The sequence below is a fragment of the Rutidosis leptorrhynchoides genome, chromosome 7 (assembly GCF_046630445.1).
Source record: "Rutidosis leptorrhynchoides isolate AG116_Rl617_1_P2 chromosome 7, CSIRO_AGI_Rlap_v1, whole genome shotgun sequence".
Taxonomy (NCBI): Eukaryota; Viridiplantae; Streptophyta; class Magnoliopsida; order Asterales; family Asteraceae; genus Rutidosis; species Rutidosis leptorrhynchoides.
Genome location: NC_092339.1, coordinates 81,616,861 through 81,688,949, shown reverse-complemented (window position 1 = coordinate 81,688,949; position 72,089 = coordinate 81,616,861). Strand labels below are relative to the sequence as shown.

Below are 72,089 nucleotides of genomic sequence, written 5' to 3'. Positions count from 1 at the left end.
CTTTCTAATCCATTCCAAGTAATCATCTAATTCAAGAAACCTTTGTTATATACAGTAGGTTATCTTTCTTATTCAAGGTAATATTCATATTCAAACTTTGATTCAATTTCTATAACTATAAACTATCTTAATTCGAGTAAAAATCTTACTTGAACTTGTTTTTGTGTCATGATCCTACTTCAAGAACTTTCAAGCCATCCAAGATCCTTTGAAGCTAGATCATTTCTTGTCACTTCCAGTAGGATTACCTACTAAACTTGAGGTAGTAATTATGTTCATAACATCATTCGATTCATATATATAAAACTATCTTATTCGAAGGTTTAAACTCGTAATCACTAGAACATAGTTTAGTTAATTCTAAACTTGTTAGCAAACAAAAGTTAATCCTTCTAACTTGACTTTTAAAATTAACTACCCACATGTTCTATATCTATATGATATGCTAACTTAATGATTTAAAACCTGGAAACACGAAAAACACCGTAAAACCGGATTTACGCCGTCGTAGTAACACCGCGTGCTGTTTTGGGTTAGTTAATTAAAAACTATGATAAACTTTGATTTAAAAGTTGTTATTCTGAGAAAATGATTTTTATTATGAACATGAAACTATATCCAAAAATTATGGTTAAACTCAAAGTGGAAGTATGTTTTCTAAAATGGTCATCTAGACGTCGTTCTTTCGACTGAAATGACTACCTTTACAAAAACGACTTTTAACTTATTTTTTTTACTATAAACCTATACTTTTCTGTTTAGATTCATAAAATAGAGTTCAATATGAAACCATAGCAATTTGATTCACTCAAAACGGATTTAAAATGAAGAAGTTATGGGTAAAACAAGATTGGATAATTTTTCTCATTTTAGCTACGTGAAAATTGGTAACAAATCTATTCCAACAATAACTTAATCAACTTGTATTGTATATTATGTAATCTTGAGATACCATAGACACGTATACAATGTTTCGACCTATCATGTCGACACATCTATATATATTTCGGAATAACCATAGACACTCTATATGTGAATGTTGGAGTTAGCTATACAGGGTTGAGGTTGATTTCAAAATATATATAGTTTGAGTTGTGATCAATACTGAGATACGTATACACTGGGTCGTGGATTGATTCAAGATAATATTTATCGATTTATTTCTGTACATCTAACTGTGGACAACTAGTTGTAGGTTACTAACGAGGACAGCTGACTTAATAAACTTAAAACATCAAAATATATTAAAAGTGTTGTAAATATATTTTAAACATACTTTGATATATATGTATATATTGTTATAGGTTCGTGAATCAACCAGTGGCCAAGTCTTACTTCCCGACGAAGTAAAAATCTGTGAAAGTGAGTTATAGTCCCACTTTTAAAATCTAATATTTTTGGGATGAGAATACATGCAGGTTTTATAAATGATTTACAAAATAGACACAAGTACGTGAAACTACATTCTATGGTTGAATTATCGAAATCGAATATGCCCTTTTTTATTAAGTCTGGTAATCTAAGAATTAGGGAACAGACACCCTAATTGACGCGAATCCTAAAGATAGATCTATTGGGCCTAACAAACCCCATCCAAAGTACCGGATGCTTTAGTACTTCGAAATTTATATCATATCCGAAGGGTGTCCCGGAATGATGGGGATATTCTTATATATATGCATCTTGTTAATGTCGGTTACCAGGTGTTCACCATATGAATGATTTTTATCTCTATGTATGGGATGTGTATTGAAATATGAAATCTTGTGGTCTATTGTTACGATTTGATATATATAGGTTAAACCTATAACTCACCAACATTTTTGTTGACGTTTAAAGCATGTTTATTCTCAGGTGAATACTAAGAGCTTCCGCTGTTGCATACTAAAATAAAGACAAGATTTGGAGTCCATGTTTGTATGATATTGTGTAAAAACTGCATTCAAGAAACTGATTTCGATGTAACATATTTGTATTGTAAACCATTATGTAATGGTCGTGTGTAAACAGGATATTTTAGATTATCATTATTTGATAATCTACGTAAAGCTTTTTAAACATTTATTTATGAAATAAAGGTTATGGTTTGTTTTAAAAATGAATGCAGTCTTTGAAAAACGTCTCATATAGAGGTCAAAACCTCGCAACGAAATCAATTAATATGGAACGTTTTTAATCAATAAGAACGGGACATTTCAGTTGGTATCAGAGCGTTGGTCTTAGAGAACCAGAATTTTGCATTAGTGTGTCTTATCGAGTTTGTTAGGATGCATTAGTGAGTCTGGACTTCGACCGTGTTTACTTGAAAAATGATTGCTTAACAAATTTTGTTGGAAACTATATATTTTTAACATGTGAATATTATGTGATATATTAATCTCTTAACGTGTTTGATATTATGTGATAGATGTCTACCTTTAGAACAAGTCCCATTGACTCACCTAATAATAATGAAGAGTCAAATGTGAATTGGAATGATTCGTGGGCTGATTCACAAGTTCCCGAAGAGGAACCGGAAGAAGAGTCGGAACCGGAAGAAGAATCGGAACCGGAAGAAGAATCGGAACTGGAAGAAGAAATAGAACCGGTGGGGGAAATAATAAAACGGTTAAGTAAAAGAGAATCCTCAACCAACCGACCAAGGTTAATTATGGTCAATGGTGTTTCCGCCAAGGAAGCAAAATATTGGGAGGATTACCAATTCTCCGATGAATCGGATTCCGACGAGAATTCCGATGATGTTATAGAAATTACCCCAACTGAATTTAAAAAGGCAAAAGAAAATAATAAGGGAAAGGGCATAAAAATAGAGAAATCTAATTCCAACCCCGATGAACTTTATATGTATCGTCAACCCCCGAAGTCCTTAAGTTGTAACAATGACCCGGGAACCTCTAAACCACCAGGTTTTTCTAAAACAATGTGGACAACGACGGCTCGTATTAGGGGAACATCATATATCCCTAGAAACTTGGCAAAACGAACCAAAACCGAACAAGAAGAAACGAGCGAGTCGGAATAAGATAGTTGTATTCGTGTGGTGTAATATATGTAATATAGTGTGCTTATGCTTTATGATATATGTAAAAATTGCTTGTATTAATAAGTATTTTTTTATGAATATAACTCTTGTCTATTTTACAGTATAAAAACACAAAAATGGATAGACAACCCAATATTTTAAGAGACCTACCCGGAGACATGATTGATGAAATCTTGTCTAGAGTCGGTCAGAATTCCTCGGCACAACTATTTAAGGCGAGATCAGTTTGTAAGACATTCGAAGAACGTTCCAAGAATGCCTTGGTTTATAAAAGGCTTTCGTTCGAAAGATGGGGGATATCACATTGGGAAATCCATAAGTTACGATGTGTTTACTTTGACGCATATATTGCGGGGAACCCAAATGCTATTTTATGCAACGGGTTAAGAAATTATTTTGACTCAGTATATCCGAATATAGGACTTCGTGATTTAGAAAAAATGGCTAACATGCAACATAAAGAAGCATGTTATGCTTACGGGTTAGTAATGTTCGCTTCTCACCAAAGTGAGAACAAGAACATCGGGCTACAACTATTAAACAAAACGTTCCCACAAGTGACGGAGTCGGTAATTGGGGTAAGAAATGAGGTTTTTAGATTGTTACGGGACTGTTGGACATTACGTAACCCTCGTCCCTTTGACGACGTTACAACACGCTGTCTTATCAACGGCCATAACGGTTATGTTCCACAAGACCAAGGATGGGAAGTAATCCTAGTAAAACCAGAATGCATGACTTGTTTCTGGACGTATGAATTACGTGTCTTTATTGCCTTTGCTGAACGACTTGTGTACTAGCTAGAATTATCTTCACAACTATCTTGTATCAAAGTTATTGTGTGCTATATTTCATGCTTTATGTAAAATAAGCGGTATTGTAAGTTTGTAAAATATTGTATAAAAGTTTGAACGCGAAATATTATTACAATCAGTTTTTCATATAGAATTGTAGTAGTTGAATTGTATATTAGCTACTAAGTATGAACTTAACGGGTAGGTACTACCCGAATTTAAACTTATAAAACGCTAATATGAAGAAAAAGCTTTTATAAATGAGTTCATATTATGCTACGAAATACTATTAACTACTCTTAATATTCTGTATGATTAACTTGTTCCATTTGACTATTTTGAAGGAAATGACACCGACTACTCGACACACCGTGAATATGAATGAAGAGGAATTCTGTACTTTTCTAGCTTCAAACATAGCCGCAGTACAGGCTGCGCTACATACCAACAATAACCTTGGATCTGGCAGTACAGGAAATTGTGTAGGATGCACCTACAAAGAATTCACTGCCTGCAAACCTTTGGAATTTGATGGAACCGAAGGACCGATCGGATTGAAACGGTGGAACGAGAAGGTCGAATCGGTGTTTGCCATAAGTAAGTGTACTGAAGAGGACAAAGTGAAGTACGCTACGCATACCTTCACAGGTTCTGCGTTAACATGGTGGAATACCTATCTAGAGCAAGTGGGACAAGATGATACGTACGCACTACTGTGGTCAGCATTCAAGCACTTGATGAACGAGAAGTACCGTCCCAGAACCGAGGTCAATAAGCTCAAGACAGAACTTAGAGGGTTACGAACCCAAGGATTTGATATTACCACGTACGAAAGACGATTCACAGAATTGTGCCTATTGTGTCCGGGAGTATTCGAAGATGAGGAAGAGAAGATCGACGCGTTTGTGAAAGGATTACCGGAAAGAATCCAAGAAGATATAAGTTCACACGAGCCCACCTCCATACAACAGGCATGTAGAATGGCTCACAAACTAGTGAACCAGATTGAAGAAAGAATTAAAGAACAGACTGCTGAAGAGGCCAATGTGAAGCAAGTTAAAAGAAAGTGGGAGGAAAACGGTGATAAGAATCACCAATACAACAACAACAACAATTACAACAATAATCGCAACAATTATCCCAACAATCGCAACATCAATCGCAACTACAACAAACGGCCCAACAACAACAACAACAACAACAACAGCAACTACAACAATCATCCCAACAACAATAATAACCGCAACAACAACAACAATCAGAAGCAGCTATGCCAAAGGTGTGAAAAGTATCACTCGGGGTTCTGCACCAAATTTTGCAACAAGTGTAAAAGAAATGGTTATAGCGAGGCGAAGTGTGAGGTCTATGGACTAGGGGTTAATAGAACGAAAGGAACAAATGGTGTCGGAACGAGTAATGGCGGAGCAAGTAGTGTCGGAGCAAGTTATGCCAATGTAGTTTGTTATAAATGTGGAAAACCGGGCCACATTATTAGAAATTGCCCGAACCAGGAGAACACGAATGGACAAGGCCGCGGAAGAGTTTTTAATATTAATGCGGCAGAGGCACAGGAAGACCCGGAGCTTGTTACGGGTACGTTTCTTATTGACAATAAATCTGCTTACGTTTTATTTGATTCGGGTGCGGATAGAAGCTATATGAGTAGAGATTTTTGTGCTAAATTAAGTTTTCCATTGACGCCTTTGGATAGTAAATTTTTACTCGAATTAGCAAATGGTAAATTAATTTCAGCAGATAATATATGTCGGAATCGAGAAATTAAACTGGTTAGCGAAACATTTAAGATTGATTTGATACCAGTAGAGTTAGGGAGTTTTGATGTGATAATCGGTATGGACTGGTTGAAAGAAGTGAAAGCAGAGATCGTTTGTTACAAAAATACAATTCGCATTATACGAGAAAAAGGAAAACCCTTAATGGTGTACGGAGAAAAGGGAAACACGAAGCTACATATTATTAGTAATTTGAAGGCACAAAAACTAATAAGAAAAGGTTGCTATGCTGTTCTAGCACACGTCGAGAAAGTACAAACTGAAGAAAAGAGCATCAATGATGTTCCCATTGCAAAAGAATTTCCCGATGTATTTCCGAAAGAATTACCGGGATTACCCCCACAGCGATCCGATGAATTTCAAATAGATCTTGTACCAGGAGCTGCACCAATAGCTCGTGCTCCTTACAGACTCGCACCCAGTGAGATGAAAGAACTGCAAAGCCAATTACAAGAACTTTTAGAGCATGGTTTCATTCGACCAAGTACATCACCGTGGGGAGCTCCTGTTTTGTTTGTCAAGAAGAAAGATGGTACATTCAGGTTGTGTATCGACTACCGAGAGTTGAAAAAACTTACCATCAAGAACCGCTACCCACTACCGAGAATCGACGACTTATTTGATCAACTACAAGGCTCGTCTGTTTATTCAAAGATTGACTTACGTTCCGGGTATCATCAAATGCGGGTGAAAGAAGATGATATTCCAAAGACTGCTTTCAGAACACGTTACGGTCATTACGAGTTTATAGTCATGCCGTTTGGTTTAACTAATGCACCAGCTGTGTTCATGGACCTTATGAACCGAGTGTGTGGACCATACCTTGACAAGTTTGTCATTGTTTTCATTGATGACATACTTATTTACTCAAAGAATGACCAAGAACACGGTGAACATTTGAGAAAGGTGTTAGAAGTATTGAGGAAGGAAGAATTGTACGCTAAGTTTTCAAAGTGTGCATTTTGGTTGGAAGAAGTTCAATTCCTCGGTCACATAGTGAACAAAGAAGGTATTAAGGTGGATCCGGCAAAGATAGAAACTGTTGAAAAGTGGGAAACCCTAAAAACTCCGAAACACATACGCCAGTTTTTAGGACTAGCTGGTTACTACAGAAGGTTCATCCAAGACTTTTCCAGAATAGCAAAACCCTTGACTGCATTAACACATAAAGGGAAGAAATTTGAATGGAATGATGAACAAGAGAAAGCGTTTCAGTTATTGAAGAAAAAGCTAACTACGGCACCTATATTGTCATTGCCTGAAGGGAATGATGATTTTGTGATTTATTATGACGCATCAAAGCAAGGTCTCGGTTGTGTATTAATGCAACGAACGAAGGTGATTGCTTATGCGTCTAGACAATTGAAGATTCACGAACAAAACTATACGACGCATGATTTGGAATTAGGCGCGGTTGTTTTTGCATTAAAGACTTGGAGGCACTACTTATATGGGGTCAAAAGTATTATATATACCGACCACAAAAGTCTTCAACACATATTTAATCAGAAACAACTGAATATGAGGCAGCGTAGGTGGATTGAATTATTGAATGATTACGACTTTGAGATTCGTTACCACCCGGGGAAGGCAAATGTGGTAGCCGATGCCTTGAGCAGGAAGGACAGAGAACCCATTCGAGTAAAATCTATGAATATAATGATTCATAATAACCTTACTACTCAAATAAAGGAGGCGCAACAAGGAGTTTTAAAAGAGGGAAATTTAAAGGATGAAATACCCAAAGGATCGGAGAAACATCTTATATTCGAGAAGACGGAACCCGGTATAGGGCTGAAAGGATTTGGGTACCAAAATTTGGAGATATGAGAGAAAAGGTACTTAGAGAAGCTCATAAAACCAGATACTCAATACATCCTGGAACGGGGAAGATGTACAAGGATCTCAAGAAACATTTTTGGTGGCCGGGTATGAAAGCCGATGTTGCTAAATACGTAGGAGAATGTTTGACGTGTTCTAAGGTCAAAGCTAAGCATCAGAAACCATCAGGTCTACTTCAACAACCCGAAATCCCGGAATGGAAATGGGAAAACATTACCATGGATTTCAACACTAAATTGCCAAGGACTGCAAGTGGTTTTGATACTATTTGGGTAATAGTTGATCATCTCACCAAATCAGCACATTCCCTGCCAATAAGAGAAGATGACAAGATGGAGAAGTTAGCACGACTGTATTTGAAGGAAGTCGTCTCCAGACATGGAATACCAATCTCTATTATCTCTGATAGGGATGGCAGATTTATTTCAAGATTCTGGCAGACATTACAGCAAGCATTAGGAACTCGTCTAGACATGAGTACTGCCTATCATCCACAAACTGATGGGCAGAGTGAAAGGACGATATAAACGCTTGAAGACATGCTACGAGCATGTGTTATTGATTTCGGAAACAGTTGGGATCGACATCTACCATTAGCAGAATTTTCCTACAACAACAGCTACCATTCAAGCATTGAGATGGCGCCGTTTGAAGCACTTTATGGTAGAAAGTGTAGGTCTCCGATTTGTTGGAGTGAAGTGGGGGATAGACAGATTACGGGTCCGGAGATTATACAAGAAACTACCGAGAAGATCATCCAAATTCAACAACGGTTGAAAACCGCCCAAAGTCGACAAAAGAGCTACGCTGACATTAAAAGAAAAGATATATAATTTGAAATTGGAGAGATGGTCATGCTTAAAGTTGCACCTTGGAAAGGCGTTGTTCGATTTGGTAAACGAGGGAAATTAAATCCAAGGTATATTGGACCATTCAAGATTATTGATCGTGTCGGACCAGTAGCTTACCGACTTGAGTTACCTCAACAACTCGCGGCTGTAAATAACACTTTCCACGTCTCGAATTTGAAGAAATGTTTTGCTAAAGAAGATCTCACTATTCCGTTAGATGAAATCCAAATCAACGAAAAACTCCAATTCATCGAAGAACCCGTCGAAATAATGGATCGTGAGGTTAAAAGACTTAAGCAAAACAAGATACCAATTGTTAAGGTTTGATGGAATGCTCGTAGAGGACCCGAGTTCACCTGGGAGCGTGAAGATCAGATGAAGAAGAAATACCCGCATCTATTTCCAGAAGATTCGTCAACACCTTCAACAGCTTAAAATTTCGGGACGAAATTTATTTAACGGGTAGGTACTGTAGTGACCCGAACTTTTCCATGTTTATATATATTAATTGAGATTGATATTTACATGATTAAATGTTTCCAACATGTTAAGCAATCAAACTTGTTAAGACTTGATTAATTGAAATATGTTTCATATAGACAATTGACCACCCAAGTTGACCGGCGATTCACGAAAGTTAAAACTTGTAAAAACGACATGACGATATATATATGGATATACATATGGTTAACATGAGATTATGATAAGTAAGTATCTCCATAAGTATATTAACAATGAGTTATATACATATAAACAAGACTACTAACTTAAGGATTTTGAAACGAGACATATATGTAACGATTATCGTTGTAACGACATTTAAATGTATATATATCATATTAAGATATATTAATATATCATAATATCATGATAATATAATAATTTAACATCTCATTAGATATAATAAACAATGGGTTAACAACATTAATTGAGATCGTTAACTTAAAGGTTTCAAAACAACACTTACATGTAACGACTAACGATGACTTAACGACTCAGTTAAAATGTATATACATGTAGTGTATTTAGATGTATTAAAATACTTTTGGAAGACTTCAAGACATATATCAAAACACTCATACTTAACGAAAATGGTTACAGTTACTTTTCCATTCTTTTCTTTCATCAAGAATTCTAGTCGTATTCTTACCCGTATTATACACAGCTTCAAAACGTACTTACTATGAGTATATACCAATAGGAACTAGCATGGGATTCCACTCTTGATTATGTCATGTATGACTAATCAATTTTAACTTCTACCATGAGCTAGTCAACTAACTAGAACTCCTTTTAACCCCACTCACCACTCACCAATTACCACTCATCATTCACTCCATTTCACTTCCAATTCTCTTTCTAATTCTCTCTCAACACACACACACTATTATGAACATATTTTTCCAGTAGTTAATCATCATCTTCATCAAAAATCACTTCAAGAATCAAGCTATAATCATCATAGGAAGAACACTTCAAGAACACTTCAAAAATCCCTTCAAGTTTACTAATATACTTCCAAGCTTTCTAATCCATTCCAAGTAATCATCTAAGATCAAGAAACCTTTGTTATATACAGTAGGTTATCTTTCTTATTCAAGGTAATATTCATATTCAAACTTTGATTCAATTTCTATAACTATAAACTATCTTAATTCGAGTAAAAATCTTACTTGAACTTGTTTTTGTGTCATGATCCTACTTCAAGAACTTTCAAGCCATCCAAGATCCTTTGAAGCTAGATCATTTCTTGTCACTTCCAGTAGGTTTACCTACTAAACTTTAGGTAGTAATGATGTTCATAACATCATTCGATTCATATATATAAAACTATCTTATTCGAAGGTTTAAACTCGTAATCACTAGAACATAGTTTAGTTAATTCTAAACTTGTTCGCAAACAAAAGTTAATTCTTTTAACTTGACTTTTAAAATTAACTACACACATGTTCTATATCTATATGATATGCTAACTTAATGATTTAAAACCTGAAAACACGAAAAACACCGTAAAACCGGATTTACGCCGTCGTAGTAACACCGCGGGCTGTTTTGGGTTAGTTAATTAAAAACTATGATAAACTTTGATTTAAAAGTTGTTATTCTGAGAAAATGATTTTTATTATGAACATGAAACTATATCCAAAAATTATGGTTAAACTCAAAGTGGAAGTATGTTTTCTAAAATGGTCATCTAGACGTCGTTCTTTCGACTGAAATGACTACCTTTACAAAAATGACTTGTAACTTATTTTTTTGACTATAAACCTATACTTTTCTGTTTAGATTCATAAAATAGAGTTCAATATGAAACCATATCAATTTGATTCACTCAAAACGGATTTAAAATGAAGAAGTTATGGGTAAAACAAGATTGGATAATTTTTCTCATTTTAGCTACGTGAAAATTGGTAACAAATCTATTCCAACCATAACTTAATCAACTTGTATTGTATATTATGTAATCTTGAGATACCATAGACACGTATACAATGTTTCGACCTATCATGTCGACACATCTATATATATTTCGGAACAACCATAGACACTCTATATGTGAATGTTGGAGTTAGCTATACAGGGTTGAGGTTGATTCCAAAATATATATAGTTTGAGTTGTGATCAATACTGAGATACGTATACACTGGGTCGTGGATTGATTTAAGATAATATTTATCGATTTATTTCTGTACATCTAACTGTGGACAACTAGTTGTAGGTTACTAACGAGGACAGCTGACTTAATAAACTTAAAACATCAAAATATATTAAAAGTGTTGTAAATATATTTTAAACATACTTTGATATATATGTATATATTGTTATAGGTTCGTGAATCAACCAGTGGCCAAATCTTACTTCCCGACGAAGTAAAAATATGTGAAAGTGAGTTATAGTCCCACTTTTAAAATCTAATATTTTTGGGATGAGAATACATGCAGGTTTTATAAATGATTTACAAAATAGACACAAGTACGTGAAACTACATTCTATGGTTGAATTATCGAAATCGAATATGCCCTTTTTTATTAAGTCTGGTAATCTAAGAATTAGGGAACAGACACCCTAATTGACGCGAATCCTAAAGATAGATCTATTGGGCCTAACAAACCCCATCCATAGTACCGGATGCTTTAGTACTTCGAAATTTATATCATATCCGAAGGGTGTCCCGGAATGATGGGGATATTCTTATATATATGCATCTTATTAACGTCGGTTACCAGGTGTTCACCATATGAATGATTTTTATCTCTATGTATGGGATGTGTATTGAAATATGAAATCTTGTGGTCTATTGTTACGATTTGATATATATAGGTTAAACCTATAACTCACCAACATTTTTGTTGATGTTTAAAGCATGTTTATTCTCAGGTGAATACTAAGAGCTTCCGCTGTTGCATACTAAAATAAGGACAAGATTTAGAGTCCATGTTTGTATGATATTGTGTAAAAACTGCATTCAAGAAACTGATTTCGATGTAACATATTTGTATTGTAAACCATTATGTAATGGTCGTGTGTAAACAGGATATTTTAGATTATCATTATTTGATAATCTACGTAAAGCTTTTTAAGCCTTTATTTATGAAATAAAGGTTATGGTTTGTTTTAAAAATGAATGCAGTCTTTGAAAAACGTCTCATATAGAGGTCAAAACCTCGCTTCGAAATCAATTAATATGGAACGTTTTTAATCAATAAGAACGGGACATTTCAATAAGTGTTGTAGCAAGGTTTAGGTATATCCATTCTATAAATAAATAAATATCTTGTAAAAAATTGTATCGTATTTAATAGTATTTCGTTGTAAAAATTAATACTATTTCATATACCCCTCGCATAACATCAAGTATTTTTGGCGCCGCTGCCGGGGACCCTAAAACGCCGAAAGCGCAACGCTATTAAAAAAAACATTTTTATTAAGTTGTAATCTATTTTTTTAAATATAAAAATATATAAAAAATATATATCTTTATTTTTAAGTTTAGTTAAATTAAAAAGTTTATATTTTTTATTTATTGTGAAAAGTTATAAAAACTAATAAGTATTTTTTAAAAAAATAAGTTTTTATTATAAATTATATTTCATAGATATTAAAAACAGAAAAAAAAAATAATAAGTAAAAGAATTCGGGCCCGGTACTGTAGCAGCCCAACATTCAGATCCGGAATTCTGCTCCATGCGACCGCATGGTATTATAACTTCAAACTCATGCGATCGCATGAGTTGAAGTGACAGGTCTGAGCCGACAGAACTAGGGTTCAGTTTAATATTTATTATTATTAATTAATTAAAATTAGGGTTTAATTTAATAATAATTAGTTTTAATTTTTTAATTAAATTGTATTTTTAAGTTCTAATTAGTTTTATTAATTTATAAATTAATACTTTTATAAAATAATAATATAAAAATAATATTTTTATAAAAATAAGTAATTTTATCATTTGTTTTTTCTTTTTATAAATTGTATATTTTTAACGTTTAATTCGTAATTTTTATTTTTATCGTTCGTAATTAGTTTTAAACTTAGTTTTTGCCGTAGTTATTTTATATTTCTAGATTTTTAGGCTTTGCCGTAAAATCCCTTAAGTGCTTTTTCTTTAGATTAAGATTTAGGCGCTTTAGAATTTTACGACGTTACTCATCGCTTTAATATTTAATAGAATTTTAGTACTTTTTAAGTAATTGCCATTTTAGATATAGATTTCCTTTTAAGCTTTAATACCTTTAGGCGCAACTTTTTAGATTTAGTTTTTAGACTTTTAAGTTTTGACGTTTTTCTTTCTTATTTTTATTTTTTGACCTTTTATTTTTCGACGTTTTCCGACGCGTTCTTTTTCTTTCTTATTTCTCGACGCTCTAGTTTTTAGGACATAAAATTTTCTATTTCTTCTCTAAAATTTCTTTAAAATTCGACGAAAAATTATTTTAAGTGGTTAAATTGATAGACATCCAAAATTTTCTGGTTCGTAGTAATAGTTGGATTTGTTAGTGGCGAGTTGTGGGCTTCCGATTTAAAGGGTCCTGGCTACCTGCTGCATCTATTGGCTATTCGAAACGTGGGCAAAATCAGAAAAGTCTATTAATTTGATAACTTATATAATTTTTATTTTTATAACTAATAGGATATTCAGTGAATGCACCGAGCAAAACGTTCACCACCTTTCATATGTTCACCACCTGTAACTCGATCAAGACATCTAGCCAATATTGTCGCCGTTAATTTTTCTTTAGAATCGTCATCTAGTCGACCAAGTACTCCAATTCAAATTTCCGATAATCCATTTTTTGAATCCAACCTCACAATTGAGAATCCGGAGGATATTCAAGGACAATTCAGAGATCCTGAACCACTAATCATTCCTCCTGAACTACAAACTGTTAAATCAGAATCCTCTAGTGATTCGTATTCAACAATTTCAATTATGGAAGTAACAGAACCTCTAAGTATGGAAGACCAAATGAGAGCCACACGTACAGGCCAAGGTCACGCCATTATTAAGCCAGACATTAATGCACCAGATTATGAAATCAAAGGACAAATCCTACACATGGTAACTAATCAATGTCAATATAGTGGTACGCCGAAGGAAGATCTAAACGAACATCTTTGAACCTTTAATAGGATCTGTACTCTATTCAAAATCAGAGAAGTTGAGGATGAACAGATATATCTCATGTTATTTCCCTGGACTTTAAAGGGAGAAGCCAAAGATTGGTTAGAATCGTTACCTGAAGGGGCGATTGATACATAGGATGTCTTAGTTGAAAAATTTCTTAAACAATTCTTTTCGGCATCTAAAGCCGTGAAACTTCAAGGAGAAATAGTTACGTTCACGCAAAAGCCAAATGAAACTCTATATGAGGTGTGGACAAGATTCGGAAAGTTGTTGAGAGGATGTCCTCAACATGGTTTAGACACTTATCAAATAGTAAAATATTCTACCAAGGTATCGACGTTGCTACACGAAAAGACATCGACATAGCAGCTGGTGGTTCCATTATGAAGAAAACCGCAACTGAAGCTCACAAGATAATTGATAATACAGCCTCCCACTCTCATGAGTGGCATCAAGAAAAAGATATTTTTCGTTCATCTAAAGCGGTTAGAGCCGATTTTAGCCATGACTTTGATTCCGTTTCCGCAAAAATAGATGCTTTCGAGAGACGAATGGAAAAGATGACTAAAGATATTCACGCAATACGAATCAGTTGTGAGCAATGCGGTGGACCATACTTAACGAAAGATTGTCACATCGAGCAAACGATGGAACAACGAGAGAATGTTTCCTACATGAACCAAAGGCAGAGAAATAATTATCAAAATAATTATCAACCGCCAAGGCCGAACTTTAATCGAAATCAAAACATTCTTTACAATCCAAATGGACCATACAATAACTCGTATAACCAACAAGGTCCGAATAACCAACCAACTCAAAACAACACTTTCAATCAACAAAGACCTGGTTTGTATAAACCACCACAACAAACCGAAGAGAAAAAGTCAAATCTAGAAGAAATGATGGCAAAGCTAATGGAATCTCAAACACAATTTATTACATCTCAAACTCAAACAAATGAGAGGTTTGATCAGTCATTAAGAACTCAACAAGCTTCCATTTTGAATCTAGAAAAACACGTAGGAACTCTTGCTAGCATGATGAGTGAGAGGGAACAAGGAAAGCTACCGAGTAATACTGAAGTAAATCCTCGAAATGAGAATGTTAATATGGTGTCAACGAATTCTGAAAAACCAACACCAGAAGATGGGAAGGTTTTAGATGTGAGTAATAATGAAGAAGTTACAACACCACCACCACCCGAGTATGTAAAGCCAGTGGTGGCACCATACAGACCACCCATCCTGTTTCCAAGAAAATGAGTTGAGTATGAGCAAGTAATAGGTAATAAAGTTTGTGATACCTTTGGAAAGAATAAAAAGAATAAGAAAGTACAAGAAACAAAAACCGTAAAGATAAACCCGGTGAAGACAGTTCCACCAAAACCTCCACCCAGGGTGGGTGATCCGGGTGAATTTATTGTTCCTTGTCTACTTAGTGATTGTGTCATATATGATGCACTAGCAGATTTAGGTGCAAGTGTGAGTGTTATGCCTCTTTCATTATATAAGAGATTAGGTGTAGGTGAGCTAACACCAACGGATATGAGTGTTCGACTCCTTGATCAAACCATTAAACACCCAGTTGGAATTACTGATAACCTACCCGTTCAAGTGGGTAATTTAACCTTTTTAGTCGAATTTATTGTCATTGACATAGAAGAGGACCTAAACATTCCTCTAATTTTAGGTCGACCGTTCTTAGCGTCCACCGGGGCGTTATTTGATGTAAGAGAGGGTAGAATGACACTTAGTGATGATGAAAAATCGATCACCTTTGTGAGTCGAAAGTCTAAATCTCCACCAACCAAAACCGTTGAATCAACAAAAACGATTGGTAAGAACCATGTTGTTTTATCAACTCCAACGGTAGTGCTTTACAATAATAAAACGTCTAAGTGTGGGGAAAATGAAACAACACCTAATGATGACCTGATAACAAAGAACCCCGTTGTTGATACGAAATTAAATGACCCCGTTATTAACAGTTCAATGAAGAAACTTTATATACGGGTTTACGATGCTAGAATTAAGAGGAACTTTAAGTTATGTAACCGGTTAGTATCCAATCTGTCACCTAAAGAAAAGGCGAAACTAGTTGAATTTGTGGATAATACAGAAGAAGCTGGCCACTGGCTTAAAGCAAAAGTCACAGATATGCAAGTTGATTATGGTCCAAGAGAAATTGACGATGAAGTTAATCACAATTTCAACACCACGTCTACCTAAGTGTGGGGAGACTCAAATGTTCTAAAAAAAATTGATGTATAGAGTTAGTTGTTTTGCTCTCGTGTAGTTCCGAGAATGGAATCCGATTGGTCTTTTCCACTAGCAGACACTAAAGAACTAGTTTTCTCCCTCCATTCTAAATTTTTGTTTTATAGGTTTTGTATGAAATTAATATGCTTTTTAAATTTAAGTTTTGTGTGAATTTAAAAACAAAATTTACTTTATTTCATTAAGTTTAAAAAAATGATTTCTAAAATTCATCGTAAGTTGAAGACTAGGTCATGGAACCGAAATTGCTTTACCCGAGGGCGGGGCGAAAAATTTTGTTATCTTTATTTTTAATTTTATTGATCTAAAGTATACCAAAAAAATTAAAAAACTCAAAAATCTTTGCTTTTAAAACAATGGCTTTAAAAATGACAAATTTTAAATTTTGTCGAGGGACGGACTAGGTAAACATACCGAAACTACCTAAAGTAAAAGGAAACAAAATTTTAAAAAAATTATTCATTTAAATTGTTTTAATAAATAAAGGTTTTTATAAAATATATATATATATATATATATATATATATATATATATATATATATATATATATATATATATATATATATATATTATATGTTTGTAGTTTATCTTATGTACAAAACAGGGTAAAACAGCGCACTTGTAAAGATTAAGTTCAGCAAAAGCTACTAATTTTTACGATAAGACGCAAAACATATGTGAAATTACAACAAAAGGAATGAACGATGAGGCGCGCCATATATCATTCGACGAGCTTAGTAATTACAAACTGGGTATTTTTAATCACTTTTCTATACTAATCACCCTCATGAATTTATAATTATAAGTCTGATTTCTTGCAAATGAGGGCATTGCAAGATCTCAAGTGTGGGGAAGGGTTATAAATTCTCTCGGGTTTACACTTAGTTTAATTGCCAAATTTTGTGAAAATTTGAAAAATTTTCAACTAAATGAATTCAAAATCATGTTTATACATATTTATGAACGATAAAACTAGGTTATAATGGCGAAATTATTGTTACCTCGGAGAGAACATAAATGGAGAAACAACCCAAAACGTTAGAATTCATTTAAAATGGAATAGAGGAGAATAAAAAGGTAAAGAAAGAAATAAATAAAAGCTAAGTGTGGGAAGAATTTACCAAGTTCTTGAAAGCATATATCACTGTTAGGATCCCGAAGTTGTATAGTGTTAATGTGAAAATAAGCTTAAATGAAGGTTCCTTAGAAGAGGGCTATATAAGGAACCTAAGTAGTCCTAATTAGATAGCCATTGCATTGTAACTGAGTTCTAGAAGCTGTGGAATGTAATTGTACCGATTCTCTCTAATATCGAGTCTCATTCCTATCTACCGAATCTCTCTTTATCTTATCATTTCTCTCAATCTCAACATGATCTGACCTATCATTTGGTATCAGAGCTTCCAAGAAGTGATTCTACATCACTATATTGATCCAGAGTTTGAAGATTACAGAATCTGATTACTCTCGGTATTTTGAATCACATTCGGTATCATCGAATTTGATAATCTGACGTTCAGATTCTTGTGATAAGTTCAGCAAAGGTGCATTAGGTATTTTAGAAAGAGTTTCGATCATCATTACAGCTTTTTAACTTAAATTATGGAGAATCAAGTTGATTTTTAGAGTTTGTGGCTAAAACTCTCGGTATTGCTTAATTCAAGCTTGATTCTGGATTTTGTGAAGATTTAAGGATTCAGTTGTGTTCGTGAGGTGTTAAATCACATTTCTGACGGTTCAATTTCTTCAATTCATTAAGTTTTGAAGATTTGATCAACACTCGGTATCGTAACTGTTATACCGAGTCTGCTTCATTACTTAAATTCATCTTAAGTGTTGCAGATTGTGGTGTGATTGTGATTTTATCACATTCGGTTTGATCATACGCAGCTAATTGGTGTGGTTTGAGAAAGGATTCTGTCATATTTCTAAGTTTTAAACTTAGACTCGGTATTGTCAACTGCTACAGTTGACATTCGGTATCCTATACTTTCGGTATCTTTGATATTTTATGTGATACTAACATGTTTCCTTGTGCAGCAAGGTTACAGAATCAAATTCAAAAGGATTGAATTGAGATTGAACTTCAAATTCTTACAGAATCTGACTACCAAATCATATACAGAATCTGAGTTTCTGTATCACTTAATTCATTGTTTTAAGTGGTTACAGGCTACAATTCTTGTGGTTACCGAATCTATACTGAATCTGGGTGTGTCTCTTGTATTTCTGATCAGTTTCTTTTATAGAATCTGATATACAGAATCTTTACCGAATTTGCTACTTTACCGAATCTGCTACAGTACCGAATCTGTTACAGAATCTGACATTCTGATCAGATTGTTGTGATTTTTCATCTGAGATTTGTGTAATACAGAATCTTTACCGAATCTACCTCATTTTCAAGATGTCTACTCAAGATACTTTGATCATTGGATCAGATTCCCGTCCTCCAGTGTTGTTTGATGGCAAGTACACTCAGTGGCTTCACCGTATCACTCAGTACATAGACTATAAGGGTGAGAAAGCAAAGTACATTTGGGCTTCTCTGAGAGATGGTCCAGTTGTTGATTATCATCCGGATACTGGTATGCCAATTCCAGTCTATGAACTTTCTGGTGATAAGCGTGAGAGAGCTCAGGGTGACATAGAGGCAAAGAATATTGTTATGAAAGCTATCCCGTATGAATTGTTTGAAAATGTTGATAGCAACACAACAGCAAAAGATATATGGGATGAGATCAAACGACAGCAAGAAGGTTATGACATGTCAGATGTTACTAAATTGAATAAGGCTCTGGGATTCTATGAAGATTTCAAGCAGGAAACTGATGAACCACTCAAGGATACCTATCGTCGTTTCAATGGTGTTCTCAATGAGTTGAAAAGGTGCAAGATCATAAAAGTAAATGCTAAAGTCAACATGAAGTTTCTCAAAAAGCTCAATGCTGATTGGCTTCCTTATGGAACCATTGTTCGATCTACTAAAGAGATTGACAAGTTGACTATTCATGAGCTTGTTGGAGTTCTTATGCATTACCAACCTGAAGTGTCTAAACTTCAAAAAGGAAGGAAAGAGTCTTCTCCGGGAGATCCACTTGCCCTAATTACTAAAAAGAAGAGCAAATCGTTGACGTCTTCCAAAGGCTTTTCCAAGAAAGTGCTTGTTAAAGAATCAACTGATTCAGAAGATTTGAATCTTTCTGATGTTGATGATTCTCACCTTGAATTAGTCAAGATGGCAGCCATGTTCACAAAAGCCTTGAACAAACACAAGTTTAAAGGCAAATCAAGCAATCAACGCAAAAACTCATCATCTTCCTCGTACTACAAGAAAGCTGATCAATCTAAACAACAACATGCTGATGATTACAAGAAGGAAGATTCAATTTGTTTCAATTGTGGCAAAGCTGGTCATTACTCTCGTGAGTGCAAGATGCCTAAGAAGAAGGACGCAGCTTACTACAAGAAGAAAATGTTGATGGCTAAGATTGTGGAAACTGGGGGAGAGCTAAAACCAGTTGATGATACTTGGTTTAACTGGACTGACGATTCAGATTCAGAAGTGGAACATGCAAATGTTTGCAAGGTGACAAAGCTCATCAAAGCTAAGGAAGCAATGGAGAATTCTGACTCAACATCCGATGATGATGAGGTACAATCATCTGAAATCTCACCTGATTTTATCAAAATGCAAAATGACTTGATGAAGAATCTGGTCTCAATGTCAAAAGAAGTCAAAGGCTTAAAATCTGAAAACAAGGTTTTAAAAGATAAAATCAAAATGAATTAGACCAGACCTTCCTCATCCAAATTGCAAACGGATGTGCAACAATTGACTCTCCAACTCAACTCTACGAAAACTGAGTTGGAAGATCTGAAAAAGACAATTCATCCAATTAAAGTTGAAAGAACTGATTATCGTTTAAAATCGGAACGACTTGCAGAAAAAGTTCAATTTTTAGAAAAAAATCTTTCTGATTTGAAAAACCAACATGAACCCACACTTTCAAAACTAAACAAGAAAATCGTTCAATTGGAAAACATCATAATTGAAAAGAACACTGAAATTTCTTTATTGTCAAAAGAATCTTTTCAAATGAAAGCACAACTTGCTCGATATGAGGAAAAACTCTATCGAACAGAGCAATCCAAAGCTATCATGGATATGGAACTTTCAAAACAAACGATTTTCATGAATAGACCAAAAACGATTCATGGTGAAAAGTGGGGGTTGGGTTATGAAGATCCGAAAATTTTGGAAAATGCTTCCAAAAAGATTCCAGGATTATATCATTCTGATTATTTTCAAGCTGGTTTACCATCGCATTTTGTACATGCTTCTGATGCTGATTTTGATGATATTATTGAAAATCATAAATCTAGGAAATACCATCAAATTAGCTTAATGTATGAAAAAATCAATGCTACGATAGGTAAATCGAATCCTGATTTCTTGAAAAATCTTGTTGAAACTGAAAAGAACATGCAACGTGAAGATTATGTGCCTAAGCGTATACTGGTTTATATCCCAACACTCATGCTAGAGAAATACATTTTAATGCTTGAGAATGAAGTGTTTAACAAACCTAGTTCTAGCATTACTACAATAGATGAGGTGTTTGATGAACCAATTTTTGATGTGAAACCAATTCTACCAACTTTACCTGTATGTCCAGATGATGTTTTCCGTGAAGACCTAGCACATGAACTAACTGTCTTCTTTGAGACAGAATCTCTAGGTCAAAATTCTTTAGATGAAAAAGTAGAACCTCAGGATGAACCGAACATTGAACCTTTGATAGATTTTGAAAGTCAACTTCATCCTTTGCATGATTATTACTTGTATTTGCCTGCTGTACGTAATTTGAATCGTATAGTAGCTCAACTTGAACAGGAGAATATTGACTTGCAACTTAAGTGCCAATCATTAGAACAAATGCTTGCTTTGTGTGATAAATTGCCTTCACTGCCTAAGAAAGAATGTACTTATGCTTTTAAGGAGGGTGAAGTGATAGTTTCTGCTGAAGAATTATGTCTTGAGATTAAAAGCTTAAAACAAAATATAATTCAAATGAAACAGGCTAACACACTTAAGCAAACGTCTAATGTTGCAACCAATGTGCTTGAATGTACTGATGGGATTACTAAGAAGGGGAAGGGAACAACAACATCTAAGGATGTAAAACCCATTACTATTCTTAAAAATCCTCTACGTTCTCAATTTAGCAATCATGGTTCGAAAGTTGTTTCTACAACTCAATATTTTGTTAAAAAGGTTAACTCTCCAAATGGTTCTGTGTTAACTGAAAGGATTCCTATGATTCCTATGTCAAAAACTTCAAAAGAGAGTCTTTTAAAGAAATCAGTTAAGTCCACAATACACACAAGTTCTAAACCTGATATAAGTGAGTATGATGCAAAAGAACGTATAATCAAATTGGAAATTCTGCAAAATCAGTCATCTCATGTATCAACTGAAAAGTTTGGATGTCTAACTAACAAAGGTGTTTTTCGTGTCACATGTCATAATCTAAACTTGAACTACAAATCTGTATGGGTTCCTAAGTCCACGATTAAGAAAGTAGCAACCAAACAAAGCAATCTGCTAGTCGGCCTAGGAAATCATCTCATGTTTTTCAATTTTCGTCTGTGAACAAAACATCTACTTAGAATAAATTGTGTGTTAAGACTTCTGATAACGATGTAAAGATTGATATTGCGTATGATGCTTCATGTAATGTGGTTTTAAAGGATGTTTTATTGTCTAAACTGCATGATGCTTTACGTGATTATTTCATCATTGATCCAAAGTTTGTTGTTAATCCAAAGTTTATTGTTGGTACTAACCGCAAAGGACCCAAAAAACTTTGGGTACCTAAACTCTAGGAAATTCACATTTACAGGGTTTCGACGTCTGTGTTTGGTATATCGATTCCGGTTGTTCTCGACACATGATGGGTGATAAATCCTTGCTTGTCAACTTCATTGACAAATTCCTAGGAACGGTTACATTCGGAAACGATGAGATTGCAACAATAACGGGTTACGGAGATTTTGTGCAAAATGGCATAACAATCAAACGGGTTTCATATGTTGAGGGTTTGGGGTGCAGTTTATTTAGTGTGAGCCAATTCTGCGATGGAGATCTCCAAGTTCTGTTTGAACGTCGACAATGCTCGGTGCAATCCACCGAAGGGAATGATCTTCTTGTTGGTAAACGTTGTGCTTCACTATATACTATTGACCTCAATGATGCACCATCACATGCAACTATGTGTTTGGCCACTCGTTCTACCAAAGAAAATTCATGGTTATGGCATCATCGGATGTCACACCTGAATTACAAGGGTATCAATCGACTAGTCTCTAAAGATTTAGTTGATGGTATTCCAACCTTTCAATATGATAAGCATCATGTGTGTCCATCATGTGCGATGGGTAAGCTGAAATGGACTAATCATCCGCTTAAGCAAAACCCCAGTACTTCATCGTCTTTGCAATTATTGCATATGGACTTATGTAGGCCCATGCGTATTTCTAGCTTCGGTGGCAAGAAACATGTGCTTGTCATTGTTGATGGCTATACCCGGTTTACATGGATTTTTTCTTTTGCGAACTAAGTCAGAAACCCCCGCCATTATCATTGAATTCATTAAAAAGATTCAACGCTCTTTTAACAAACATGTTAAGAGCATCAGAACTAATAATGGGACGGAATTTAAGAATGACCCGCTTGATAGTTATTTGAAAGACCAAGGCATTGAACATCAGTTCTCTGCTGCTCGGACCCCCAACAAAATGGAGTCGTCGAACGACGTAATCGTACGTTGTGCGAAGCAGCACGAACAATGCTTGCATACTCCAAATTACCTCCAAAAATGTGGGGGGAGGCCATTTCAACTGCATGCTATACCCAAAATCGTTGTATTGTAAACAAACGTTTTGATAAAACTCCATATGAGTTATTATATGGTAGACGCCCGAATGTCAAATATTTCCGTGTTTTTGGTTGTATATGCTATGTGCTTAACGACTTTGACAACCTCGGAAAGTTTGATCCTCATGGCGATCAGGCCATATTTCTTGGTTATTCCTCGAACAAAGTTGCTTATCGTGTTTATCATAAGCGGACAAAGATGATTAAAGAGAGCATCAACGTCAAGTTTGATGAATTTTCGGGAATGGCTTTTGAATAACTCAGTTCAAAACCCGATCCTAACCTGGCTACTACTTCTTCCGCGCAAAACTCAATTTTCTCGAAGAAGGGTGTTCCTACGGTTACTTCAGAGGAACTGGACATCTTGTTTGATAGTCTTTATGCTCCTCAACGGGATTCAAATGTTCAAGCCGTACCGGTTACACCATCACAGTCAACTACTGTGGAGACTCTTCAAAGTATTTTTGATGAAGATTCAACACCAACTGATTCACCTGTTGCTTCTTCATCCTCCCTCCAACCTCCTGTTACTGATAATCTTGACCCAATTCAAGATTCATCAGTTGATACAACTCCAGCTGTTTCTCCAGATACTCTATTGAATCCATTAGATAATGTTACATCAGATCAAGCGGATCAAGGCTCAACGTCAACAACGGTTGATGTTTCAATGGATACCACTGATGTACAACCTCTTCCACACACCTGATGGACTAAAATTCATCCAATAGATCTTATTATTGGTGACGCATCTGCTCCAGTGTCAACTCGAAGGGCTACTCAGAATATGTGTCTATTCACAGCCTTTCTTAGTAAGATTGAACCAACAACGGTTGCTCAAGATTTACTAGATCCATACTGGGTAGTTGCAATGCAAGACGAGATCAATCAATTTGAACGATTGAAAGTATGGCGATTAGTTCCAAGACCAACGGGTCAACGACCAATAGGGGTAAAGTGGATTTTCAAGAACAAGAAAGATTCTGATGGAATTGTGGTTCGAAATAAGGCACGTCTTGTGGCCAAAGGATATCGACAACAAGAAGGCATTGATTATGATGAAACGTTTGCTCCGGTTGCTAGGATTGAGGCAATTCGTCTTTTCCTCGCATTTGCTTCTCATATGAAGTTCACGGTGTTTCAAATGGATGTCAAAACTGCTTTTCTGAATGGTTATCTTCAAGAGGAAGTCTATGTTGATCAACCAGAGGGCTTTGTCGATCCCATTCATCCAAACCACGTCTACTACTTGGAGAAAGCTTTATACGGTCTGAAGCAAGCACCGCGTGCATAGTACGAGACCTTAACAAAGTATTTGCTGGACAATGGCTTCTCTCGTGAAACGATTGATACAACGCTATTCATCCGTAAAAACCACTGTCACATTCTCTTGGTTCAAATTTACGTTGATGATATTATTTTTGGTTCCACGTCCCCGGCCTTATGCAAAGAATTTGGTGACCTTATGGCGAACAAATTCGAAATGAGCATGCTTGACCAATTAACTTTCTTCTTGGGGTTACAAGTAAAACAATTACCAAATGAGATTTTTATCAGTCAAACTAAGTATATCTATGATATGCTAAAACGTTTTAAAATGACTGCTTTAAAACCAATGTCAACCCCAATGAGAACTTTACTGGATGCTGATACTAATGGGGAACCCTTTGATATTACGCTTTATCGAAGCATGGTTGGTTCTTTAATGTATCTGACTGCAAGTCGACCAGACATTACACTTGCCGTAACTGTCTGTGCTCGCTTTCAGTCCAACCCAAAGAAATCTCACTCCAAAGCGGTTGTTAGGATTTTTCAATACCTTAAAGGTACACCTAACCTTGGGATCTGGTATCCTCATGGATCCGATTTCAATCTCACTGCTTATACTGATGCGGATCATGGTGGTTGCCATGTTGATAGAAAAAGCACATATGGATCAATTCAGATGTTGGGGAATAGGCTAGTTGGTTGGTCATCCAAAAAGCAGAACTGTGTGTCTTTATCAACAGCTGAGTCTGAGTACATTGCTGCAGCTCACTGTTGTTCACAAGTTTTGTGGATACAAACTCAACTCTTGGGCTATGGCATTAAGATTTCTCAGACCCCGATATATTGTGATTCACAAAGTGCTATTGCAATAACAAGCAACCCGGTTTAGCATTCTAAAACTAAACACATAGATATTCGTTATCATTTCATTAAGGACCATGTAGAGAAAGGGGATGTAGAATTATACTTTGTGCCTACTAAAGTACAATTAGCTGACATGTTCACTAAACCTTTAGATGAACTTAGGCTAAAATTCTTGATCAAAGAGATTGGCATGGTAGAGTATAGTGCTTGATATTCCTTAGATCTGTTGGGACTTATTTTTGGGATCTTGTGTTTAGGGGGAGTAGATACTTTCTAGGGGGAACAACTAAGTCTCAGTGCTTTAGATAATTTTTCTTTAAGGGACTGCCTTTAGATTAATGATAACTTCCTAGGTACATTTGATCAATGGTTACGCAAGGGGAGGTAACTCATTGATATCCTATTTCAAGGGGGAGTTAATTCATTTTCTTGGGAACATAATCAAAATGATGATTTACTTTCTTGTATATCACATTTTGAGGGGGAGAAAAAGGGAGAAAATGAGAAAATTATTCAAAAATATTGTTTTTCAAAAAGTGAATTCAAAATTTCTTTATTTTTATCTGAAATAATTCACTATGGCTTGTATACATCTCAGTATGCAACCCGTGTTAACAATTGGTATCACTGAAGATTTGTACTTTGTATAAAATTCAAAGTTCTTTTGAGTACAAATCTTATTTTGAAAAATTCATAAAAATTGGAAAGGATAAAATCTAAAAATATTTAAATTTTACTGAATAAATGCTATTTTTAGCATTTTACCGAGTCTGACAACCAACTGCACAGATTCGGTAAGTTCAAAATTTTCAAAAAAATTGTCGCAGACTTGTTTTTCATGAAAAGATTAAAATGGATTTCAAGAGGAAAAATCAATTTGTCAAGATTTGGAGTTAAATTGTTAATGTTTTAAAAAATTGGACTGAATTCGGTATATTAGGCCCATTCTGTAAAGCTCATTCGGTATTTTACCTTCGGTATCTATAAAAGGAGAGTCAAAGACAAACATTACTCTTACTGTTATTAATTACCTACCGAGCCTGTTGATTATACCGAATCTGCCTAATTCTACCGAGTCCGTCATTCTGTTTCTTCAAATTCTTGGTAATTGTTCATTTTAATCAATGTTTAAGATATATAATTGTAGATCTGAGATAATTATGTTTTTATCAACCAGAAAAGTTCAAAATAACTGGATTATGACCTTTAATTTTTGAAATCTTGTTGATTATACCGAGTCTGAGTCGAGTTCAATTAATCTTTGATTAAACTCAATTAATTTTGAAAATCAACATGAAATCTTGTCTAATCTGAGTTAAATTGACTGATCTATCATTTGACCGAGCCTGATTACATGTTTAATTGCTTATTTGATGGATTCTGTATCTACCGAATGTGTTCTTATCCTGATACCGAATTTGTTCATACAATTAACATGTTAATATGCTTATAATTGAATGGTTGATTGATCATGGTTGTGAAATTACATGATATATGATAGAATATGCATGTTTGAGTGACTTTCTGTTAATTGTTGAAGATACCGAATCTGGTTTTCCTTCTTGATACCGAGTCTGAAACTTGGTACCTTGAAAGTTTCTAATTTATATCTTCAAACACTTAACATGTTTATTCTATATTTTTCTGATATGAAAACTCAAGCTTATTTGGTTACAGAATCTAAAGTTTTCATAACTACCGAATCTGCTTGAATTGTGCTGAAATTGACTAAGTGTTATATAATTGACTTTGCATGATGATTTTGTACTAAGATGAATATCATATGAATGTCATGGTTGTCAATTATTTGTTCATATTTGAGAATAAAAGTCTTTTATATTTTTAAAAAATCATAAAAATCTTAAAATTTAAAAAATATAAAAAGGATTTCAAAGACAAATAAGAATAGAGATATATGCTTTTTGTTAAATATCTTGTGGTCTTCTATTTCTTATCTTTACAGCTAAATGGCGAACAATCACTTTATCAACTCTGAAACCAATATTCCCTGCAAATATTGGACTACAATTCTAGAGAGGCATACTTTATGGCCTGCTCTGAGCTCCACAGTTAGTGTGCCAGAAACAGACTTGGATATTCTTAACAGATCAATCAGATTTGTGGAGGCCACACAACCAAATGCTACTAATCCACGGGGCGAACCAGCCAGATTTGAATTTAGGCTGAGGGGAGTACAAGGATTCAGGAGTTTCACAAAAGCTGACTTCAGGAGGATATTCAGACTTCTTCTTGTACAGAATGCTCCTGCTTTTCCTGCTACTCAGCAAATGATGACTTCTGTCTTTGATCTTGGTTATGTTGGAGCTACCAATGTTCCACCAGCTAAGTTTCAGAAGAAATATCTGCATTCAAGGTGGTATGTGATCTTCTCAATCATCAACAGATGCTTGTTGATGACAAGAAGTGGATCTGATAGCTTAACTGTGCCGATGCTCAAACTTTTCTACTCATTCACAAGAGTAGAGAATCCTGATTATGCAGAACTTATATGGGATTTGGTTCAGGCACAGGTTGAAAAGCCAAGGGGTTCATACATCCCTTGCGAAAGGTTTTTCTGTATCTTTATCCATGATGCTATCAATGCTTGCAGAAATGCAAATATCTTTGTACCAGGTACACATGGATTACAGATGAAAAGGTTTGGAGAGCTGAAGATGAACACCCCTATGGTGTCTGATAATCAATTCACTGCGCCAATTCCAAATTGGCTAGTGAGGCTAGCTGAACCCCAAGATGCTCGTATGCGTTCTTATTTTCAGGCTGTAGGAATACCTCTTCCGAACCCGGTACAACAAGAACAAGTTGAACCTGCCGTGGTTCCAGCCCCAGAGGTTGTAGAGGAACCTGTAGTTCAACCACCCGGGCCAGCTAATCCTCCACTTAGGGTAAACCTCAAATGATCTAGGGTAGTACACCAAGCTCAACCCGTGAGGATCAGGGAACCTAATCCAACTAGGATTGAACCAACCTTTTCCACAACACCCGAAGTAAGCAGTGACACTTCAGCAACAGCATCTGAATCATCTCCTGAACATCCTCCTAAGAGAACTCGATACATGCCTGATGAGATGATTCAGACTCCACCTACCCAACGAGTAACTAGATCTAGGACTTTGGCACCCATCGTCTACCAAACAGTTACTTCAACCAGTGGTGATACGGACCAAGACCTAGAACCAATTAGGTCACCCTCACCCATCTCCGTATCACATTCAAGAATAACAGTAAGCCCTACGCTAAATGAAGCGCAAGCTTCGGTAGGTAAGAGATCTAAACGCACAGATGGTAAAATGACCACTAAGCCCATCCAATCTAAACAAGACTTAATAATAAATCCTACAAAGCAAGGTGCTTCGGCATCTAAGGAAGTAAAGTCTTCCTCTGCAGTAAAGTCTGCGTTGACTCAATCAATTGAGGAAACTCAATCATTGAAGTCCAGAACGGCCGAAGGAGAGCCGAAAAATCTTGAAAAGGCACCCTGCGTATCGGCTAGAAATCCTCCTGTACCTCAACGTACAACAGGGTCTCGAGGTCCGGCTTATCTTGATGAGGAAGATCTGCCACGTCCCATGGAAACGAGTCAACATGACAATCCTTCAGGATATTTATCAGACTTCCAGCAGACTGTTCCCTTGGTTCATGAAAGTGATCCATTGGTTCAAACCACTTCTCTTCCGGATTCTGAATCTCAGGGTCTGGAGGAAGAGTCTTTAACTGAAAGAGATGTGCCACCACATGGTATATCAATGATTTCAGGAGTCGGGGATAGAAATATCTCTGCGAGAACTAAACAGACGGGTAGTTCTACTACTTTGTCAGAGTTCCATGAGACCAAAGTCATGGAGGTGGATGCTTCGAAAGAAACTTCGCCGGTGACAACTCCGGTTGTTACCCAACCTCCATCAGAAGGGGATAACACGAATCTGACTAGTAGTACGTACAGCCCTACATATAAGAATAACACCGCACAATCATCCTTACCTGCCCTCACGGCAACTCAAACACTTCCACCGACATCACCTTCAACAGTTGCTACTTCTGGTGTTCCTATTGTTACTTTTCCACCATCACCTTCTCGTTTACCACATTTCTATGATGCTTTGGAGCAAGAATATTTCAGCCGTATGTTTTCTAGAGTCAATCTAGATGTTCTTCAACGCACTTCGCTTCAAGCATTGTTTCGTGCTCGTGTTCGATATCCACTTAATTCGTGCTCTTCTCCGTTGAGTCCTCACCGTGATGATGAACATGACGATTCTGATCCTCAGAATAGTCATGAGGGGGAGATAGGAGTAGATGGAGAATATCTAACGGTAAACATTTCAACTAAGGGTGGTGGTTTAAGGTCTTCATCAGCTTCACAAACTCAATAAGTTCAGATGGAATCGGAAATGGTTTCTACACATGATGAAATTGATGATAAGGAGCCTGAACAAGTTATAATTCCAGTTGTTCATAATGAGGCTGACAGTGGACTGATAGATGAGGATTTGAACTTGAGTGATTTCTATCTTGAAGAAACGGATGACGATGGATTTGTCATTCTAAGCAAGTTATCATCAGTATCTTCAATTTCGGAAGATGTAGAGATTGTAGATGAAGAGAATCCTGAACCTGTAATAGAAAGTGATGATGAAATGGATTCTTCTGATGACAATGAAGACAATCTTTATGTTAATCCAAATGAAGATGAGATATTTGATCATATTAAAGATGATGATGATCCAAATAATGATGCAACAAATCCTACTGGTCATTCATCAAATTCTACACCCTCATTGAGTTCAAATCCAACAAATGCTAATGAAAGTTCAACTTCTGGTACACCTACATCAAGAGAAACAGTGAATTCCAGATTCAAATACAATCATGGAATATTCTTTAAGAATCAGGAGCAAAGATTATTGTTGGGAGTAGAACATGATTTTATAACGTTACGAAACACATTCATCGAGGAAAATGCTTACAAGATCTTCCGCATCAATGAATTACCAAGGAGTAAAAGGTTTACTTATATAGGTTTACGATTACTTCCAGCAAGTGAAAGGAATTAGTATGAATTTATGTGGAGGAAACATATCAACAAAGATGAAGATGATTTGTGGCTTCAAAGAAAATATCGTATTTCAGAAGTGTTGAATATTACTCGAGTCGGAGTAGAGATAAGTGAAAAGAAAGACGTCATCAGTCAGTTCCACATTATTAGAAAATACGAGAAAGAGTACAAGTTCACAGAAGCATACTTTCATAATCTTGACATGCTTGACATCATTCACATCTACAACTACCTCAGTATCATCACCATTCGACCTTTTGCTAAGGCTCAAGCTTTGGAAGCTGTAAAAAGATACATGATGGAGACAATTGAACTGATGAGACGTGAAGATTTTCAAATAGGTCTCGAAGCAAAAAGAAAAAAGATTCGAATTATGTGTCCGAATCAATTTACAGAGGGACTGAAGGATATGAGGATGTTTCAAATGCAATTCGAACCCGAAGGGTTTGTTTTTGTAAATTCTCAAAAAGAAAAGGTGTTCATTCATACTGAAGAGCTGAACAAATATTTAGATGGAACACTTAAGGCTGCACTGAAGTATCTTAAGATTCATCAAAGCAAGTTCCATGACTTTGACATGGTAATGGGTCTTGGAGAATTCATAAAGCATATAAGAGATCGTCTGAAACTCCGAATTCGTACAAGACAGTTTGAGATACTTCGTGGACAGAGAAAGAGAAGATATTTCAAAGAAATGGATGAATATCCATTATATGAGGGAGATCTAAGAAAAGCGTGGGGTGTCTGGAAACCTTCTAAGCAAGTTTCAGAAAATCAAGTAGAAGTTTCGAAACCAGATGGCACACGATGGAAACTAACGTTTGGACCTCTCAAGATTACAAAATAGGATTATGTTGTAAAGTTCACATTTAACACTAAGGGGGAGATTGTTAGGACCCCGAAGTTGTATAGTGTTAATGTGAAAATAAGCTTAAATGAAGGTTCCTTAGAAGAGGGCTATATAAGGAACCTAAGTAGTCCTAATTAGATAGCCATTGCATTGTAACTGAGTTCTAGAAGCTGTGGAATGTAATTGTACCGATTCTCTCTAATACCGAGTCTCATTCCTATCTACCGAATCTCTCTTTATCTTATCATTTCTCTCAATCTCAACATGATCTGACCTATCAATCACATATTTGTACAAGATTATTGCAGGTACTTTTGTTTTGGACGATAATAATCAGTTTTACCTGATTTACTGTAATATATTTGAAAGAAAGATGGATCTGCACGATGAATCAATTCCATCATTAAAAGGAAGTAAAGTCTTTCGAAAAAGACACGCGCTTCTTGATTTAGGTCAAGAAGTTGTCATCCAGACCAGCTGTAGGTTGACGAAAAATCTAGAAAAGTCATCTCTAAAATTGGCAGGAAATCCACGGACCTCAGCATCAAACAGGGTCGCCAAGTGGTCAGACTTATCTTAACCATGAGAGGATCTGTCTTTTAAAATGGGGAGAGCGCCGTGCAAATTAGCTTGATAAGACTAATGAATCAGACTCCCAGAAAGGATAATCTCCTTAAAAGATTAAAAATCAGCCGTTAAGCCTGATATTACTCAATCCTTGAGATTGACTTTAAAGATTGAGAATTACAAACTCATGGAATTCGATGATATCTAAACTCGAGCTTGAACGAGAAAATATTTTGATCAAAATTAAAACCGATTTGTTTTCTGAAAACCTATTTTCAATGCGTTCATTACCATTGAACGTAAAATCCTAAGAATTCACCGAAATTCATTAGGTCACCTAAACCAAATCGGGTGTCAACCGTAAGAACGGTGGTTGCATAGCATGGTCAAAGATAGGACCTTGTGCCAGACCAAAAAATTATAGGGTGATCTTTACTATTGCTCCTACAAAGGATAGTAATTGCATCCGACACGTTATAGACCATAATCAAAAGCATGTCACGGGACATTGCCTTAACAGTTGCTTGTTCAACGCTTTCCTTTACAACCGGACGGTAGTTTACTGAAAGGTAATATACGGAGCAAGTATACTGGACGTGTTGCTTTCCCAATACAAGGTTAGCAAGTGGGTGACACAAAACCATAAGTTTTGAGCTAAAATTTTCAAATCTGAAACCCACCGAACCCACAAAAACAATTTGCAAATACCGGTGAAGGGTTATTCCGGAAAACTTATCTAGGGTAAAAGCTAGAATGGATTTTCAAAAGATCAAATGTTTTCATAAAGATCCAATTTCCTTAAGGATCTAAATTTTATAAGTCATGTGGGACTGTAAACCACATCGTTACTATCATTGTTTATACCGCCGTATCAAAATCACTAATGTATAAAGTGTGAAGAATAAAGAAGTGATTCTAGTATTTTTATTTCAAGACTATATTGCTTGAGGACAAGCAACGCTCAAGTGTGGAAATATTTGATAATGCTAAAAACGAACATATATTTTATAGCATTATCCCTCAAGAAAGACAAGCTTTTAGTTGCAATTGTTCTATTTACAAGTGATATTCGTTTAAATATTAAAAGGTGAAGTCAAAAGACAGATTCGACGATTTGAAGACGCAAACGACTAAAAAGCTAAAAAGTACAAAGTACAATCAAAGTGGTTCAAATTATTGATGAGAAACGTCTCAAAATTACAAGAGTACAAGACGCAAAACGCAAAGTACAAGATATTAAATTGTACGCAAGGACGTTCAAAAATCCGAAACCGGGACCAGAGTCAACTCTCAACGCTCGACGCAACGGACTAAAAATTACAAGTCAACTATGCACATGAATATAATATAATATATAATTAATTCTTAAAATTATATATATATTATATTATTTAATAAAAACGTCGGCAAACAAGAAAATAAAATTATGTGAGCTGGATCAGAGGGCCATGCGATCGCATGGCCTGGAAGCACAATTTCCATGCGATCGCATGGGGCCAAAAGTCAGGCCACATCTATAAATTCAGCATTTTTCGGACGTTTTGGGCACATCATCTCTCTATCTATCACTCGTATGTATATATATATATATATATATATATATATATATATATATATATATATATATATATATATATATATATATATATATATATATATATATATATATTATAATTTTAATTTTAATTTTAAATTCTAATAATAAGGGTATGTTAGCGAATGTTGTAAGGGTGTAAGTCGAAATTCTGTCCGTGTAACGCTACGCTATTTTTAATCATTGTAAGTTATGTTCAACCTTTTTAATTTAATGTCTCGTAGCTAAATTATTATTATGCTTATTTAAGACGAAGTAATCATGATGTTGGGCTAAAATATTAAAATTGGGTAATTGGGCTTTGTAACATAATTGGGGTTTGGATAAAAGAACGACACTTGTGGAAATTAGACTATGGGCTATTAATGGGCTTTATATTTGTTTAACTAAATGATAGTTTGTTAATTTAATATAAAGATTTACAATTGGACGTACCTATAAATAACCATATACACTCGATCGGACACGATTGGCGGATATTTATATGTACGAATAATCGTTCATTTAACCGGACACGGGAATGGATTAATAGTTAATAGACTTATTAAAACAGGGGTGAATTATGTACAAGGATACTTGGCATAATTGTTAACAAAGTATTAAAACCTTGGATTACACGCAGTCGATATCCTGGTGTAAATATTAAACAAAGTATTAAGACCTTGTTACAGTTTAAGTCCCCATTTAGTTGGAATATTTAACTTCGGATATAAGGATAATTTAACGAGGACACTCGCACTTTAAATTTATGACTGATGGACTGTTATGGACAAAAACCAGACGGACATATTGAATAATCCAGGACAAAGGACAATTAACCCATGAGAATAAACTAAAATCAACACGTCGAACATCATGATTATGGAAGTTTAATTCGAGCTGGAGCATTTCCTGCTATTATATATGATTTAGTCACTCTTTTTGTATCTTTAAATGCATAAAGTAATTAATTTGCAAGTTCTTGCATATGCATTATTTTTTAAACTTTCGTTTCGCATTCTTTTGTGCGAATTCTATATACCTTAATTGATGTTCACATCATGAAGCATATTTTTCTTTATTTTTCCTTTCTCCCCTAATATAGGGAATAATTTTTTTTTAAATGACAATCAGCAAAACGTGCTGTAAAAACATCACCCGTCATGGGTTCAATATATCTTATAATTGAAGATATTTCATATTCAATATATATATATCCCCATCCTCATTTGAAGACCCATTTTAGTGCGTTGTGGTTGTGCAACTAGAACATATACTGCACAAACAAATGTTCTAATGGGAAATATTTGGCTCTCGGCCAAAATCAAGTTGTAGGGGAGAATATTTATGACTTGCATTTTGTCTAATATGAAATAATGTCGCAGCATGTAATTTTTCATGTCCCCATATAAATATTGAGAGTTTTGTACTTATTACCAATTGTCTAGTTATTAGATGTAAGCGTTTATCTATTGATTCAGTTAAATCAATTTTGTGTATGCACATGAGCAACTGGATGTTCAACAACAATCCATGTAGACATATAATAATCATTAAATGCTTGAGATGTTAACTCAACAGCATTATCAAGTCTCATCCTTTTAATGGTGTAATCAGAATAATGTGTTCTCAATTTAATAATTTGTGCAAGAAACTTTGCAAATGTTATATTACGGCTTGATAACACACAAACATGAGACCATCCGCTAGATGCGTCTATTAGAACCATGAAATATCAAAATGGTCCACATGATGGATGAATTGGTCCATATATATAACCTTGAATTCTTTCAAGAAGCATTGGTGATTCTTTCTCAATATTCTTTTCATTAATCACCATATGTGCTTTTCATTAATCACCATATGCGCTTTTCATCATATATCCTTTTTCACCATATGCGCTTTTAATCATATGCACTGTGCTTTTCATCATATGCACTTTTCATCATATGCGCTGCGTTTTTTATCATATGCGCTTTTAATCATATACGCTGCGTTTTTCATCATATGCGCTTTTTATCATATGCGCTTTTAATCATATGCGCTGCGCTTTTCATCATATGCGCTTTTAATCATATGCGTCGCGCTTTTTATTCTATGCGCTTTTCGGTGCTACATAGGTATTTCTCATTTCCGGTTATCATTGATTGATAATCATATATATCAGAGAACTTAACAAATTTCTCTTTGATTTGGGAGAATACAAAACATTGTTTATCAGAAAATTCGTACCATTTGGTAATATGAATTTTTTGCCTTTTTCGTTCCTTATATCAAGTTTGCAAGACCTGATATAGTATTTTTAATTCCTTCATTTGATTTAAATCAATGAAATATTTCTTAGATTTGATCATAGTGTGTATGTTACCACTATCTGCAATACATAGGTCTTTACCATTTAATTGATGTTGTATTTCAGCAGGATTCATACTAAAACTTTAAATAAGATAAGCAAATAATGAGTTATATTTTACCAAGATAATCAAATTATATTACCTGCAAACAAGTTAAAATCTGAAGTACATAAAAGATAACACTTAATAAACATATGCGTTATGGTCTAAAACCATTATTTATGAGTGATACATAACAAGCTAGGCATCTTAGAAAATTCAAACCATTCAAGTCTCAAGGTAGCTCAGGGTTTATTTAATCAAGATTTTTCAACAGATTCTTTCTCTTTTTCTTTTCTTTTGGGACTTATTTGTAGAGATAAAGAAGATGTTCATGTATTCAAGAAAGTGAGTGTTTTCTTGATTTTAGTTACTATTTTTGTGATATGTAAATTTTATGTATACAATTAGCCACTCATAGTTTTTGTTGCTCAAGGTTAACTAATGATCTTTACAAGTGATTCTGGTGTTGTGAAAACAATTGCAACATCAATTACTAGGGTTAGGGTAACCTGAATGGTGTATAATTATCTGAATAAGTCAATTAGTCAAACACTCATCACCTTGATAATTGATCATTACTATGTGAATTACTAGAAGCACATTTAATCATTAGGTACGATACAACGTTTTATTGTGCTTTATTATTTGATTTTGATTTGATTTAGTTAATATAATATAATGTGATTACTTTCAAAACTAACATCCCAAATCCTTCTATGACTAAAATAACTAGTGAACTATGAAAATAACCGAAGGGACGTTTTTTTCCTCTTAATTTAGCTCGTTCGTGGTATTGAAGTATTTAAGGGAGTTCGTGTTATATGCTAATAGGTCATTATAGTTGATTTAGGAAGGTTTGAAGGAAGCATGCCACATAAGTTGTATTATCATCTAGGCATTAAAAATACTTATTTAGATGTGACAGCACCATCTTTGGTAGCTTTTGGCCATAAGTGCCAAATTTAAAAACTTATACCTACCGATTTTGCCCACCTAAGATAGATACTGATTAAAGTAAACCTGTCACTTATCCCAATTTACATTAAAAATTCATTTGAAGTGATGAAGTCAGCCCAAATGATAGAAATTGGGAAATAATAAGAACATTTCTCACTGTTTGTCTTAATTTCATAGTTTAATTAAAACGTTGCATTAATATCTTATTAATTTGATATATGTATCATCATTGTTGGAGAGTTAGATTACAGAAATATAATTCAGGCGGTATAACCGACCATATATAAATTAAATAACATAAATATAAATATTAGTGAAGTTAATAAAAGTTAGATTACATAAATATAATTCAGGCGGTATAACCGACCATATATAACTTAAATAACATAAATATAAATGTTAGTGAAGTTAATAAAAGTTAGATTACATAAATATAATTTTACTTATGATAATAATATTTACCTTACTAATAAATAATAGAAGATATCGTTAAGGAATTTCTTACCTTGATTAGTAACATGTGCTTGCTTAGATAAACCTTGATTATACGGAGCACTTCGTGCTGATAATGTGTTATAATTCTAGTGGTTTATAACAACCTTTATGGCTGATCTTAGCAAAGACTTCTTAATATATGTATATATGAATAAAGAATAAAGATAAGATGAAGAAACTTTCTATATTATGAAAGTTAGGTACAAGTTTGAATGGCAAATATGGATGCCTTATTTATAATGCAAAGTTTACTGTGCAAATAACTATTACTCTGCATGCGTAAGTTATGTATACAAAATTGACATCCACATAGCCACCTTATCTTGACTTTGTGGTATCATAACAAGTACTCTATTATTATTCAATACTCTTATTTTATTTTATTTGTACGTAGTACGCTTCTTCTTTGACTTACAAATTAAGGTTCGTTCATTCATGAATCAATGGGCAGCTACTTTGCTAAATTCACTATATATACGCGTATTTTATTTTATTATATTAATATATATATTTTTTATTTTTATATAATATATACAATAAAAATTAAAAATCTATCATATAATATTTTGTTGACATTATTCTATCTATAGGTCACAACAATAGTTGTTTGATAAACTCGATTAATTTTACACGGTTATTTTATCCACCCATGCTATTTAACAATTATGCAACACACGAGCTCAAAAATCTATCATATAACATTTTGTTGACATTATTCTATTTATAGGTCACAACAATAATTGTTTGATAAACTCGATTAATTTTGCACGGTTATTTTACCCTCCTGTGCAACGCACGAGCTCTACAACCTAGATTAATTAATAATCATTTTAACCGGTATAGCCGGTAGCAGGTCATTTTTGTTAACATGAGTACAATTTTTGAAAGTATATAACCTACATTGGTATTTTTCGGAGTAGATAGCCTACATTGGAATTTGGAACAACAATGAAAGTACATAGCATATTTATGGCTTTAACCCTTTATATTAAGTTACTAACACCACTCAAAACCACTATTAAAATTTGTTAACACCACAGACTCTTAAACTCAAAAGAACTTTTAAAATTTGTCAACACCACAGGTTCTTAAACTCAAAAGAACTCTTAAAATTTGTTAACACCACGAGCCTTTAAACTGAAAAGAATTTTTAAAATTTGTCAACACCACAGGCTCTTAAATAACTGTTATACTTTTCCTATTTTTTTAGTATCGCTATTTACATACTAATATGAACTACGAATTACACTTTTTGCACGGTTTGTTACACACCCGTGCAACGCACGGGCTCAAAAACCTAGTGTGTATATATATATATATATATATATATATATATATATATATATATATATATATATATATATATATATATATATATATATATATATAGTGGTAGGATCAAGAGGGAAGTAGCCATTCGGGGGGAAGCGGGGGGAAGCAAAAACTTTTTTTTTTTTCGTTTTTTGGAAAAACTTTGTTCACGAACATTATAGATGAGATGAAAATATGAATATTTAGTAGAGACACTTTGTGATAAATATTTTTATTTTGGCGGGAAAACGCTCGAAGAAGTAATATATAACAATTATCGTGTTTTTCGAGCGTATTTTGAGGTTTTAGCTATTGGGGTTTAGATATTAGGGTTTATAGGGTTTAGATATTAGGGTTTAGAAATTTAGGGTTTAGGGTTTAGATTTAGGGTTTAGATTTAGGATTTAGATTGAGTTTTTAACACGAACGGTTTAGAGTTTAGGGTTTAGGGTTTAGGGTTTAGGGTTTGGTGTTTTGGGTTTATGGAATAAACCCTAAACCCTAAACCCTAAACTCTAAATCGGGCTAAATTTTACTTCACAAAACATGGAAAAAAAAACGTTCATATTCTTCACGAACAATATTATCTTGAATGTTATTTTTGTCGATCGTTTTCCCGCTTAAATAATAACATTCATCACGAAGTGTCTCTTCTTAATGTACATATTTTCGTGTGATCTTGATGCCGGGAAAAAAAAAATTCAAAAAAAACGAAAATTTTTTTTTTTTGCTTCTCCCGCTTCCTCCCGATTGGTTACTTCCCCATTGATCCTGGCACTTATATATATATATATATATATATATATATATATATATATATATATATATATATATATATATATATATATATATAATATTACAACATTGAGTATATAAGTATAAATTTATTGGTGTATATGTGGGGTCACCCACCTCACAGAAAAACTTGCTGTTGAGAGGAAAAAGACTCCATCAGTCAGTAATAATCAGTCACATTTCGCCGGAACGGCGATCTCATTTTCCGATTCCGATCACATCCATGGCTGCAAAATCCTCCACAAAGACCAAGAAAAAAAAGACCAAAACACCCCCGGTTCAAACTGAGTCAACTCTCCCAAAAACACCTCCAAAAGACAGCAACAACAACCCTTCAGCTTCAACACCAAAACGTACAAAATCTCCTGGTGTGCGTGTTGTTGGCAACCGAATTTATGATTCCAAAAATGGTAAAACTTGTCACCAGGTACATATATCTATCATAAATCCATGCAATGTGTGTGTTTTATGTGAATCTAAAAGACTAAAAATGATAAAGTTTGTGCCTTTTTTTTTGTTTTATCAGTGTAGACAAAAGACTATGGATTTTGTAGCAAGTTGTACACATCAGATGGATAACAAGAAGCAATGTACACTTAATGTATGTCGGTCTTGTTTATTGAACAGGTAATTTTGATTTATTTTGTTTGGATCTGACTGATTTAGGAAATTTAGCATTTGAATTTTTTAATTAATTATTAAAAATAAATTAATAAAATAAATTTTTTTTTTTTGAGGTAGATATGGAGAGAATGCTGAAGAAGCTGTTGCATTGGGGGATTGGAAATGCCCAAGATGTAGAGGCATTTGTAATTGCAGTTTTTGCATGTAAGTAGTTTTTAATTTTAATTTTAATTTCTGTTCTGTTTTTTGTTTCTAGATATATGCTGTAAATGTAAATTTTAAGATCTGATCCACCAAATAAGAATGTTGAATTTTGACTTTGATAAATTGGATATGCTTTTTAATTAGGAAAAAGAATATAATTCTTTTAATCTTTAAAGAATGTTTTGGCATACAATGTGAATATTGGTACAAATGTAATATGTGTAACCTGTTGGTATTTAATTGGTAATAAGGATATGTGCCAGTTTTGGACTTATGAAGTACTACGTTGACATTATAAGTCAAACTATAGCACTTGTTTGACTTAAGAATGTAGTGATTTTATTCGGTGAAAAATACCATTTTGTATTTTTTTTTTTTAATAAAATTGAAATTGAGGGTGTTGCAGGAAGAAGAGAGGATGCGGTCCAACTGGGATGCTTATTCATACTGCTAAGAAAAATGGGTTTGCTTCGGTTTCGAATCTTTTAAATATGAATGGTACTGCAGGTACTAAAAAATCCGAAGGTCGAAAAAAGCGAAAAGCTTCTGAAAAGGTCCAGTTTTTTTTACATTTATTTACATCCCACGTGGGTAAAACACGACTGAATTCGGAAATCTCACATGGGCCATTGTTAAATGTAACTTGCAGGAGACAACGGATGAACCGAAAAGAAAACGGTCAAAAGAAGATGATGTCAAAAATGAGATGAAAGAAGATGATGTCGAAAATGAGGTGAAAGAAGAAGATGGTGACGTAAATGAGTTAAACGAAGAAGATGATGACAAAAATGAAGTAAACGACGAAGATAATGGCGAAAATGAGGTAAAAGGAGAAGAGGATGGTGAAAATGAGGTAAGCCGAAGTTTAATAAAATGTCATAAAAATTAGACCTAAAAGAACATGAAGTACATAATTGCTTTATAATAAATCGTTGTGCATCATACAGTTTAGGGCATTGATATATCCGCCATCTTTTTTGATATATCTACCAGTACTGTGCATTAACAGGTTGTAGGATACAAATATGGTGTTGCATATATCACCACCCTACAGTTTATAAGATATATACAAACCTTGAGGATCTAATTAATAACGTTTTGGCAGGATGAGAAGGATATCGAAGACGACGAAAAAGTGGAGATTGAACTCCCGGAGGGTACAGAGTTAACGAACGTTGACGGCATCGATATGCCGTCAGGTGATATTGGACATGCGTTGCAGTTATTAGAATTTTGCGAAACGTTCGGAGAGGTAAGTTTATGAAATCATAAAATTTGGAAGCTTTTTGTTGAACTCGGTATCTAAAGTTACTATCCTTGAATCTAGACGTTTAGATTTGGAACCTTTGAGTTTTCATTTATTAAAGTTTGAATCTTTTTGTTGTAATATAGGTTCTTGAGTTAAAGAAAGGGGAGCCTGAAATTTTACTTCGTGAACTAAATTGCGCGAATACAAATAAAAGACGTGAAGTACTAATTGTTAAGTTCCATGTTAGATTGCTCTCTATTATAGAAGAAGATCTAGGGAAGAAGTACGTTATTATTTTAAAATTTAATTTAATATATAAATTTGTAGTTACATTTTTGTGTAGATCTTAACCGGGTTTAAACATTATGCAGATATTCTGGAAAATCATGGTTGGAAGATTTTAAAGAATGTATATCTGAATCCATGTATACATTGAAAGATAGTCTTTTGGAGTGGTTTAATGATGGATATGATGAAATGAACTTTTCGAAAAAGCTCAGGCTTTTGAATTTCTTATGTGATGAAACTCTTGAAACTGCGTTAAGTCGACTTTCATCGAATTAAATTTTATATCTTTTCTTACTTAATGTATGATTAATGATTAAATCTGATTGGTTTATTCGTTTTGTTGGTTATAGAAAGTTGAGGTTGTGGATTGAGGAGCAAAATTTGGTAGAAAAGAAGAAAATTAAAGAGAAGTTGATTGCTAATAGAGAGAAGGTATTTTACTATTTTCATAAAAATAATGTTTTTTTTTTTTATTATTATTATTATTTTTTATTATTATTATTATTATTATTATTATTATTATTATTATTATTTTGCTTTTAACGGTGTGTGTGAATGTAGGAGAAAAACATGAAGAAGAAGGTACAAGATGAAGTGGCAAAAGCTATTCTTTCGCGCAGTGGAATCCCACTTTCGCTTGCTGAACATAATAAACTTATTTCGAAAGTTAAGGCTGAAACTGCTCAAACTCTTGCAAATTCCTTAGAATTGAGAGGTTTGTAGGATCATTAATTCGACTTTTGTGTCCGTACTGTATATAGTAGTTGTACCACGGGCTTAAAAGCTTATACCTTTAGCTCATTATTTGTATTCAACTTTTTAGAGGTACCACATCAATCGTTTGTTGTTAGATCAGAGCCCATACTTTTGGACAGAAAAGGCTGTAAATTGTGGAGGTTGAGATGTCACGCTGATACGATTGGCATTTTGGTTCAAGGTTTGTGTTAGCTTCAATTTGTTTTCATGATTATGTAGCTGACTCAAACTGTAAAGTTACGTATTTACCCCTAAGATGATTCAATTTGCAGATTCTTGCTATGGAGATGAGATTACTTCTGATGAAAATTGGTTTACTTACAATGACCAAGAAAAGGTTTTGGTTGAAAAATATATTTCTACATGAAGGTACTCTTTTTTTTGGTTTTGCGATTTCGCAAATGGGAATATTCCTAAAAGTAATATAATACGATATCTTGATTTCAAAATAGTAATTTAGAATATCTGATATCATGATTACCACTATACACTGAGATTGCACAAAAATATCTTGTTGAGGTTAACAAGAACATGTAAGTTAAATTTACCAATATAGTAAGTGGGAATATATAAGAAAATAATTCAAATCAACCCAAGGCACCTTTTTAAAAGTCTGGAATCAGATATCTTGATTTCTGTACAAAAGGTCAATTTTTTGGTAATTTTTGTTGAGGTTACAAGAACGTATAAGCTTAATAGTAACCAATGCATTGAGTGGGGATGTTTAGGAAATAAAAATTTGGAGTTACCCTTTTGCTTGTCTACAAAATCCCAGATCAGATATTCAGATATCTCAATCTTAATTACCCTTAATAATGCGTAAATTATTTTGCAAGTTAGCAAGAACATGTTAAATTTAAAGCTTACTGTTTTTTTGGTCTTATGGTTACAGGAACTTTAGAGAATGATTGGGACATGTTACAAAGGGGCATGTTTAGATACAAATGCAGCATGTTTTCACATATTATTACTGTAGTAAACTAGTAGAATCATAGCTTTGAAATGGGAACCTTTAAGGCTTTTTAAGGATATGCAAGTTTTTTTTGTTATTATTATTTTTAGAACAAAGACGCACCATTCGTTTGTGTTTCGTTCTGTTATCCTCTGGCTTTCATTTCCCTTCAAGATCCAGCACTAAAGCTGTTTACAGCTTCGGTATCTCAAGTGCTGACTTGCAAGGCATACGATAGCATATCGTTAATATTTATCGAACGTTTCTTAAAATGTTACCATCTTGTCGCTATGATAAATGCTGAAGAACTTGGTTAAAAAAACCTGTAGAGCGTATCTCAAATGCTGACTTGCAAGGTATACAATAGCATATCCTTAATACTTGTCGAACGTTTTTTAAAATGTTAAGATCTTGTCACTATGATAAATGCTGAAGAACTTGGTTAAATAACCTCTGTAGTGCACAACGAAAAATATGACAATATTTTGTTTAAGCAATGCAGTTCTCATATGATGATAAGAAGTAAAACAAGTTACATCAAATGTTATTAGCACTCGTCATACATTCGTATTTGAATTATAAAAGTTTATGTCTTTGTTAGTAAACTTTATCTACATATATGTTAAGTTATGAAAAAGGCACACCAACATCACATTGAGTTGCATTCTGTATACAAAATGGTGACAAAGTTGATACAAATAACAGTTAGAAGACTATCTCCAAATATTTACACCCTAACAACCAAAAGACAAACCAAAATTAACTGAACAGTAATTTAAGTTATCAAGAAACTGAAAATTTTGTATCTTGAAAGCTTTCTTTTGTATTGATCTGAGATTTGAGGCTATACATCATATACAGGTAACTGCTCCTCGATATTAACACGACAAATAGGGCATTTCTTACACTTTTCGGCGCACGTACTGCAGAAAAGCGAATTATAGTTACAACAAGAATTTAAAGAGGATGGAGCCTAATTAGTTGAAATAAATAAACGTAACATGAAAATGTAACATGTTAAAAGATGATATAATTTAAAAATGACAACTTTTGTGATTGTAATCGACACATTAATTAGATAAACAAAATTTGATTTTGAAGACATGTTCGGTTTCGATCCAACCTATACAAAAAAAAAACACGTTTTGACGAGCATAATTAGTCTGTTACTCAGACTCATTCACCAACCATAATAACTAATTATAGGAGCAACACGAGTACCTGCAAAGAATGCGATGCCTACATGGGAGGAGTACTGTGCTTATCTCTCCTTCAAAGCAAACCCGACATAGCACTTTTTCCTGCAAATTATGTGTGTTCATGTACAACAAGAATGACTATTAATACACCATCCCATAAGTAGCAATGTATTTTATCGTATACCATATGTAACATTGGGGTCTTAAATTTGTCAAAAAGAAACGTCTTTTTATAAAAAATATAACACAAGGTCAAAAACATATTCTTAAAATATTATGATTATTCAGTTTTAATTAATAAATATAGGTTTTAGAGGTTAACCAAGAGACGAGAAGGGAACTGATGAAAAAATAGAGTTTAAAATTACCGATTAATGAGTTCACAGCGACAAAACAAAATTGCGATGAACTTGCATTTTTTTATTGTTTGTGTTTTGTAACTATGGCCATCTACAGGCAAGAATCAAGAGTTTGAATATTACATTTTGAAGTCTCTCGTACTCTTGTTGGCTAAATTTTGTGATTTCCGTCTGCTCACCAAGAGCTGCTTGAAGCCTCCAAACCTATGAAGAAAATAAAAAGCACGAAAGTTATACAAAAAACTGCAAGTGAAAAGAAATAATAAGAATTTTTTTTTTTTATATATATATTTTTTTCTGAAAAGAAATAAAAAGATGGTTGTGGTTACCTCCTCAGCAAGATCCTTTTTTGGCATTTTCTTTACTATTTCTGGTGGATAACCACAAAAAGTGTTGTAACTGCACCGATAGAAACATACATGGAGAAAATCAAAGATATAAATAACATAAACTTGTTTTCTATTATTACATTCTTTTACCACAATGTCCATCAAAATAGGACAAATACCATGATTTCTGTATTCACACACGTAACGTAAAATTTAACACATAATATTTGTTGTTAAATGGGTAATTGTTGATCTCATAATACATACTAATATACCATTTCTATATATGCAACGTTTTAGAAAAACACACATGTTTATACGTGTTGTCATCCAGATTGCCACCTGGTCTATGTAACATATATAGAGGGACAAAAGGACTTAGCTTAATATCAATTTCGTCAATGTTTTGTGACAATCAATAAAACCTACATAGGAAATCAATGCTGTAACAGTAGTTGGTATGCGTATGCTCAAGGTTCTAAAAGTCGCAAGTCAGGGACGAGTCGGTTGGGACCTTAAAGGGACGAGTCGGTCGGGTCGGGGACGAGTCAGGCGTTGACCAACGTTGACTTTTAATAATAAATAAATTAAACATATAATTGCACATAATATATCAAACATAGAACATAAATATCTCAAACAAATATATATGGCACAAAGTCTAATTTTATAAGATATAATTTTTTTTACCTAACTTTGACTTTGATCGACTCGGCCAACTCAGCCCGACTTTGACCGAATTTTAAGGCGTTTTTAGGAGAGTCGGGACAGGTTAGTCCCAAAACTGACGCGTCGGACGACTTTTACAACAGAGGGCATGCTAGCAAAATATAATGACCAATTGTTAACATGGTTAATCTTGTTACTTAGAAGTTAGGAGCAACAATGTTTTGAAATATGTAATAAGGTTTGCTGATTTTTAAATCATTATCAACTAAGTAGGTAAGACAGTTGTGATTTATAGAAATAGCGATAAATACAACCGTCACATGATCATTGACCAAATAGGTAGAACAATTAAGAGAACAAGAATAGCACAACAAAATCTAATAAAAGCGGGGCACAAAAATAATTAGTTTATTTTCTTTCTAACTATTTATTTTCTTTCTAGTAAAATTTTAAACTAATTATTTTCTGAGTTTATTTTCCAGCTAACTATTTAAAATTTTAAATAACTGAGACAAATTCCTACTGATAAACTCAGTAAACAATATTAACCACAGAGCCCTCTTATAATATATACTAGAATATTAAAATTACATGTAGTAATTGTTTATACACATCTCATTAGGGATCACAAGAGAAAATCAAAATTACAAACAACGCAAATCATTTTTAGTGATAACTATTTCCTTTCTTACCATCAGAATAATAATACTAATGTTTGCATGGGATTCAAGACAAATAGCAAAATATTCAAGTGAAGAAGAAACATTTACTTACCCTGAACCCACATCATGGTAAAGTCGTGCCCGTTCTTCTCGACTTCCTTCGTCTATAGACCACCAACCAAGCAGTCTGCATATGTCAACAGAACAAAATTGTGTGATGAGTAGAGGTAGCAATTTCGAAACATATACGGAGTACTTATTAACGGGTCGTTCACATCATTAAATATATCTAACAGGTCAAACGGGTCATACAAATACCGCTCAGACGAATACGGATCAAACATGTTAAAACTCAACCAGAGAAATATTAAAGCATAGAACCTCCTATAACAATTTATCTCAATTTTAAATTACTTTAAGACATTTGTTATATTAGTATTCATATTCATATATTCATATATAAAACTAAAAATTTGAAAGGAAGTGTTCTGAACGACCCAGGTCAATTTGAAAGTACATGTTTCTGGGATACCCAACGTGAACCATACAAAGAGTTACCCAGTTTAAACCTTTTATCAAACCCACCCAATTTCAATATACCTGGACCCACGGTGCAAAAACCCAAAACATTCACGAGCTCGGGCAGAATAGGTGAAATATCTTCCAGTGCCAGTTCCGCTGCGTAATAAAATAACAATTTTCTCCACCAATCTTGATGCAGAAAGCAGGACACCCACCCCTTGCAATAAAAGTAAAGGAGAAAATATAACAGGAAGCGGGATAGATTTAGCAGCTAGAGGTTTTTCCTGAAACTCAAAAATAAAAAATATATAAATAAAATAAATGAGATAGTTTTACATATAATGATATAAATAACATTTTAATAACCACATAATATAAACATACCTCCAATCGCATACAGAGAAGAATTTGGAAAACAATAATTGGAATTTTCATTATGTGTCCACCAATGTCTTGCAGACTGCACATGCCATCATCAGATGTATCATCTGAAGAAACAACTAAACCACTGTTCCAATCAAGATATCTAATAGCCGTAGATGATGAGCTGGCTTCAGAAGTTTGTGAATTTCTGTGAATTACTGGATTCGACCACTTTGTACAGACCAGAAACGAAAAGCATTCCGCAATACTATAAAAAACAAAGATTGGAATTAGTTCGAAAAAGATGATAGCTTTTTGTGTAAAGGGATGCAAAATGTGACGGTCTTATAGGAAAAGTACCCAAAATTAATGAGCAAATCCCACCAGCCTAAAGCGTCTACAAAACCTGCTAAGAATGGGAAGTTAATGAAAGCTAATGTGATACGATATGTGAAAACTCAACACCATCAATCAAGACTACAAGGTAGTAAGCAATATATCATTTCTCAAGAGCATTAAAGCATGCTACGTAGAAACTTGAGAAAGGAATATAAGTGTTATGAATCGATAAACGGGTGTCTAATCTGATTGCAATTGTCATTGAACCTAAATATAATAGTAAAAAACTTCCTTTTTCCGTGCATGTAAACAAACCTTTAATAGCAAGAAAGTTAGGGTTCAAAAACCGTATCTTGTTCACTAGTGGATAAAGGGAAGAACTGACAGAAGAGTTTACTAGTATATACTTAATACTGTATTATTTTTTAAAAAGGCAAATACTATACTATATACTTAATAAAGCAAAAGAGGGTAGTTGAATTGGACAAAGAAATACCAGATAGCTTCAGAAGAGTAAAAACGGTAGCAGCAATGAAGAAAACCATGGAAATAGCAACCCAGAAATGCTGAAAGAAAACACGACCATCACTTTAAGTAGTTTTTTTGATAATAAACAAAAAAAAATATAGTCGTGTAAATAGAAATTATCTACATCAGAAAATTACATACTACGTACGGAGTAGTTAATATTGAGTCCTTGCATACTTGAGATAAGATTTTTTACTAAGGACTTCTTATTTTTCCACATTTATATAATCTAACTGGTATCATCTTCATAATTTCTATATGAAGTATAAACCAAACTTACAGGAAGTGTTTCCCATATCGCGTCATCGCTTACGGTTTCATCATCTCCTGGTAACAGAGCCTTGCACATTCTGTACACGATAGACGATCAAAAGTTTATACATCGCATCGTGTTTCAAAGGTAACAATACGATTAATCACCTACTCACTTCTTCAGAAATGGAAATAGCACAAGTGTTAAGTTAATAATAATTACAACTGTTCATTACAGAAACAGGACTTGGAACCAAATCAAGTTACATGGATAATTAGTGAAATTCGGAAACAAGCACCTGAAATTGTCAACAAGAATGGTTACTTCAAATGCCAAAAGAGGTAGAAAGACAATTTGCAAGCTTACAGGTGGAGGCCTAGAAACTGCACAAAGTAAAGTAATATAAAGTTACAAGCTTTATCGTCAAATAATCAGATAACTATGTAACATGTCAACATACCAGAACCGTTTTCCAGAAAGATACAAAGAAGCAATTCAAATGAAATAAGCAAAGGTGTGGCAACAACTGCATGACATGGTGCCCACTGCATGACACGCAATGTAACCAAAAAAAAAAAGAAAAGAAAAAAAGTTTCCATGATTCATATCAAAAGAATCAAAAGAATAGTAATGATAATGAAACAAGAAAGGAATTAAAGAATGATATCATACATCACGGCCATGGGGGACTGACGGTGCAGGTAACGAGAATCTTCCTCGCGCAACAACCCCATGAAACACAAAAAGCGGGAAGAAAATAAACCTGCATAACAGATCAATAGTTTATATAGTTTTAAAAATTACATCTTAAAGACATTATCTATTAAATGACGTAGCTTTATCTGAACAACTGTCCTATTAAGATCAAAATCACTGTTGTATGCTGACTCTACCTAATGTGTTTGTATATAAGCAAACTTACTTGAAAATTCCCTAGTAAACACTTTAAAACATATTATTATTACTATTATTGCATCTTAAAACTGATAAGTATCCTAAAATGCATGTATCTACAATCATAATTGCCTAAAACAGCAAGATATAAACTAGTTAATTCAACTTAAGATACAGCTAGCACAAATTACACAACACTATCATCATCTGGTATACGTTTAAATATATTTCATTAAGATTAGATACCAAAAAACTAAAATCAAGACAAAAAATAGAAGAAAAAAAAACATAAGATTGAAATGAAAACTGACCACCATGAGTACGGAACAACATGATCGAGTTTAAAAATAAGCAAAACTGTGAAACAAAACAGTGATGTATGAGCAGAAAACGCTTGTACGGAATTTGCTACTCTGCGCCAGCTCATAGCTTTCCTTTGTAATCATACGAAGAAAACACTAATTGTAGAGCTTAATTACAGGAATAAAGTAAGGAAAACGACAATTGCTGTAAAATTGTACCAAAATTGAAGTGATTATAAATTAGGGTTTGGTTTATATGAAGATCAGATAGAAGCTTCTTTAATGAAATACAGATTGGAATGCTATTGGTTTGACTGACGGTAATTGAAATTGAAAATTGGAAATTGAAACTGAGATTTAAATTAGAAAATTACATAACAAAATTTGGTGATTATTGGAGTAATAATTTTTTATTTTTTATATATCGATAAAAATGGTTTTTAATCCAGTTTGACAAAGGAGATGCCTTCACGCCAAGTCGCCAACGCTACGTAACGCACCTTGTTTTTATTTAATTAATTAATTAAATTAATTAATTATATTATATTCAATATTCTAGTGTATATATTCTATAATAAAATTAAAATATTCTATAATAAAATACTCCGTAATAATCTATTTTATTACATGCATGTTAATAATATTTTGTTTTTTTCTTTTTTCAAAAAGCAAACTATATTAAACAACGCGAAAAGGAAATGCATGGGCCTATAGATCAACATACTCGATTCTGAGCTATAAGAACACTAAAACACGATGGGTTACTAAGGGAGCAACTAATATTTTGTTTAGAGAAATAAATTTAAATTTACATTTAAATCAATTCAAATGTGTTATTTATACACAACTTAAGGTGTGTTTAACACACAAATCAAGCTGGTAGTTTTGTTTGAGTAAACTTTAGAGTTTATAAAAAAATAAACTCTAAAAAAATCTAATCTAATTGAGCTACTTTATAAAATAAGCTCATAACTTATGAGTTGAGAAATTACACAATTACCCTTCATATAGATAAATATCATTAATTTTATTGTTCAGTTTTATCAAATCTATAACTTCTATTAAATCTCTAAAATGATGATGTCATCATTTCACAATTTAACTTTCCATTTTGCTAAAACTTGTCATTTATAAAAATATGGATGATGTCATTAATCTTAATTAATTTAGAATTAATATATAATTATTTACTAAAAATCTATCTATAATGATGATTTCATAAATAAGTATTATTTAAGCTTAAACAAAATTTAAAAATAAAGAAAAAAATTCTAAGACTCACATGATGATATTATTAAAATAATTAATTGTATTTAATAATAATATTAACATGTCAATTGTATAATAAAATGAAACATTATATACAACCAAACACCTCCATAACCATATGTACAATATTTGAAGTATTATGTACACTCTTATAATAAAACACCTCATAATCATATGGACAATTTTTGAAGCATTATGTACAGCCTTATGATAATACACTCCTATGATTATATGTACAAACTTTGTAACAAATTGTACAATCTTTTACAAAACACTTTATGAACATATGTACAAACTTTGAAGCATATTGTACAACTTTTATATAATAAATATATTTTAATTATTTAAATAATTTCAAGAGGCATTTGTTATTACTAATAATTATTATTAAAAATATAAATACTTCATTTTTAAGCAAACTTTGTTATAATAATTATAACTATAATTATTATATTATGATAATTCAAATACAGGTTCTCTTTACAGGATTAATTACGTTATATATTTATGCGAAATTCATGCCTCAATAAAAGGTTGTAATGTAGGCTTTTATGAAAAAGAAAATAATTATTGTAATGAAAATTGAAAGAGAATTGTGGGAGAATAAATATAGTTCATTTATCCTGACATCAATATGTTTTGTAAAAACAACGAGAATTTTTTTAGTCGGAATTCATGGTTCCACGGTTCATAAAGTAAATACCTTTAACATCTATATTAACTTGAACCTTAAAACATATCATTAAATTGTTTCATTTAAACAACCCCGTGATTTCGGGTCATTTTCAATTCTAGTTACTTTGTTAAATACTTATAAAATTAATAATATATGTCTTATAATTAAAAAAAAAAAAAAAAACTTCAATTACCAGCTAAAGTAACAAGCTTTACATTTAATTATAAGTTCTAGTTAATTTCACAAAACACACTTTAATAAGTTTGCATGACAAGATCAATGTACTACTAAATCTACTTAGAGTTGTGATATATTCAACATTATTTTTGATATATTCACCAATATTTATAACTACTTTTCAGTATTACCCTAGCAAATAAATTATAACATTAAAAATAGTGTAACACATTTTTAAAAGTAGTTTAGTAAATTTTGATAGATTTATCAAAGTCATTGTTTAAAATATCAACTCTAAATCTATTCTACAACTAACTATTGATCTATGTCTTATTACACTTTCTTTCTTTTTTTTTTTTTTTTTTGAAAGGCAAGACGAATATTATTAAATCAACGAGAGTACACGATAAGTGTAATGGGACAAAAGACCCCCACGCACAAAAACTTTACACAAAATAAAAACCAAAAAACTACATGCTTGCGGAGTTAGCAAGCAAATACCACGAGAGTACTAAATACATATTACATGCTTGTAAGATAAATACTAGGATCACTAATCACCGTTAACCAATCAAGCTTTCTTCCTTTCGATCTATGCGATATCCACTCGAATGATCTAATTTGGATCTCGTTCATTGCAACCGGAATGCTCCAAGATTTGTTGTTGAAGGCTACATTATTACGATTCTTCCAAATGTAGTAAGCGCTAACCCATTCAACCGCTTGTCAAATTTCACTACCGAACTTTGACAAAGTGATCGAAGGGCTAACTTTACCACACAAAATTTAATTTCTGCTATAATTAGAGATTTGACCAAGCTTCCACCAACGATGAACACGATTCCATATTTCCAATGAGAATTTGCAAAACACCAAACAATGATCTACACTTTCTATGTCATCATCACACACCGGACATCTAATGGAGTGCAAGTCGATACCCCGTTTGTCAAACTCCAACCTTACCAGAAGACGTTTCTTAATTGCCCTCCATACGAAAATTTCTAACTTTCTTGGGACCAAATGATTTTATTATATTAATAATAATAATTTTTATATTACTATTTATAATATAATATAATATAATATAATATAATTATAAGAGTTTTGCTAACATATGTCTTTATAACACAAATTGACGCACATTTAATAAACTCATAATTTCTTTAATTATCAGAATTTGTAATTAACGTATGCATACAAATAAAAATTACTAAATTAAATTAATTAGTATATTAAATACAAATAATATATACAGAAACTTCAAGTTCATTAAATTGAATTTAGTACTCCGTATTAAATACTAAATTGTCGATTCGCTTTCCGTTCCCAATGAGATGGGGAATTTATAACTCTCTATTTTTTGGGTCCTTCATCTTTCTGAATCGAGACCCAACCCGGGTCGCGTCGTTCCAACAATCAGCTTTGGGGAGAACCTCAATATACGATAGCGAATGTCAGAATATAATACGTTATCAAATCTTTTTGCTAAAATGTTTTATTTGTGGGAATAAAATAAATACATCCCTTTGACTGCTAACTTGGATTAAACAATAAGTATCTTCTTTTGTTAAACAAAAAATATAAGTTTAATGTTTTCGGATAAGCCAATTTCTTAGGATAGTAGCACACCATAATAATATAAGCGATACAAGTCAAAATTAATGTTCGTACACTACGGGAGACGTTAACTTTATTTAAATTTGTTGAAAATTTAGTAGTTAAATATGGATGCTAATTAGTCAAATATGGATAGTAAAATTTGTACTATATATATGTGCATAATGTAAGTTACAAAAACACACATATACATTAAATACATCACACCTCTCTTCAACCTCTTTCTTTCCTATATCTTCTACAACACATCTCTCTTTTATTGGTTCTTTCAATTTGAATATATTGAACCAGGCCACTAAAGGTAGTTATAAGCCTACTGAAATATAACACGTTATCAGCACGAAGTGCTTCGTATAATCAAGGTTTATCTAAGCAAGCACACGTCACTAATCAAGGTAAGAAATTATCTAACTTTTATTAACTTCACTAACATTTATATTTATGTTATTTAAGTTATATATGGTCGGTTATACCGCCTGAATTATATTTCTGTAATCTAACTTTTATTAACTTCACTAACATTTATATTTATGTTATTTAAGTTATATATGGTCGGTTATACCGCCTGAATTATATTTCTGTAATCTAACTTTCATTAACTTCACTAACATTTATATTTATGTTATTTAAGTTATATATGGTCGGTTATACCGCCTGAATTATATTTTCTGTAATCTAACTCTTATTAACTTCACTAACATTTATATTTATGTTAATAAGACCTCATGATTGTACGCAACACGTCATTTGACAACACGGTACTTTATGTACGCAACACGTCATTTGACAACACGGTACCATGGGTCGAGATTAATTCCGATCAATACGAATACGATGGGGTCTTTATATGCTATCTAACATTTATGATTACTTATGCAATTAATCATTATTTATTTCATGCATACTAATGTTTATTCTTAAAAGTAAATCTTAAAAGTTAAAATAAGAAAAAATAGTTTGTATTTTTATTAAAAATAAGAAAAAGTAGTTTGTATTTTTATTAAAAGTAAATCTTAAAAGTTAAAATAAGAAAAAGTAGTTTGTATTTTTTATTAAAAGTAAATCTTAAAAGTTAAAATAAGAAAAAGTAGTTTGTATTTTTATTAAAAGTAAATCTTAAAAGTTAAAATAAGAAAAAGTAGTTTGTATTTTTATTAAAAGTAAATCTTAAAAGTTAAAATAAGAAAAAGTAGTTTGTATTTTTATTAAAAGTAAATCTTAAAAGTTAAAATAAGAAAAGTAGTTTGTATTTTTATTAAAAGTAAATCTTAAAAGTTAAAATAAGAAAAAGTAGTTTGTATTTTTATTAAAAGTAAATCTTAAAAGTTAAAATAAGAAAAAGTACTTTGTATTTTTATTAAATGTAAATCTTAAAAGTTAAAATAAGAAAAAAAAATCTTGTCCTTTATATTACTCATACGCGTTTTGATATAGTGACTTTATTCGTTAACGTCAACTAACGACGTTACAACGGTCATATATACATAACGGTTGTTACAACAACTATATTTTTCAACAACTATATTTTTCAAATATAAAATAAACATCTCCGTTTTCACATTTTCACAAATCAATCTTCATTTTTCAGATTACTACTCTCAAAAAGTTTTTGTAAAAATGATTCACACAAGGATGATTTTTCCTATTGTATTGGTCATATTAACTATCATCATTGTTGCTAATATACCACCGGGTGAACCTATATTCTATCCTGCCCTTGTGATTTTATTATTTGTAATCATACCATTATTCTGTTGTTTGCTACTTATGAATTTAAAATGATTCTAATTTCATTTTATTATTTGTCTATGAATAGAAGTTGATTATGATTATGATTTATGTTATTCATCTTTTTGATAATAGAAAATGTCGAATTTGAAAAGGCTTAAATTTACTCATTTAGAACAAGTGGGAACAACTACTTAACATGGGTTATGAATGTAGAAAAACATCTCGAATCAAACGGTATTTTAGAAACCCTGAATGAAAATAACAATTATTCCGAACAAGAGAAAGCAATAGTAAGTATTTTTCTTAGCAAACATATTGACGAGTCCTTAGAATCTACATATTATATGATCGAAAATCCAAGTGTATTATGGAAAATACTCAAAGATAGATACGATATTAATTATCAAAAAAAATAATAATAATAATAACGGTGATCCATGAATGAATAAACTTAAAGATATTAGTAGACGCTCTTATAAGAATTCCGGAGATTCTTATTAATGATCTGGTAACGTGGATCATCAGTCTAGTATTTCTTGAATACATGAACATCTTGTTTAGCTCTACAAATAAGTCCTAAAAGAAAAGAAAACGAGAGTGAATCTGTTGACAAATCTTGATTAAATTAACCCTGAGCTACCTTGAGACTTGAATGGTTTGAATTTTCTAAGATGCCTAGTTTTTTTATGTATCACTCATAAATAAATGGTTTTAGACCATAACGCATATGTTTTATTAAGTGTTATCTTTTATGTACTTCAGATTATAACTTGTTTGCAGGTAATATAATTTGATTATCTTGCTGAAATATAACTCATTATTTGCTTATCTTATTTGAAGTTTTAGTATGAATCCTGCAGAAATACAACATCAATTAAATGGTAAAGACCTATGTATTGCAGATAGTAGTAACATACACACTATGATCAAATCTAAGAAATATTTCATTGATTTAAATCAAATGAAGGAATTATAAATACTATATCATCTCTTGCAAACTTGATATAAGAAATGAAAAAGGCAAAATTTCATATTACCAAATGGTACGAATTTTTTGGTAAACAATGTCTTGTTTTCTCCCAAATCAAAGAGAAATTTGTTAAGTTTCTCTGATATATATCATAATGGATATGATTATCAGTCAATGATAATCGAAAATGAGAAATATCTATGTAGCACCGAAAAGCGCATAGGATTAAAAGCGCATATGATAAAAAGCGCATATGATGAAAAGCGCAGCGCATATGATAAAAAGCGCATATGATAAAAAGCGCATATGATGAAAAGCGCATCGCATATAATTAAAAGCGCATATAATGAAAAGTGCATATGACGAAAAGCGCAGCACATATGATTAAAAGCGCATATGGTGAAAATGATATATGATGAAAAGCACATATGGTGATTAATGAAAATCACATATGGTGATTAATGAAAAGCACATATAGTGATTAATGAAAAGCACATATAGTGATTAACGAAAAACACATATGGTGATTAATGAAAATCACATATGGCGATTAATGAAAAGCACATTGAGAAATAATCACCAATGTTTCTTGAAAGAATTCAAGGGTATATATATGGACTAATTCATCCATCATGTGGACCATTTTTCTAATAGACGCATCTAACGCATGGTCTCATGTTTGTGTGTTATCAAGCCATAATATGGCATTTGCAAAGTTTCTTCCACAAATTATTAAATTAAGAACACATTATTCTGATTACACCATTAAAAGGATGAGACTTGATAATGCTGGTGAGTTAACATCTCAAGCTTTTAATGATTATTATATGTCTACAAAGATTGTTGTTGAACATCCAGTTGCTCATGTGCATACACAAAATTGGTTTAGCTGAATCAATAGATAAACGCTTACAGCTAATAACTAGACAATTAGAAATGAGTACAAAACTCTCAATATTTATATGGGGACATGTAAATTTACATGATGTGACATTAATTCGCATTAAATCAAGTGCAAGTTATAAATATTCTCCATTACCAACTTAATTTTGGTGGAGACCAAATATTTTTCATCTTAGAACATTTGGTTGTGCAGTGTATTTTTAATTGAACAACCACAACAAATGGTTCCTCAAAGAAGGATTGAAATATATGTTAGATATGAAACATCTTCAATCATAAGATATATTGAACCCGTGACGGGTGATGTTTTTACAGCAAGTTTTGTCGATTGTCACTTTAATGAAACATTGTTCCCTATATTAGGGGGAGAAATGAAATATAAATAAAATGATGTTTCATGGTGTGAACATCAATTAAAGAATATTGATCATCGCACAAAAGAATGCGAAAAGAAAGTTCAAATATAATGCATATGCAAGAACTTGCAAATTAATTACTTTATGCATTTAAAGATACAAAAAATAAGTGACTAAATCATATATACCAGCAGTAAATGCTTCAGATAGAATTGAAATTACAAAAGCTGGCAATAATGTCACTCATGAGTCTTTGCTACGGCAGAAACGTGGGAGACCAATTGGTTCCAAAGATAAAAATCCTCGAAAAAGAAAATCAGCTGATAATGAGGTAAAAGAAAGTGTTCAACAAGAACCACAAATCAATACTCCTTCTGCAGAGGATATTGATAAATGTAAATACATAAATTGCAATAAATTATGCAATATTATGAAACTGAAATGAAATGAAAAATCTTGATGAGATATTTTCATATAATGTTACAATGACATCGTGAATAAAGATGATGATCTGGAACCAAAATCTGTCATTGAATATCAAAATAGACGTGATTGAACTCAACGGAAAGGAGCAATACGAGCTGAATTAGAATCGCTCAATAAAAGAAAAGTTTTTGGATCAATCGTTATCACTTTTAAAGATGTGAAACAATGGGATACAAATGAATTTTTATCCGAAAAGAAATGTGCAAATGAAGTTACAAGGCAAAACTAGACTTGTAACTCAAGATTTCCCACAAAGACCAGAAATGAATTAGGAGAAAAACTTATCCTCCTATAATGAATATAATTACTTATTAGATACTTAATCAACCTGGTAGTTATTTAAATGCATCTCATGGATGTTGTTACTACTTATCTGTATGGATCACTTAATAGTGATATATATATGAATATACCTGAAGGGTTAAGGTATCATAAGCATCTAATGCAAAACCCAAGGGAATATATTCCATTAAATCACAAAGATTTCTAAATGGGTTTATACAATCGGGACGTATGTGGTATAATCGATTAAATTACTACTTGATAAGAAAAGGGTATACATATAAACTTATTTGCACGTGTGTTTTATAAAAACAATGTTCGGATATGTGATCATAGCTGTTTATATCAATTATCTTAAATAAAGAAATCTATGAAGCCATTCAACTTCTAAAGAAAGATTTTAAAATAAAAAAAAATCAAGTATTACGTTGATTTACATATTGAGCATATAACTAATGACTTACTTATACATCAAACAACTTATACCGAAAAGATTTTAAAATATTTTAATATGGACAAGACAAAAACCATTAAGTACTCATATGGTTGTTAGATCTTAATATTGATACTAATCCATTTCATCCCTAGAAGATCATGAAGATCTTCTTGGTTCAGAAGTTCCATATTTTAGTGCAATTGGGGCTCTTATGTATCTTACAAATTATACAAGATCTGACATTTCTTTTGCAGTTAATTTGTTGACAAGGTTCAGCTCAGCCCCTACCAAAAGACATTGGAATGGGATCAAACAAATAGTTTGATACCTTCGGGGAACTACTGATTTATAATTATTTTATTCTAACAACTCGAAACAAGATTTGTTTGGTTATACAGATGCAGATTATTTATCTGATCTACATAAAGCTAAATCTCAAACTGGATATGTATTCCTAAATGGAGGCACCGCAATATCATGACGTTCTCAAAACAAACACTTGTTGCAACATCATCAAATCATGCCGAAGTGATTGCATTACATGAAGCTACTCGGGAATGATTTTAGTTAAGATCAATGATACAAATCATTATTGATTCTTGTGGACTAGAACGCTATAAAAGCCTAACAACTATCTATGAAGATAATACAGCTTACATAGTACAAATGAAAGAAGAGTATCAAAACTGACAGAACAAAACATAAATGCTGACGAGGCGCTAAAGCTATAAACGGTCTTAACGGTCATAAGTTTGATGGAAAAGAATGGTATATTGGTAAGGCTCAGAAAAAGACTGAAAGGGAATAGGAATTGAAACAACAGTTTGAGCAAACTATGAAGGAGACTGTAGACAAATCACAAGGGTCAAACTTGTACATAAAAGATTTAGATGATACAGTTTCAGATGAAAACCTCAGATTCTTCTCATATACTCAAGATCTCGTAAAAGACAACCAGATTAAAATGAGATACGTTCAATCAACAACTCTGCTGATCTTTATACCAAAGCACTGTCAATCGCTGTTTTCAAAACATACTTTCACAATATTGGCATGAGGCAAGTTCAAAAGATGTGACGACTCAGCGTTGTCTACTTGAGGGGGAGTCAACTCTATGCTGCACTCTTTTTCCCTTAGCTAAAGTTTTATCCCACTGGGTTTTCTTTAGCAAGGTTTTTAACGAGGCAGTATTAATTGCTCTTTAAAAAAAAATTACCATCCAAGGGGGAGTGTTGTAAATTTAGTAGTTAAATATAGATGGTAATTAGTCAAATATGGATAGTAAAATTTGTACTATATATATGTGCATAATGTAAGTTACAAAAACACACATATACATTAAATACATCACACCTCTCTTCAACCTCTTTCTCTCCTATATCTTCTACAACACATCTCTCTTTTATTGGTTCTTTCAATTTGAATATATTGAACCAGGCCACTAAAGGTAGTTATAAGCCTACTGAAATATAACAAAATTGAAGTTATAATCGTTTTACTGAAATTTTTAAATAATTCTAGACGAGACTTGGACTTAGGCCATATTTGATTAGGACTTAGTAGTATAAAACTTAATATGGGAAGTCATTGACAAGTGTTTGTTTTTGACTTATTAAACAAGCCGCATCTTAATGATAAAAAATTCAAATAAGTGTGAATTTCCATTTAGGCCCCGACTTTTTAGTAACTGTTCTAGTAACTACCCATGTACATGGTTAATTTGGTAAATTCAATTATTCAGACGGTTATTCAGCATATAAAACAAACACTAATTATTTAATCGTCACTTATTCCTCACACACGTCTTATTTAAATTCAGACAACAGAACTTAATAAGAAAAAAAACAAACGGGGCCTTAGAATCCTTTTACTATGAAGAACTTAACATATACGAGTATGTATTTTTTGTCTTTTTCATTAGTTTTATCTAAATCACATAGTTCGGTTATATTTATTAGGTATTTTTTTTTTAATTAGGTATTTATTCGGTTATAATTATTAGGTATTTTTATTTTTAATGTTAATCCAAATTGATTGAGTAATCAAAAAACTATCCTTATATGTTATTATGGATTTATGGAACAATTATAACAAATTTGTTCATAAAATTAAGATACGAAATTATATGCTTAAACATAATTGATTCAATAACTCTAATTGATAAGAAATTTTTTTGTTACTATCACTGTATGTATTTTATTATCACTTAGTACAGGTAACTTTTTCAAATTTCATTTTATAATTAGCATTTTGTTTTTTTTTTTGTTTTCGAAAGGCAAGTAATATTATAAATTAAAAAACTAGCAAGAAGCTAGAAATACAACGAAGGCAACAACCTACACAACACGAAACCAAACAAGCACGACAAAACGAGAATACAATGTCAAAAAAACACTCGAACTACCACAATTACGAACGAAGTCAATCAAAAACCCCGAAAATCATCAAAAAACACGACACCCCAATAATGAAATTTATGAATCCACATCTGATGGTGAAGATTCTTCATCTTCGCTATCAACTTCTTTTGAGCCTCTCATCATCCTATAGAGAGTAAGCCGCTCGCACCAACGAAGTACATCTCAATGCCTCCTTCGTTTCGTCCGTTTTTCCCCTCGAATATAATTAAAGAAGTGATGATTGACTTTCACAAAACACTTCCTTTTATGTCCAAAATGTGATTTCTTATCTTCAGCATATAACCACGTAGATTTGTCCAAAGTATTTTTCGACGGAATATTTGACGTTGTTGATAAACCAAATAAATCACCCACTTCTGGCCCAATCAAGTTTTTCCCATCCACTTTACATGGCCCAAAACTATTTGAATTCAAAGGGCCCATTAGCCTATCTCCTTGGGATGGGAAAAAATGGTCTGCCATGTATGCATCATTTGAAGCATAAGCCCCTTTATCCTCCTTGGAAATAGGATTTTTTTCAAAACACGAAGCACATCATCAAATTTTTTGAAATTAGCTTTCAACTCCTTAGAAGCTGGAAAAAACTCACATGTCAACGAGGAGCATTGAATTTTCTTCTCTCCTGATACATCATCCTCTTCTACCGGAGATTCTCCGGCGATATGGTTTTCGGTGGCCATGAACAATGGAGATTTAAAAGCTTGGCCAACATTAGTTTCAATATTCCTTGAACAACTATCGCATTCAGAGGATGAAACATGAATGTTTGAATCTTTGGAAATGGCCTGTTTAACGGTCATCACATCATCACTAGTAAACAAACTTTCGACAACCGGGCCTTTAGCATTATGACCAACTTCCGACTCGATATTCGTTGAGACACTATCGCAACCAGAGGATGAACCACCTTCATACAACGAGCTATGATTGTTGGCAACATTATTATTATTTTTCTCCTTTGATTCAAACTTACTGGGACTATGAATCCCCCCATCACCCTTTGAAAACTTATACTCGTAGTTATCTTTGATTAGAGACCAACTGAATCTCTCTTTGTTAAAACTAAATATAAGTTTGTGGTCATTCACCGAATCAGTAAAATTAAACACGAAAATCTTACCATCTATCTTAATTTCAATGGGGTTAGCACAACCTTGGGTCTCGCTGGATTTGCAAGGAATATGACACCCATCTTGAGTTTGAAACTCGGAATTGAACGTATTACATTTACCTCCTGCAACTACATCCGCAAACTTTCTCCCATCCCACCTTTCATCCCTTGGTGAGACAGACTTCCTATTTGCACCCGGGAGCTCATCTTTCCTATCTACTTTCGAACCCTCCTCGAAAATGGAACGACCTTCATTATATATTTCCCTCTTTATCGCTTTGTAGACCCGAATCCAACATCCATTAATTTGAAGAGAGTTTAAGATTTTAATGAAACTTTCAACATCACGAATCCCTTCAAACCTCACGAAACCAAAACGTTGTCCACTCGATAATCGCTTCCTAGCTAGATACACGTCCCTAACTAAACCGTATTTATCGAATACCCTCCAACAATCATCCCGAACCCAGTTTTTTGGGAAGTTAAAAAACATAAACGAAATGACACGAATACCACACAACTCGTTATTGGATATCCCATTTTCCCTCGATCGGAAAACACTCTTTAGATGTTCCTCTCAACCATATTTAAAAAAGAACCTCACATCTCGAATGAATATCTGGTTTTGAAAAGAACATGGTGTTGGAAAATCGTGTGTACTTTTACCAATTCAGATTAACGCAGCGGATAGTTAAAATAATAATATTTTAATATTTCATAAAATATTTACAAGATTAAATATTCATATATTTAATAAAACATGCACATGATTAACGATCCCAAAAATCCAGTTACACCACTAATAATTGTCAAAATATGTAATTCACTGTAACATCCCGTTTCCTCATACATGACTTAAGGTGCGTATTTAACTTTGTGTACGTTTAATATTGTATCTATGATCGTTTGTACCTAGATTAAATGTTAGAGAATTGAGTTTAGGGGCCTTTCTATCAAACTGTCGCGTTTTAGGGTGGTTGGTCGCGTCTGGGCACATCGCGAAACACGAAGATGTGTACCAGGACACGATGCCTCGAGAACTCCTACCCCCTGACTTTCTATCGCGTTTAAGGTTAGGGTGTCGCGTTTGGAGGCATTGCGGAACGCAATGATTGTGTTTGAAACGCGATGGCTCCTGAAACCCCCTTCTGATTCGTCTGTCGCGTTCAAAAAATACACGTCGCGTGTTGGCATCGCGTATCGCGACAGTGAGTCGCGTATCGCGACAGAAGTCGCTGAAATGACTTTTTAGCCATTTTAAATGGCATCTTTTAGGGGTATGATAGTCTTTTCATTTGTGGCCGGTTTTGGAGAGTCTAAAACTGATTCAACCTCATCCAAATCTCATTTATCATTTCTTCAACCACCTAAATTAAATCTAGAGAGAGAGAGATAAGGTTTTAGAGTGAGAGAGCTCACTTTGGTGAAGAAGAAGGCCAAATCTCACCCGAACCCAAGCTTTAAAGTTGTTCCCTACATCACTAGCTACGTTGTGGTAGTATTGGTAAGTCTTAACTCTATGTTTTGAGTTTTAATTGGTTTATGGCTAGGTTTTGTTTAATTGAGACTTGTAAGACCCGTTTGGGGGTTAAATCGGTGAATTTGGGTTATAATGATGCAAGGAAACCCTAATAGCTATAATCTAGGGTTTGGTCATATAAATTGAGGTTGTAAGTGTTAAATGGTGTTGTTAGTTACTATTACACTTGTAAAATGATGAAAGAATTGTTAATGGGTTAAGTTTGACCAAAAATTGTAAGTTTAAGTGTTAAAATGGGTCAAATGAGTAATGGTTGACCTAGTTGGGTGAGATGGGTATGAAATACCCATAAATTGTGTTAGTTGGTGTTAGTAGACTCAAATCACTAGCTTTTAGTGATTTATGATGAGCATTGGCCATTAATGGGCGGTTTTGGTGGATGTGAGTCATTTAATGCATTAGGTCATTAAATGCTCAAGTGTTAAATGTTGGTGTCTAGCCCAACTAGTATGTGTATTGAAAGTGTACTTAATGTATTAGGTACTTTGCTTTGAAGCTTTCGGAAGTGCATAATCATCATCTTGGTGTTAAGGTGAGTGGGATAAGTATACATGTATGTATATGATGTATGTATTTGTATGAATGGATATGGGTTGTCCGAGTTAGTGGTATATGTTGTTGTACACTAGCGGTTTTTATGAACGGATATGTGTTGTCCAAGTTAGTGATATATGTCGTTGTACACTAACGGTTTTATGAACGGATATTTGTTGTCCAAGTTAGCGATATATGTCGTTGTACACTAACGGTTTTATGAACGGATATGTGTTTTCGTTCCGCCAAGGGTTAGTGATATATGTTGTTGTACACTAATGGTTGTTATGAACACCGATGGGAAATTCGAGTACCATTCCTTTGTACGATTGGTTAACCATGGTTGTGTGAAATTGTGTTAGCATATTAAATTGTGAACTATATGCTATTGATGTTGCTAGATTATTGTGAATTACGGATAATAGTTTATGCTTGTTGTTCGCATGGTTGTTGAATTGCTAGCTTGTATGCGGTTTTGTGTAAGTGAATGCAAGTAGATAGATTATATATGCATATGTATAATTATTGCACTCACTAAGCGTTAGCTTACCCCTCTCGTTGTTTATCTTTTTAGATGCAGGTGCGGACAAAGGGAAGGGGGTTGTTGGATACTAGTTGCCCATGTTGGATTATTGTTGAAGTTTTGAAGTCGACCTAGCGTTTTGGGTAGTTTAGCCCCAAACCATGCTCGGGTGTAGTTTGGATTAAACTATCATTTTAATGGGTCAAACTTGTATTACATTTAACTATTGGCCTTCGTGCCTTTTATAAACATTAAACTTGTTGCATGTTTTAATGGGTCGTATGGAGTGGTTTACATCATTTGAATGGCGCGTAAATGTCATTACTTTTAAAAAAAAAATTACTCGTGTTAAATACGGGTTGGGTTGTTTCAAGTGGTATCAGAGCATGGTTTAAGGGATTTAGGCGACTTGAGATAGGTGCCTAGACTTAGAATTTATTGTGTGTGCGCTTATTGTGGGACTTGTAGGACTTCGGGTTGGATCGGGAATCGTTAGTGCTTAGGTTTATGTGATCTAACCTAGCGCTATTTGTTTTGTGTTGTATCTGAAATCCATCAAGCGAGATAGACGTTGTACTAGCAAGTTAATGCGAGATGCTCGCGTAACAATGACTAGCTACCATTGTTACGGGTGCAAATCGTTTCAAACAAGCGATGTACGACGATTGTTGAGCAAGATGGGGCGGTAAGGTGTATATGTGTATATATGTATGTGTCATGTCTTTCATTTCGTTGTTTAACCTCTTCCGTTTTATAGAATGAAAATGAGAAACGGACACAACACCGAAAATGGGGGCACGAGTGAGGACCCCGAGTTCACGGAAAAAGTTGAGGCCATTTTGTAAAGTCATCATGCGGCTTTCCTAGAAGATGTCAAGAAGATGTTTCTAGATACGATTGACGAGCAATTAGTCAATGTAGTAAAGGAACAAATTAAGGTTGTCCTTCAAGAGGATAATATTGGAAGGCGAGACTTTTTCTATAAGAACTTCAAAGATGCTCAACCTCCCACTTTTGAGGGCGAACGGGACCCACTTAAGAGTGCATGTTGGATCTCCGATATGGAGGGGGCCTTTCGTACTTGTGAATGCCCTCTCGATAAGAAGACGAGGTATGGTTGTAGCATGTTGAGAGGTGATGCTAAGTTGTGGTGGGATGCGAAAATCCAACTTTATGGTGAAGAACAATGTATGGATTTTACTTGGGACGAGTTCAAGGTGGAGTTTTCCAAGAATACTGAACTTCGGCCGATCTTACTAGACTTAAGGACGAGTTGCGTGCCTTGAGGCAAGGGTCGATGGATTTGAACACTCTCAAATCCGTTTTCTTGTCAAAGACCCAATTTTGCCCGGAGCATGTCGGGAATGATAAAATGTTGAAGGAAGACTTTTACTGAACCTTGAATGATAGTTATCAAGAGAAGATTAGTGTGAATGTGGTGAAAAGTTTTGATGAGTTGTTTGATATGGCCAAAGGTTTTGAGTCGCTCGTCTTGAGAAAAAGCGACTTTACTTTTGGCAAAAGGAAGTTTGAAGCTACTAGTCATTCGAACAAGAAGAGTAAGGGTGTGAGTGATAGTGTTGGTAGTGTGAAGAAGGGTGTCTCCGGTGGTCACGTGGTCACTTGCTATAATTGTGGGCAAAAAGGTCACATTTCTCGTGATTTTCCGAAACCATCATCTACAACCAAGCTCACTTGTTTTAATTGTGGTAAAGAAGGGCACCGAAGGACGGAGTGTCTCGATTTGCGGGGTGATCATGTTAAGAAATTGGAGAAAGCGGTGGGTACGGCTCGGGGGCGAAATTATTTGATGACCAATGATGAGGCCAAGCAATCCAATGAAGTTGTCTCAGGTACTTTCATGGTTAACTCTAATCCGGCAAGGATATTATTTGATAGGGGTGCTAATTTGTCTTTTGTGTCGCCTCGATTTGTGTCTAAGCTTGACAAACTTCTAGCTAAGTTAAGTCATCCGGTAGAAGTCGAAATAGCGGATGGTAAGACGGTGCTAGGGGTTGATGTGTGTAAGGATTGTAATGTTGTGTTTGGTACCGAAACGTTTAAAATATATCTCATTCTGATGACCTTGGGTGAGTTTGATATTGTTGTTGGTATGGATTGGCTCGATCGTTATAGAGCCGATATTGCATGTCATGAAAAGTTTATTCATGTCAAGACCCCAAATGGGGGAGAGTTGATTATTCATGGTGATAAACGAAGAAGACTCGTACCACTATACACTTATGCACGGGCGAGACGTTTTCTTAAGAGTGGTGGTATGGTTTTTCTTGCCCATGTGGTTGATACTCGTGATGAACCACCATCTATTCGTGAAATTCCGGTGGTAAATGAATTTGAAGACGTTTTTTCGGATGAGTTACCGGGTGTTCTGGCGGAAAGACAAGTTGAATTTCACATTGAGTTGGTTCCGGGAGCTACTCCCATTGCTAAAACTCCTTATCGTTTAGTGCTGATGGAAATGCAAGAGTTGTTAAATCAAACCCAAGAGCTGCTTGAAAAGGGCTTTATTCGACCGAGTTCCTCGCCATGGGGTGCTCCGGTTTTGTTTGTGAAAAAAAAAGATGGTAGTATGCGGATGTGCATCGATTATCGATAGTTGAACAAAGTGACGATCAAGAATCGTTATCCATTGCCTCAGATTGACGATTTATTTGACCAACTCTAAGGTGCAACGTATTTTTCTAAGATCGACTTACGGTCCGGCTATCATCAAGTACGGGTCCGTGAGGAAGATATAGAGAAAACGGATTTCTGAACTCGTTACGGGCACTTTGAGTTTGTGGTTATGCCTTTTGGTCTTACGAATGCACCGGCAGCATTCATGGATCTTATGAACCGGGTGTGCCAACCTATGTTGGACAAGTCGGTAATTGTGTTCATTAACGATATACTTGTTTATTCTAAGAGTATGAAGAAACATGAACACCATTTGCGTGAAGTGTTGAGGACGTTGCAGAAGGAGAAGCTGTATGCTAAATTCTCCAAATGTGAATTTTGGCTAAGGGAAGTTCAATTCCTTGGCCATATTGTGAATAAAGAAGGTATTCAAGTAGATCCAGGAAAGATAGAGACGGTGAAGAATTGGGGAAAACTGACTACGCCTACAGAAATTTGAAGTTTTCTCGGATTGGCCAGTTATTATCGTCGGTTTATCCAAGACTTTTCAAAAATTGCTTCTCCTTTGACGAAGTTGACAAGGAAGAACGTGAGGTTTAATTGGGAAAACGAGCAAGAAATTGCTTTCCAATTGTTAAAGGAGAAATTATGTCAAGCTCCGGTGTTGGTATTACCGGAGGGAATCGAAGATATGACGGTTTATTGTGATGCCTCATTAAATGGAATCGGGTGTGTTCTAATGCAAAGAGGTAAAGTCATCGCTTACGCCTCTCGACAATTAAAGGAACACGAAAGGAGATACCCGACTCATGATCTTGAATTGGCCCGGTGATTCATGCGTTTAAAATTTGGCGCTACTACTTGTATGGTGTCAAGTGTACGATTTATTCGGATCATAAGAGTTTGAAACATCTCTTTAATCAACTAGATTTGAATTATCGTCAACGTAATTGGATGGACGTGGTAAAGGATTATGATTGTGAGATACTCTATCATCCGGGTAAGGCGAACGTGGTTGCGGATGCGTTGAGTCGAAAGAGTCAACATCCGGCAATACAAGTAGGATCGTTACGCATGATTATTACTAACAATTTTCTTGTTAAGCTTGGTGAGATTCAAATTGAAGCTTTTGTTAACAACAAGCATGAAGAAAGAATCGTGGGGTAAACGGAGTCCATTACCTTAGGCCCGCATGGTTTGTTGTCCTTTCAAGGAAGAGTGTGGGTGCCTAAAATAGGAGATTTCCGAAAGGTGCTACTTGATGAAGCACATAAGTCGAAGTATTCCATTCATCCGGGTGCAACAAAGATGTACTATGATTTGAAGAAAGAGTATTGGTGGCCCGGCATGAAACGTGATGTTGTTAAGTATGTTGAACAATGCGTCACGTGTTTACAAGTTAAAGCCGAACACCAAAAGCCGTACGGTAAGCTACAACCATTGGAAGTCCCGAAATGGAAATGGGAGCACATTACCATGGACTTCATTACCAAATTACCAAAGACGGCGAGAACCCAATTTGATACGATTTAGGTGATAGTTAATCGATTGACGAAGAGTGCTTTGTTTCTTCCCATTCGGGAAACGATATCGTCAGAGGCTTTGTCTAAGTTGTTTATCAAGGAGGTGATATCGAGACATGGGGTTCCTATATCCATTGTTTCGGATCGAGATACTCGTTTCACGTCTCGGTTTTGGAATAAGTTTCATGAAGATATGGGTACTCAATTGAAAATGAACACGGCGTATCATCCTCAAACGGATGGTCAAACCGAGCGTACAAATCAAACGTTGGAGGATATGTTAAGGGCGTGTGTTATTGATTTCGATGGTAGTTGGGATGAGCACTTACCATTGGTGGAATTCTCGTACAATAATAGTTACCACACTAGTATTGGAATGCCACCTTATGAGATGCTTTATGGGCGTAGGTGTCGAACTCCTATTTGTTGGGGTGAAGTGGGTCAACGAGAAATCGGGAGTACCGATTTAGTTTTAGAGACGAATAGTAAGATTGAGATGATTCGGGCTCGACTGAAGGCGGCGCAAGATAGAGAAAAATCTTATGCCGATAAAGGTAGGAGACCGATTGAGTTTCAAGAAGGTGACATGGTGATGCTTAAGGTTTCACCATGGAAGGGTGTTATTCGGTTTCGATAGCGAGGAAAGTTAGCTCCTCGATTTATTGGTCCTTTCAAGGTTTTGGCTCGTGTTGGTGAGGTTGCTTATAGACTAGAGTTACCCGAAGAGCTTGCGGGAATCCATAATACATTCCATATTTCCCATCTCCGTAAGTGCCTTGCGGATGACTCGACTTGGGTGCCATTAGATGAGATTACTTTGAACAACAAGCTAGAGTACGTAGAAGAACCGATAGCTATTCTTGACGAAAAGGTCAAATTGTTGCGTAACAAAGAAGTGAGGACTTTTAAAGTCCAATGGCGACATCGAAAGGGTTCCGAATTTATGTGGGAATCTGAAGAGTTTGTTTTGGTTTATCTTCCAGCTTGTCATGCGGCTTGGATCGCGAGGACGCGCTCCGATTCAAGTGGGGGAGAGTTGTAACATCCCGTTTCCTCATACATGACTTAAGGTGCGTATTTAATTTCGTGTACGTTTAATATTGTATCTATGATCGTTTGTACCTAGATTAAATGTTAGAGAATTGAGTTTAGGGGCCTTTCTATCAAGCTGTCGCGTTTTAGGGTGGTTGGTCGCGTTTTGAAATGTCCCGTTCTTATTGATTAAAAACGTTCCATATTAATTGATTTCGTTGCGAGATTTTGACCTCTATATGAGACGTTTTTCAAAGACTGCATTCATTTTAAAACAAACCATAACCTTTATTTCATCAATAAAGGTTTAAAAAGCTTTACGTAGATTATCAAATAATGATAATCTAAAATATCATGTTTACACACGACTATTACATAATGGTTTACAATACAAATATGTTACAACGAAATAAGTTTCTTGAATGCAGTTTTTACACAATATCATACAAGCATGGACTCCAAATCTTGTTCTTATTTAAGTATGCGACAGCAGAAGCTCTTAATAATCACCTGAGAATAAACATGCTTAAAACATCAACAAAAAATGTTGGTGAGTTATAGGTTTAACCTATATATATCAAATCGTAACAATAGACCACAAGATTTCATATTTCAATATACATCCCATACATAGAGATAAAAATCATTCATATGGTGAACACCTGGTAACCGACATTAACAATATGCATATAAGAATATCCCCATCATTCCGGGATCTTCCTTCGGACATGATATAAATTTCGAAGTACTAAAACATCTGGTACTTTGGATGGGGCTTGTTGGGCCCAATAGATCTATCTTTAGGATTCGCATCAATTAGGGTGTCTGTTCCCTAATTCTTAGATTACCAGACTTAATAAAAAGGGGCATTTTCGATTTCGATAATTCAACCATAGAATGTAGTTTCACGTACTTGTGTCTATTTTGTAAATCATTTATAAAACCTGCATGTATTCTCATCCCAAAAATATTATGTTTTAAAAGTGGGACTATAACTCACTTTCATAGATTTTTACTTCGTCGGGAAGTAAGACTTGGCAACTGGTCGATTCACGAACCTATAACAAATATGTACATATATATCAAAGTATATTTAAAATATATTTACAACACTTTTAATACATTTTGATGTTTTAAGTTTATTAAGTCAGCTGTCCTCGTTAGTAACCTACAAGTAGTTGTCCAACGTTAGATGTACAGAAAAAAATTGATATATATTATCTTGAATCAATCCACGACCCAGTGTATACACGTCTCAGGCTAGATCACAACTCAAAGTATATATATTTTTGGAATCAACCTCAACCCTGTATAGCTAACTCCCACATTACTGCATATAGAGTGTCTATGGTTGTTCCAAATAATATATACACATGGGTCGATATGATATGTCAAAACATTTGCATACGTATCTATGGCATCCCAAGATTACATAATATATTAGAATGCATGTATAATACAATATAAGTTAGCTAGGATATGATTAATATAGATTTGTTACCAATTTTCACGTTGCTACAACAAGAAAAATTATCCAATCTTGTTTTAACCATAACTTCTTCATTTTAAATCCGTTTTGAGTGAATCAAATTGCTATGGTTTTATATTGAACTCTATTTTATGAATCTAAATAGAAAATGTATAGGTTTATAGTCGGAAATATAAGTTACAAGTCGTTTTTGTAAAGGTAGTCATTTCAGTCGAAAGAACGACGTCTAGATGACCATTTTAGAAAACATACTTCCACTTTGAGTTTAATCATGATTTTTGGATATAGTTTCATGTTCATAATAAAAATCATTTTCCCAGAAGAACAACTTTTAAATCAAAGTTTATCATAGTTTTTAATTAACTAACCCAAAGCAGCCCGCGGTGTTACTACGATGGCGTATGTCCGGTTTTACAGTGTTCTTCGTGTTTCCAGGTTTTAAATCATTAATTTAGCATATCATATAGATATAGAACACGTGTTTAGTTGATTTTAAAAGTCAAGTTAGAAGGATTAACTTTTTTTTGCGAAAAAGTTTAGAATTAACTAAACTATGTT

At 33.8% G+C, this 72,089-nt stretch overlaps 2 protein-coding genes across 2 annotated transcripts; one reads left to right on the top strand and one right to left on the bottom strand.

Moving 5' to 3' along the window:
* Positions 1 to 39,547: 39,547 nt before the first annotated feature.
* On the top strand, positions 39,548 to 43,346 carry LOC139859387 (uncharacterized). The gene is made up of 13 exons (XM_071848177.1): positions 39,548 to 39,751; positions 39,851 to 39,951; positions 40,066 to 40,152; positions 40,559 to 40,706; positions 40,802 to 41,005; positions 41,258 to 41,404; positions 41,545 to 41,684; positions 41,773 to 41,940; positions 42,040 to 42,121; positions 42,251 to 42,404; positions 42,513 to 42,626; positions 42,718 to 42,782; positions 43,338 to 43,346. The coding sequence occupies exons 1-13, from the start codon at positions 39,548 to 39,550 to the stop codon at positions 43,344 to 43,346; spliced, it is 1,623 nt and encodes a 540-aa protein (XP_071704278.1).
* Positions 43,347 to 43,991: 645 nt separating this feature from the next.
* On the bottom strand, positions 43,992 to 50,247 carry LOC139857217 (uncharacterized). Its single transcript, XM_071845957.1, has 14 exons — positions 49,826 to 50,247; positions 49,293 to 49,383; positions 49,081 to 49,165; positions 48,919 to 49,003; positions 48,648 to 48,717; positions 48,336 to 48,405; positions 47,861 to 47,906; positions 47,522 to 47,768; positions 47,216 to 47,421; positions 46,728 to 46,802; positions 45,285 to 45,354; positions 45,079 to 45,159; positions 44,619 to 44,698; positions 43,992 to 44,320 (listed from the first exon to the last, which is right to left on the bottom strand). The coding sequence occupies exons 1-14, from the start codon at positions 49,939 to 49,941 to the stop codon at positions 44,242 to 44,244; spliced, it is 1,401 nt and encodes a 466-aa protein (XP_071702058.1). The 5' UTR covers positions 49,942 to 50,247; the 3' UTR covers positions 43,992 to 44,241.
* Between the last annotated feature and the right edge of the window lie 21,842 nt (positions 50,248 to 72,089).

What these genes read in the sequence shown, in the direction of transcription:
- LOC139857217 (XM_071845957.1), bottom strand. Translation starts at nt 49,941, where the DNA reads ATGAGCTGGCGCAGAGTAGCAAATTCCGTACAAGCGTTTTCTGCTCAT. An exon ending in TTTTTGCACCGTGGGTCCAG is followed by an intron (nt 46,803 to 47,215) that starts GTATATTGAAAT and finishes TGACATATGCAG; the next exon opens with ACTGCTTGGTTGGTGGTCTA. An exon ending in AGTACGAGAGACTTCAAAAT is followed by an intron (nt 44,699 to 45,078) that starts GTAATATTCAAA and finishes CATAATTTGCAG; the next exon opens with GAAAAAGTGCTATGTCGGGT.
- LOC139859387 (XM_071848177.1), top strand. Translation starts at nt 39,548, where the DNA reads ATGGCTGCAAAATCCTCCACAAAGACCAAGAAAAAAAAGACCAAAACA. An exon ending in AGCGAAAAGCTTCTGAAAAG is followed by an intron (nt 40,707 to 40,801) that starts GTCCAGTTTTTT and finishes TGTAACTTGCAG; the next exon opens with GAGACAACGGATGAACCGAA. An exon ending in TTTGCGAAACGTTCGGAGAG is followed by an intron (nt 41,405 to 41,544) that starts GTAAGTTTATGA and finishes GTTGTAATATAG; the next exon opens with GTTCTTGAGTTAAAGAAAGG.